The sequence below is a fragment of the Gouania willdenowi genome, chromosome 5 (genome assembly GCF_900634775.1).
Source record: "Gouania willdenowi chromosome 5, fGouWil2.1, whole genome shotgun sequence".
Lineage (NCBI taxonomy): Eukaryota > Metazoa > Chordata > Actinopteri > Blenniiformes > Gobiesocidae > Gouania > Gouania willdenowi.
In genome coordinates this window covers 17,015,659-17,071,600 of record NC_041048.1, presented here as the reverse complement: position 1 = coordinate 17,071,600, position 55,942 = coordinate 17,015,659, and the positions used below count along the sequence as shown (strand labels likewise).

The 55,942-nt window shown below is 36.9% G+C and overlaps 2 protein-coding genes across 2 annotated transcripts; one reads left to right on the top strand and one right to left on the bottom strand.

The window, feature by feature from the left end:
• The first annotated feature begins 7,671 nt into the window (after window positions 1-7,671).
• fkbp5 (FKBP prolyl isomerase 5) lies at window positions 7,672-23,845 on the top strand. Its single transcript, XM_028447849.1, has 11 exons — window positions 7,672-7,919; window positions 11,893-12,016; window positions 12,192-12,336; window positions 13,666-13,808; window positions 14,889-15,003; window positions 15,088-15,244; window positions 16,149-16,239; window positions 17,954-18,037; window positions 18,131-18,316; window positions 19,304-19,543; window positions 22,608-23,845. Exons 2-11 carry the CDS (start codon window positions 11,912-11,914, stop codon window positions 22,707-22,709), a joined length of 1,368 nt encoding a protein of 455 aa, XP_028303650.1. The 5' UTR covers window positions 7,672-7,919; window positions 11,893-11,911; the 3' UTR covers window positions 22,710-23,845.
• A 4,241-nt stretch (window positions 23,846-28,086) lies between these two features.
• On the bottom strand, window positions 28,087-54,780 carry LOC114462786 (sodium- and chloride-dependent GABA transporter 2-like). Its single transcript, XM_028445774.1, has 15 exons — window positions 54,553-54,780; window positions 45,957-46,144; window positions 43,996-44,130; window positions 43,375-43,515; window positions 42,232-42,319; window positions 41,344-41,476; window positions 40,296-40,430; window positions 38,175-38,278; window positions 37,438-37,562; window positions 37,132-37,244; window positions 34,406-34,543; window positions 34,218-34,320; window positions 34,031-34,131; window positions 31,512-31,682; window positions 28,087-31,435 (listed from the first exon to the last, which is right to left on the bottom strand). Exons 2-15 carry the CDS (start codon window positions 46,141-46,143, stop codon window positions 31,337-31,339), a joined length of 1,773 nt encoding a protein of 590 aa, XP_028301575.1. The 5' UTR covers window position 46,144; window positions 54,553-54,780; the 3' UTR covers window positions 28,087-31,336.
• Window positions 54,781-55,942: the final 1,162 nt, after the last annotated feature.

The following is a 55,942-nucleotide window of genomic DNA, read 5'->3' as shown; positions in this document are numbered from 1 at the left end:
TTACTTTCCAGTAACTGATTGAGGAAGTGTTGAGTATGTCCGACATTTTATGAGTGAAAATGTGGCACAAACCTGTTTCAGACATCATGATTTGTAAAGATGAATAAATATAATCTAAAAAGCTACGGTAAGGTAAAGTTTGTGTACAACATAATAGGTTGGTAAATGATCATTATACCTATTTTCCTTGGGGTAATAGTCCACCACTTATATGGTATTGCTTTCAGTTCAGGTATAAACTGCGTCCTTCAGGGGATTAGTCTCATGTACGTAACACCAATGCCTAGAACACAAAGAGCATTATGGTGTTCCGTTTTTTTTTTTTAGTCGCAGCGCACATGTTTGCATAAGAGTGAGTTCTTTACCTTTCGCCCCCCCCCCATTCTTGTTTTATATCTCCAAATGAATACATTAAGGTCTGGTTATTGTTTCACTACTCCCTTGTTGCCATAGGATTCTCCCGTGTGTGTTTGAATGAAATGGCTATTCTATGTGTACACTCAGGGCTGTGTTTTTCAATCTGATTAGTACAGCACATTCTGTTCTGTTTCACTTCCTGATGACTGTGCAGTCTATCCCCGAATGAACCCGCAGGCTTCTGGTTTCACCAAGAAACTCCTTCCAGTGAGGGTCTTCTTGTAACGGCCTGTGTGAATTTCATAGAACATTTGATTAAAAAAAAAAAAAAAACAACTTTTAAGCAAACATTCACAGGTCCCACATTTTTTTTTATTTATTTATTATTTTTTCTCCTGTGTTTAGGGACTTCTAAAACCTCAAATAAAAGACTGATGCCTTGATGAAACTTCATCCTACAGTTATTGTGTCATATCTAAATAAGCGAACGTAGTGGGTTTGATTTGGAATCTTTATGATTTCTTCTCTTTCCAAATGGTTATTGCTTTTACTATAACAGAAACAAGATGTTTGCACTTTTAGAAGTGGATAAAACAACATGTCCCGCTGAGTGTATTGATAGAGATCTATTCAGGCATATTTAGTTCAGCTCAGGTCAGTTTAGTACATTTTGACCTCCATTTAACAGGGAAATGTGCCAACAAAGCCACGAGGACACCGCAGATCGTCACAGAAAACAGTGTGTCCTCGAGCTGACGTGAACAGCTTATAGACTCTCAGTCTTTTTCCCTAAACCAACATTTTAATGATAAAAGATTTGAGTCTCCTTCTTGACGACCGTGACGTGGTTTTATTTTATCAATAGCACAAAGACATTCCTGCCTTTTTAACCTGGTTAAAATGTTCCTCTACAGGAGTGCGTAAAGCGCACTTTCTCGACAACATCCCTGTGGATTTGAAGACTCAGGTTCCCCCTTGTTATGTCACCTTCATAATTAAAAAGCTCAACATGTTCCCTTTCGACAGCTGCATGCTGTCTACCAGCACTGTAGTCAGACAGTGTCCTCACCCCTCATGGTTGTGAGATTTACCAAGCATAAACCTGCAATACAGCATTAACCCTTGAAATGCTGGATTTCAAGCTTGACAGTATTTACTGTTTTCACACAGGTTTAGATTGTTATTGGTGAAATATATTTTCATACCATTAATATTTCCAATTTTCTAACCAAATATTGATAAAAGAATGTATAAAGAAATCTTATATTATTTGAATACCATCCTTTCTTTCTGATTTCCATACTCCACACTCAGAGGTGAAAGTAATAGATTACAAGTACTCACGCTACTGTAACTGAGTTGCTTTTATGGGTACTTGTACTTTTTTGAGTATGTTTCTAAATGAGTAATTGTACTTGTGCTTCAGCACGTTTTAAATGAAGTGAAGTGATTCGTTACATTTCTACACCCAAACCGTTACTGAGTAAATTATAATTTTTTTTGTTTTAAAATGATCAACAGACATTGTGAAAGTAATGAAATAACCAGACAACAATCAAATGCATCACACCATAGCTGACCAATCAGATTAAACGTAACGCACGGCGCCAAAACCGCAATGAATGCTGAGTATTTCCTCAGTTTTAGAGTTCATTAATGAATTCACAAGTTTAAAAGTTCCAATTGTGCAAGATTTGGTTTCTTCCTTTTGAACTTTATACATGAGATGTTTAGGGTATGCAAGGGAACCGTAAGATTTATTACCAAAAATAAACGTGGGGGGGTGAAAGTAACTAGTGCTATTTAATTGAGATACTTTTTACTTGTACTTGAGTACAATTTCAATCAAGTAACAGTACTTTTGCTTGATATATCAGTACCCTTTTCACCTCAGTCCACACTTTAGCTGGGCATTAACAGCATCACCCCCCCCCCCCCCCCCCCAGTATTGAATAAACAAACTGGTTTCCCTTGGTTTCGACTCCCCCTGTGCAACTGGCTGCTTGGTGTCCTCACTGAACAACCACAGAGGGTGCGGCTAGAGGAACAACTGCTCTGATGTCACAGAGCTCAAAGCACTGGCTCTCCTCAGACCTGTGTTTTGCGTCCACTCCTCTTCACCCTGCTGACCCACGGCTGAAATGTAGCGTTGGAAAACAACCACATCCTAAAGTACGCAGATCACACCACCGTGGTGGGCCTTATCGGAGAAAGCAGTGAGGAAAAACTACAAGGGAGGAGGTTGATGAAGCATCTGGGAAAGTGGTTTTAGCACAAAACAACCTGGTTCCTCAATGTCCACACGACAAAAGGAGACGATTGTTGACTTGAGAAAAAACACCACTCCCTGTTAACAACATGCTGTAGAAACACGCAGGGGCACTAGATTCCGAGGGGTGCAGGACACGGACGATCTCACCTGGCCACACAACAGAGGGAGACAGCACCCTGTACTTCCTATGACGACTAGTGAAAACTCACCCCCCCTACCCGCATCCACGCATTCTACAGAGGAACCATCCGTAGTGTGCTGACCAGCTGCATAACAAGCCTTCATGGAAAACTCTTGCACTATTCTTGCCCCGGTCTAGGATCTGGCTGCTAAACGCTGTTTCACCAAACAAACCAGACTTATTGAACCTGCTGACCTCAGGAAGCATCACATGCAGAACTACCAGTCTCTGCTGTAGCTTCTTTCTGCCAGGTAAATCTCAAGTGGGCCACACATTTTAGGTGGGCAAAAAAAAAAAAAATTTCAACATTATTGTGCCCTGGTTTGCATTTACACATGTAAATGATCTATACTAGTGGTTCTCAAACTTTTTTGGCCCGAGTACCCCCTTTCTCTTATTGCTGAATCCAAGGACCCCCTTTGTCCGATTACAACATTTTGCTTAGAACACGATTTAAAAACAATTATAGAACATAATGATGGAATGAACAAGTGATAGCCCACATTCTAAAGAATCTCATTCAGTAAATAAGTGAAGAGAAATGGTATTTAGTGCAGTGGTTTACAACCTTTTTTGAATCTTAAACCCATTTTGATATCAAGAACTTCTATAGATCCCGAAGACATTTTTTTTCTAGAATTAGTTTTTGATCATGTTTAAGCTCACATTAGAATGCATGAAAAACACTGATTTAGTGGCTCCTGAATAGATTTATTCTTATATTTTTTTACCATTTCCGGTCATCGCACGCCTGGAGTGGGGCCAAGACTGACACTTTATTTGTTAATTTTCCACTCTGTGTTTATTAAAGTGTGTTACAAATACAGAGTAGCCAGGAGTAGTTCACAAAGTGACAAGGTATTTTTATTCTGCATTTTATTTGAAGTACATTTGCATTCGAGAAATGTTTAGGATTCAGCACAGTTGTTTTATATATATATTGTGTGTGATGTGTTCATTTTGAAAAAAAGAAGAATCATTTTAAAATATAATTCTAATCAGTAATTTTAATAAATTTGTATTTTTTTTTTACCAACTCAGACATTTCAGGTGACCGCATTTTAAAAAAACTGCTCTAAAGGGCCGGTTTTGGCCCTCTGGCCTTGAGTTTGACACGTGTGAACTGGAGCGTCAACATTTCCTTCTACTTTACACTGCTCTGTATCAAAATGACAATCTATCTTTCTATTTATCGTGAAATGTGTAAACTATTCACAGCGTATCAGACTTTGTTCGTAAACTTATCAGCAAATATCTAAAACAGTTCGTACACTTTGAAACCAAAATAAGGAACAAGTACTTGCTTTGCTACTGGTTTTTTTTTTTTTTTTTTCAACCTTGATGGGTCTTAGTTTGTGAGAAATTCTTAGAGGCTGTTGCTCAAACATCAGTGTGGGTGGAAAACAGAGTGAGGGAACATGCACAAAAAAAAAACCAACTGTTGGGATTTAAACTCACAATGTCTTAGCTAAGAGGCACTCTGGCACACTGCCATTCCACCAAGCACCCAAAGCCTCAATGAGAAGATAAACTCAAGTTTTGAGACTTACATTTTTCTTATATATTTTCATATAAATACATATAACAATGTTAGAGTTATGTAAGAGCCAATTTCTGATGTGCAGTCGCGCCTAGTTATCAAAACAACAATTATCTCCAATAAATCAGCATGTTTGAACTATTCAACGAACATTCCACGTAAACCACACAAACCAGTTGCATTAGTGTTTGAGTTCTTGCCAGCAGTGTCTCATCTTTATGAGTGTAAGCACATCCTTCTGTACTTAATCAACATAGCTGTATGACAATAACAATAATAAAAACAATCTATGTAACTAGAAAATAGTAATTGATCATTCAACTCAGCATGTACACATTTAGCCTGAAGTGCTTATTTCATTCTCTGGTGTCTTTAATGTTTTTATTCCATGTCTGCTTTTTTTGTTAGGTAATACACTGGCATTGTTCATCTGCTTTTTGTGGATTTAATCATTTTAAAGAGCTTATGGGTTTCGTTGTACAGGTTCATCAGGGTCGTCTGATGAGGTGGCACCTGTGGAAGTTGGTTGGACGTATATGAATATTCATTTGTATATGAATAAGACCGATGTTCTCACACACTGGTGATTCACCTGATTACATTCTCAGTTAATATTAGAACCTGTTATATAATTGCAGAATATACAAATGTGTCCTGTTTATGTAGCTTAAACCTTGGGCATATCGTGAAAGACTTTAGGTTCAGCTTTATATTATCTCAATATGTATGATCTTAACTTATTTTATTGTATCTTATCTAGCCTATATGCATATTTCCTTATATTACTTTCACCACTTCTTTTTAGATGTGCAAATCTAAATTATTGGACTGTATAATGCAGGGGTGTCAAAGTCATTTTATTTCAGGGGCCAAATATGGACCATATCTCGAGTGGCCACAGCTTTTAGGAAAGAAAATGAGTAGTTTTAACATCAATGTGCTCTAGTTATCGCTTCCAGGTATAAAAGATGTCTAAAGTATGTAAGGTATCAACAATACCCAAGCAATAAATGACAGATATCAGTCCCTGCAGGATCTTCATCTTGATTTCCCTTTATTTTGTGACCAATATTTATTTATTTGAAGATATTTTGTGGAATAATTGGAAAACAAATTGCAGGATTTTTAGTAGCATTATTAGCAGGAACTCAAGGCCCCCTAGGAAGGCGGCTAGGAAAACATTATGTACAGCAATTTAACTCCAAGAAATATGTACCTATATATCTAGATATGTGTAGAGACGGATAACATAATAGAGGTAAAAAAATAAATCAATAAATCAGTACATTTACTGACAATGAAACAAATATACTGGAAATAACTAATATGGCTTTATTGAATATAATTACCATTTTGTGTAAGAAATACTGAATAATTGCATACAACTTCAAGACAGTATATTTTGTCACTTAGCCGACTCCCCAAGAGCAGTGAAATACAAAAATTTTGTTCCGTAGTTTCTCAACTTTGGCTCAATTTTTTTTTTTATTTTATTTTTAATTTTCTATTAGATTATGTTTATTTATGAAAAAACTCCATATATAAGAATGTTTGGGGAAATTTTATTTTGTTACCTCAGATAAGACGAAGTATCGGTATCAGCAATATTGTCGGCCGTGGCTCAGTGGTAGAGTGGGTTGTCCAATGACCAAAGGGTTGGGGGTTTGAATCCCGCTCTAGCGAAGTCATTGTCGTTGTGTTCTTGGCAAGGCACTTTACCCACATTGCCTAGTATGAATGTGGTGTGTGAGTGAGTGTTGGTCGGAGGGACCGATGGTGCACTATGGCAGCCTCGCTTCTGTCAGTCTGCCCCAGGGCAGCTGTGGCTACAATAGTAGCTTACCACCACTGTGTGTAGAGTGAAAGAATAATGCACATCAATGTAAACACTTTGAGTGTCTATGAAAAGTGCTATATATACTGTAACCCAATGCATTATTATTATTGGTCTAATATTGACTTGGTATTGGATCGATACCAAATCTTATAGTAAAAAACAAAAGTATCAGCCTTGTTTGATGTTACTTTTTTTGTATTATGCTGAAATCAGACAAATAAATAGGCTGTATCTGAAACACTGTTTTACATCACATTGATATTAGGAGTGTGACGATATCTCGATACGGCGATATATCGCAATATTTTTTGCACGATCGATTATCGATATGCTCGCGCTAAGTATGGATTTTTTTTTTTTATACTTTAATTTTTTATTTTTTTTTCCTTTCAAAACCTTTTCTGCTTTTTCACTAAAACGTGCAGGTAGGTCTTCACTGTTTGTTGAAGGAACCAATATATTGTTTACTGGAATATTGCACTATCATGGTGTCACTGGTCAGAAAGACCCTACTTTTTGTTTACAGAAGCACTATTGGAGATACTTATTCGTTTACATTGGTATGTTGACACTTATTTACAGAAATGTTGCACTAAAATAGTGTCACTGTTCATAGGGCACCTTTTCAATTTATTGTCTTTCAGAGACATAAAATAAAAATTGTATTTTTTCACTTAATATTTTTTTTCCTTGTTATGTCATAGATTATCGTAGATTGATTTCTGACCAATATACCGATAATCGCAGTATCGTGAGCTTTGTATTGCGTATAGTGAGGTACCCAGAGGTTCCCATCCCAATTGATATGAGGGAAATATTCCAAAATAGCTATTAAATCTAAAGTTTAGAATTTGAATTGTGTTGTGTTATCTTTGATTTAGTTGGAAATATAGTGTGAAAACAGCATAATTTCAACTACTGGCGGTTCGAGTCTAAATTACATTCAAAGAAAATATCATAAATCATTTAAGAAAAAAAAACCTGCTGCACAAGCAAATAAACACGCAAACTAAAGAGGATTGCGCACGTGTTTAGGAACTCCTGCCTGTAATTGTTGCTAATTATCGGTGTAATATCAAATCATTCCGCGGGTTTGTTTTACCGTCCCTCACTGACTCACGCATCCGCCTCGCGTCGCTTCTTTTTCGGCACTAAAGCGGAGTTAATTGTCGGTGTTCGCACCGTCTCTCCTTTGGACGAGTGTCTAGATACTGTCAGCTGACTTCAGGGAGGGAGGACAGCTTGCTGCGGCACAGCCTGTTCCCGGCCTGGCTCGGCACGGAACGGGTTACAGGTCAGTGTGTCTGTTGGAACACTGTGTTCTCATCAGCTACGGCACAGCTACAGTACAGCCGGAACATTGTGTTACTTTGTGGCCGCCTTCCAAGACCTGCCCTTAATTTTACACCGAACGTCCTCCCACAGCTCCAGCACGTCGTCCCTCCACCCCCTCCACCCTCCTTGTGTGTGTGTGTTTTTTTACAGTCTGCCTCTCCAGTGTTATTTCCAAACCGCGCTCCATGTGCTTACTACGCCGGTACTCTCCAAGCACAGAGCGGAGGGATAAAACGGGAGGGGGCATAAAGAGCGCTACCTAATCACATGGGCAGAACATTTAGTACTCTGGATATGAGATGAAGAGGACGGGCTTTATTCAGCCGTGTTAGTCAAACAAACTCATTTCAGCACGGCGGGAAATATTCCAATTAAAGGATCACAAAGAAAAAGAAAGGTAGGTCTATTTTTTCCTTCCTTACATTTTATCATACAACACGTTTTATTCCAAATTTGAATTGCTCCCCATATGTATGTATTCCCTGGACTGAACCTGACACTTGTTATGTTATTATACATCTTATACACCATTCTGTTTCACTTTTTTGGCCCCTTTTTTAACATTTCATTTTTGAATTTTTTGGATAAAAAGAAAAAAGTCACCGGCTCAGAGATAAAACTGTCATTCCTGTGAGGGCATATGAGGTTACAGCTGTGTGTGCGTGTGTGTGTGTGTGTGTGTGCGTGTGCGCGTGTGTGTCCTGTATTTTCAGTTTATTAGGCCTATGAATGTAAAACTCTTCTCTGTGAGCACCTTTGGTTTAAAGGTGGATTACAACAAGTTTACGTTGAAAATCCCCCCAGGCTTAAGTGTACCTTAATAAATCACATGTTGAACTGTTTCCTGGAATTACATCAATCGTTCTAGTTCATTATGTACTCACATGTATCTATCATCTGTATTACCTCATACTTATAAGGACACGATGAGTGCTTTTAGTGTGTATGGACTAAGTACGTAGAAAGCTTTTTTTTTTTTTTGGCTTTTTGAAAGTAAACCCCCCCCCCATTAATTAAAAAACATAAAATAAAACAAAAAAACCCAAACAATCAAAACCAAAAACAATATTCAAAACAACACTAGCAGTAGTCCAAAAAAAAAGGACAATCTTAAAATTTCAAAAAAAAAATTTCAAAATGAAGATACAGTTTTTCCTAAAGCCTCAGCTTGCACACTTTCTCTCCTCCATTGTAGCGTAAATACATCATGAGCCTGGTTCATTAATGACACCGCAGTGTTTGAGTGTAGGCCATGAGTGAACGGTTTGTACTCATGTCTTCAAATGATTCAACAGCCACATCCGGATGTGAGACAGAATGTACTGATACACCGTGTTCATCTGTGGATGTGGTCTTTGACTCATTGTGTTCTGTTCCTGCATTCCTCTGCCAGGTATCAGAGTTCGGGTACATTGAGTCTACATGCCATCTTATCTGTGTTGTAACTGTCTGTCTGTGTGCGTGCGCCCTTTTCACTGGGACAGTTTTAATACAGATAAAGAAAAGAACACAAAACACTATACGACTTTGGATAATCTCATAATATGAGATAAGATACTGACCAGATGGGGTTTATTGCACTCAGGGTTTTTTTCTTTCTTCCCAATTTGACAGACAAGGTCGATTTGGGGTAACAATTCAATTTAAACTTGCTTGTATCCAAAAACTGAAGCACAGTATTAGTTTACTCATATTGGTGAGCGCATGCAGGGTCTCTGAATAGAAGGGACATTGTGTTCAGACACACACGCCCGCACAAACGCATACACACCACACATACGCAACACGAGTTAAGATTAAAAAATAAATAATATTAAAATTATACAAATGCAGGATGAGGTGTTGAAATACTGACGAATGACATTTATACTTTCTAATTACTTCAAACCCAAAGATTATCAATTTACAGAGACTCCGATAAAGCCGTCTCGATGTGTTTTAAACGTTTGTACATGTAAATCCTCCATCATTAGACAATATTTTCAATGTCTACTTTATGAAACATTTCCCAGCGGTGCATTGTTCTGTTGGCTGAGCTTCGTCAGTGGTATCCTGGACGTCAGGCGGGACAACTGACAGAAACGTTCAAGAAAGTGATAGAAGGAATGAGAGAGTTCATCATATCTTGTAGATCAGGGGTCACCAACCTTTCTGAGACTGTTTGCTACCTCATAGGTACCGTATAGTCCGAAGGGCTCCCAGTTTAATACTAAATGTTCACAATGTGAACATGTTTAAAGATGATTAAATTAATACTACAACTTTATCAGTATCTAACTACCATACATTTGTCATCTGTATTTATCTTTGTGAGTTTAAATCCTGGACAAGTAAATCAGATTTTAGATGGAGCTCATTGTTGACTAGAACTCCTGAGGGCACTCCCTCACATGGTCCAGGTGGGCTACCTGGTGCCTGCGGGCACTGTGTTGCTAGATCAACATGCCCATGAGCAAAGTATACTGTTTCTGAGTTTAAAAAAGTATCCATACGACTTTAAATCCCCCTCTTTGTCTTATATAAAACATACTGATGAATTTATTTTGCGTAAGATGAAATAAGCCTTTAAGCAACACCAATAAGCAGAAGATCAAATGATATTCTTCTTCCCAGATGTCACTGAGCTTGGTGATATTTATGCTCATGTGCAGCAGTGTTGATTTTGTTGACTGAAAATTTTCATCATAGTTTTAAGTGACAGTAACTAGACTATGACTCATTTAAAAAAAAAAACAAAACAAAAAAAACACACAAAATCATCGTCAACATACTCTGTAACAGATTTAGTTAACTAAAACCCTAATGTCATTCTAGATCATAACTGAAATACTCCTGATGATTAAGTTTTGACTAAAACTACATTTTTATTTTAGTCCAAAGACTATGACTAAAACTAAATACAAATTTCTGTCAAAATGAACACGGTGGACTGTGAGTGAAAGTCTATTCTCACATCAACTTCTTTTTAAGGCAAAGTCACACTAATCTTAAACTAAACTTACAAAAAGCCTAAATAGTTTTACCTGTTTTGAAGAATTAGTCACACAGCAATATGCTTTATTATACAAATGAAAATGCATGTTATATTAGATTAAAACTGTCAATATTCCACTGTGTGTCAGAATAAAGTGTTTTATGTAAGAAGTCATCGTTCATGTTAAATAAATATTCTTTTTTACCTTTTTTTTTTTTGTTTTTTCTTGTTGACAATATCACTACTGTTGTAAAGTGGAAATTCTGTTCAGCGAAGCAGCACTTTGGAGGAAATGATTGTTGGTGTGATGAAAGAGGCAAGATTTAACTGCTATAACACCAAAATGCCATTAAAGTTTTATTGATTTGGCAAAAGTGCTGATGAATTTCTAGCTGACGGATGGAAACGGTAGCACATTTTTCTTATTGTAGTTATTTCATTCATAACTTTGGGTTCCCTGCTTGGAAATTGATAGCTGAATACCATATCTGAGTATTTTTTTTTCATGCAAAGTTTATTTTATTAAATATATGAGGAGGTCTAATGCATTAGTGCTTTCCTAAGTGGGCTACGAAGTAGTTTTGTTTGGGATGCCAGGCTGCAAATTTAAAAACGTGAATGTTTTGAGTTTGTTGAACAAGTTTAGTATCGTTTTACAATTCCTAGTTTACTGTTATTTGTATCAGTTGTTTAAAGTAGTCTGTAGGTGTTCTTGTATGAATTAGCTGTTGCAGTATTGCATGTTCTCACATATTTTGTGGGGTTCTCGAGTAGGGGTGAAGGATTAATTGCATTTGCAATATTATTGCAATATCATAAAAAGTGATTTTCTAATCGCAAAAGCTGCAATTTTTTATTTAAAAAAAATAAAATAAAGAAGTCTTTTCCTGTCTTGTACTGTCCTGTTAAGTTCAGAGAGTGTTTAACAAGTGCAGTCCACATGTTTAGATGTTTCATGAAATGTGAAGTTAGTTAAATATGTTGAAGAGATATAGCCACAGATTTGTGTGCTTTATTGTTGTAATCTGTGCTTTAAAATGTATATTTTATATTTATTTAAAGTTGAAATAAATCTGAAATTGTTTATTATGAAACAGATTGATTTATTGCTTATGTTCATTGAAAAATACACAAGAGGCCCTTGAAAAAATAATTGCATAATAAATTGCAATTGAGGAAAAAAAAATGGCGATTACATTATTTTCCAAAATGGTTCAGCCCTATTCTCGAGTCTAAGAAGTGAAGGAATCATTGGAAAACACAATTCTACCTGTAAACGTCATTTTAATAGCCGCAAGCTATTGATTAGTGAGAGCAACAAATCATATATAATAGACATAGTATGTGAGTGATCAGATGGATGAGCTGTTGGTTTGTGTGTCTGCATCTTTTGCAGTGTGACTAGGTGAGGTGAAATGACCACTGACCAGGATTTATCATTGGATGGCAAGTCAGCCACTGCCAGGTTTGCTGCAAAAGGTATCGATGTCACACCCTGTAAAGACCAAGGAGTTATCAAGGTAGTTTTTGTCACTCTTTAAGGATTTCATTTCAGTTGTGTGGTGTCATATTGCATTTTGCATCACTTTCTCTTCTCCTCTTTCGGTTGCACTGGTATAATGCCCTCAATTGTCTGCGTGGATTACTAAAAAAAAAAAAAAAAGGTTAATCACTAAAGTTGGCTTTCTTTTGCAGGTTGTAAAGCGACCGGGTGTGGAAGGAGATCGGCCAATGATTGGAGATCGGGTTACGGTCCACTACACAGGGAAACTTGTCAACGGGAAGAAGTTTGACTGTAGTCGAGAACGAAAAGAACCGTTCAGTTTCAATCTTGGCAAAGGTACAGATAGAACTTTACTTGTCATTGCCAAGCATTTTTTCTGATTAATTGTTGCCTCTTTTTAATACAAACAACATTAAAAAAGTGATTTTGTTTAATGATATGTAATGCAATAACTGTGTGCTTAAACAATTTAATGCACTCAAATGCATTAAATTGCATGTCACCATATGATATAGCCCAAAACTAAACAATATGATATACATACATCACAATATATTGTGATATAAATAATTACAAATTTCACCTTTACAAGTACAAAATGTTATGAAAGTAAATGGTAACTAACTGTAATTCAAGCACCAATATCAAAAACAAGTGTAAGTTTATCAAACTGTGAAGTTGCATTTTTCAAAACGTTTACCTTTCGCTTCTACAACAGATTCTGATTCTGTTAAGTTCTTAAATTCTTCAAAAAAGTAACCGCACACATCTATAAAAGTGCCCAGTATGTGACACATAGTGACTGGGAGTTTATAGGACAAAGTAAAGCACATGCTGCCATTTTTCAATCCAAACACCAGCCTTTGCTTGTGTGGAAACGGTTCCAACATGTCTGTTTCCGCTTCTTAGACGGAACACGGAGTAAAAACAATGTTAAGTTCATTCTCAGGTGAGATTTATGTTTCTCTGTCAGGTTGACGCTGTAGCTACGTGTCTCTAGAGAGAGGGAGAGACACCACAGCATGGCGTGTAGCTGCTCATCTGCAGCATGAATTCAGCCTCAGTCTGTTAGCACACATTTCACAGAGCTCCTCCTCCTCCTCACATTGTAAAGATCATTACTTGGATTCGGGATTAAAGCAATGTACACGTTCATGTAGCGATGGTGAATTTTGCAGTGGTCTCTTAATGTTTTCCCAACCTCAAGTTAATTCGGATTTCACTTTGTTTATTGTTACATATACTGTTGCTGTTTATTGTTAAATATAGCAGTAAGGCCTTAAAGCCATAGGTATGTGCTGATTTATTATTTACAATATGTGTTGCACATTTTGTTTGATTAAGCTTTTAATTAATGTCTATATATTTGTTTAAGAGGTTTTTGATTTTTTTCCATAGATGTGTTAACCTTTTTGAAATGTTAAAAGATTACTTTTAAAATAAAAGTATTTCAATTCAGCCTTTTTTCTGTTGCACTTTATTTTGAATAGGTAAAAAAAAACAAAAAACGAATCAATAATTATCGATATTGACTGATTTGAAACGCTTATATTGCAATACATTGGCCCAGGCCTAGTTCATAACTATTTGCTCATATATTAAAACTGTGGATTAGTGCTTTAAATGTCTGTATACATTTTAACATCCGCTTGTATTGTTTCACAGGACAAGTTCTGAAAGCATGGGATGTTGGTGTGTTATCCATGCAGAGAGGTGAAGTGTGCACATTCCTCTGTAAACCAGAGTATGCCTATGGATGTGCAGGAAATCCAGACAAAATCCCTCCCAACTCCTTGGTGGTCTTTGAGGTAGGTGTGTTAGTGTTGCAACGTAATGTAACGACCACTGTTTGGTGTGAAATGCTTTATTTATATCTTTTTATGGCATCTGTTAGTGGGTGGGAGAAATAAAGCAATGTTTATATGTTAGAAGCATAAAATGAGTAAGAGCACGGGTTTGTGCAATTTAGAGTGGGTGTGTGACTGACTCAGCAAATGGGTGTGGAGCATTTTCAAAGCTGCTGGTTCTTCCAGCCAGAGGTCTGTGTTTATCAAAATGGTTCAAGGAATTAAAACTGCTGTAGCTCAGACTACTGATAATCCTAATGCTGGTTCTGGTAGAAAGGTTCCATTAGAGTAAATAGGCTTCAAATGGGGGCGTGCACAATAATAAGCTGGTGGCCTGAGTGTTATAGAAGTTAGTACATACATTAATGTTGCTTCTTCATTTTGTGTAGATCAGTGGTTCCCAAGCAGATGGTACGTGTAACCCTAGGGGTACAGGAGCACATTGCAGGGAGTACTCGGAAATATTTAACAATTCATTTCAAAATAATCTGGAATATTCCCTGTTCCCTTTTAAGCTATTTTTTTGGTCAAATTCATGACAAACTAACAGTACTATTGCTCAGTAAATACTATATTTTTTGTAATTCATTGAAACAGGATTATTTTATACAGTGGGGGCTATTTTATCACTCTTCTGACAATAACAGACAATAATTAGCTACATTTTACATTGGAGACTGTATTTACTCACCATTAAGGATGCATTGGGATTTTTTTAAAAATAAATTCCACTTTAAATTCCACTTATTGTGTTGAATTTGTCAATTTAGCCTTAGGGAACCAGTACAAGACACAGTTAGGGGTTTAGGAGAGTTTGCTGTTCCACAAATGAAAAAGCAGATGAAATTATAGAGGGTACTTATGCTATGAAGAGGGGGTACACATGATTTGATGAAAATGCAAAGGGGGAACACGGGACTGTAAAAAGTTTGGGAAACACTGGTGTAGATGATACTCTGGTCCTAATGTTTCTGCAAATCCTGCATTACACAATATTTCTGTTTGCAAAAGCAATAGGAAGAAATATCTATGTTAAAACAGATGGAGTTACTCAAGTTTGAAGGAGAGACACTCACAGATGACGGGGGCATCGTCAGAAGAATAAAGCTGAAAGGTGACGGTTACACTAATCCAAACGATGGAGCCAGTGTTGATGGTGGGTTTCTCTTGTTAACATGTCACGTGTACATGCACATGGCATGCAAGAATGAGAAGTTGTAATGTTTCACTCATCACACAGTTCATCTGGAGGGGAGCTGTGATGGCCGATTATTTGAGAGTCGGGATGTCAGCTTTATTGTTGGTGAGGCAGAGGATAAAGGCATTCCCCTCGGAGTAGACCGAGCCATGGACAAGATGCAGAAAGGAGAGTGCTGCGTACTTCACCTCAAACCAAAGTGAGTGACTTTTCACGCTTTATTGTTATCTGGTTTTTTTTTTTAAAGTTCAATCTATCCATTTTTTTATACTTGGTGTCTGTCTCCAGCTGACAGTGGGCATAAGCAGGGTACACCAATTAGCATTTACACACTCAGTCACTCCTATCGGCAATTTCAGCTAGTTTATTCAAGCTAAGATCTGTTTCGGTTGTGTCACAAAGCGGGGCAACACATGGAGATCTAAATCAATGTTTAATTTTCATTCTCTTGGACTGGGCTATTCAATTACATTCACATTTGGGACAGATTTTACACCCAACAATGTAAGATGGACCATATCTACTAACTATTTATACATTAACAGTTTGTGTGAAGATATGGTGAGGTGTTTAGTGTTTTAAAACAAAAAAGATTAATATGTAAATCTGTTGTGTGTATATATGCTTGGGTTTGTAGAATACTGGATGTGTATTTATAGATACATTTGTATGGTCTAGGTTTTTTGGTATATTCCTGTTTATTGCACATTGGAGGATGTGGACACTCATTGTGAATTTCCCGTCAATAGTTTTTGTACGTTGAAGTATTTTCAATAAGAACATTTAAAATAATTAATAATAAATGTAAGATGGACCAAATGCTTGCCATGGCTTTTATGCTGAAAGTGAACAGAAACCTTTAATTACATGAATCAGAAAACATCATAAAAAATACAATAAAAATATTCACTGTGGCATTAACACAAACAAGACTTGTGTAATTGTTTTTACTGTATTTTCTGATTTATTAACAATTACTTGTGTGTGCACTTTCTGTAATAATTTTATTTTGTCATGCAATTTTGCAACTGCATCGTTTTGAATCTTGTCTTTAATTTCTGATGGTTTAACTATTGCGTGTGTGCGCGTGTGTTATATTACAGGTATGGTTTTGGCAGCGAAGGCAAACCGGAGTACAAAATTGGACCAGACAAAAATATTACATATGAAGTAACTCTCAAAGACTTTAAAAAGGTATGTGTGCACTGCTGTTTACCGTACTTTGATAGAGGATGTTTTTTTTTTTTAAATACTGCAAAAAGAAAGAGTTAAAAGCTTCAAGGCCAGTGTGAAAAACTCTGTAAACTAAAGTTTTTATTACTGCATTAGTAGTGCTTCAGCAGCATTTCATGTAAACGGCTATAATCACACATTAACAGTGACTGAACTGCCAAGCCAGGCAATAATTTAGCATTGGGAGTCATTTAGGGATATGTGCCTTGCCCAAGGACACTTAAAAACCAGAGCAAGTATAGCCTTAGAATCATAACCTCAACTTTATAGACACATATGTGATCTTAGACAAATTCCATATTAATCAAATCAGAACTATGTCAGCACTCTGTAACTTCTTTTTTTTTAATTTAAAGAAATGTAATCACTGTTGTTTTTTATTTGCTGCAGATTGTTTCCTCAGATGACCTTGACCAGCACATTCTAAAAGTTGACTCTTATTTGAAATCTTGTCATATGACCTTAAGTGTTATGCTGTGCTCAGACTTATCAAGTGTTCGACCTCCAACTTAAAAAAATTAGCAGTTTATGTCTGTATTCAGTTACCGACCATTAGCACCTGTTTGGTAAAACTGGTGGATGAGCCATTTTTTGACAATTCTCCATGATTTTTAAAGGACTTTAAATAAACCCAGGGGGACAATCCCACAAAATCCCCGAATTTGTGCAAGTAGGCAAATATTTATTGATACTATAGTATAGATAGATATTGTGACGGCAGGGTGAACCATTCACTGTTCCGACTGTTTTTTAACCTTGGGGTCAGGACCCCATGAGGGGTCGCCTGAAATGTCTAGTATGGATAATTTAAAAAAAAATCTGACTGATTATTTTTTTTTAAAATTATTATTATTTTACAAACTAAAACAACACACAATCTCAAACAACTGTGTTCTATACTTTCACTTTGTCAAATATAAATCTAGTTAAAAATAACAATAATAAAGTGCGGTATATAAATATCTGAGCTGGCACAACTTCTTACCGATACTGACAACTCTGTATTTGTAATACAGTGTCACAAACTTGATCAAAAATTAATTCTAGAAGAAAATAAATGTCTTTAGGGCCACCAGAAATTCTTGTTATCAAAATGGGGTCACGATCCAAAAAAACGTTTTGGGAACCACTGCCCCACAATGTGTCCCAGCACTGATAAGCTGCAGTGCAGAGCTTAAAAATCATGACGGTACATGTAGATTAAGGAAAGTGAACATATTCTATGGTTGTCATGAAACAATTTGAACAAATAAATTGCAGAACAGTGTGTTGGTTTGACCCCAAAGGCTTTGACTGGACAAACTTCTAAATTAACCTCAGTTAAGTCCTTAACATGCATCTTTTATTAGTTAGCTAGCTACAGGAAATCAAAGCAAGTTAAGGGATAACACGCAAACTCCACAAAATGTTAATTTAGAGCATTAATTTGCTTGCTCGCTTTTAATTTTTTTGTATTTGAGAAACCAAAGATAAGCAATTATCTTTTAATGATATATTTTAGGTTACAGTTTGTTTTACATAACAGAACTTACACTATTGTGCAAATCATAAATATATGAATACGTTTAAAGTGTGTATACATTCTTACAAATTGATTTTTTTTCATAATGAATTGCAAATATATGTTTTTTGTTGTTTTTGCTGCGTTTTGTGCTGATCACTTGGTTTCCACCAGGCTAAAGAAACCTGGGAGATGGATCTGATGGAGAAGTTGGATCTGGCTGATGCTGTGAAAAACAAAGGGAATCAATATTTTAAGGTAACATCCAAATATCTGGCATTTTGGTTAAAAAAAAAATTATTTTTCTCTTTGGGATCTTGAACAGTAGTTGTTGTTGTGCTTGCCTCTTAGGCCGGGCGGTACCAGCAGGCAATCGTCCAGTACCACCGTATCATTACCTGGTTAGAGATGGAGTGTGGTACTGGGATAGAGCAACAGAAGAGGATACAGGACTACGAGATAACCGCCCATCTCAATTTAGCTCTCTGCTTTCTGCGAACAAAAGAGTTCTCGCTGGTAGTTGACAATTGCAATAAGGTATGCAAAACAATGCAGTGTGCACCAGGGTGGGGGTCAGTTACATTTTTAAATTAAAATTATGTTTTCATATATCCATGTTTAGTTGCAGCTCCATTACGATTATGGTGACCGGCCTTTTTCAATTATTATTTCCCCCTGAAAGTCAGTTACAATTACATTCTCAATTACGAAAGTTAAATTACAATTAATCACAATTACTGAGCCTTTAATAAATAAGCCCATGAATCATAGCCTTCCTCCTGTGCTAGCATCTCTTATGCTAACGGGTCAGTTTTTGCCCATGTCTTGAATCAGCTGTAAAATACTGCAATATTATCTGTCATCCAATTTGTTTTCATCTCTTGGTTATCTTGTTAGGCTTCCTAATCAATGAAAATATTGGTTTTACCCCTCAATTCAATTTTTTTTTTTTTAAATGGTAAAATGATCCTCAAAAGAAGTGACGATAGAGGGAAAAATACAACATTTTAATAATTTCTAACTACATACAGTATGTGTAAGCCATAGAACTGTAACATGGTTCCCCAGTTTTGCATTTAATAAGATTGTTATTGACAGGTTTTATAGAATTTCTATGAAAGTTAGTCAGTATATCCTCGATTTAAATTTTTTTTAAATGGTAAAATCATCCAACAGGTAATGGGACAAATGATATGAAAGATATTTTAATTGTGTGTGTGTGTGTAAGCCATAGAACTGTTACATGGTTCCACAAGTTTGTTTAATTAAATTGTAAATGACAGTTTTTATTGAATTTTCATGCCAATCACAATTACAAATTCACTAATCTGAACCCAATTACAAATCAATTACAACAGCAACATGGTTTTTTTTTTTTTCAATTACAATCATCATTACGTCATAATTGTAATTCATTATCAGTTACGCGATTACAATTATAATTGACCCCAACCCTGGTGTAAACACTTAAATGCAGCATCTGAGTGAGGCTTTATAATTAAAGCCATGTCTTGTGTATTAAAGGTGATAGAGCTGGACGAGTGCAACGAGAAGGCTCTGTATCGTCGAGGGGAAGCCCGGCTGCTCCGTAACGAGTTCACTTTAGCCATGGCCGACTTTCAGCAAGTACTGCAAGTCAACCCCACCAATCGAGCTGCTCGTGCTCAGATCTCCATCTGCCAAAGTAAAATTAAGGAACATCACGAACAGGACAAAAAGACCTACGCCAATATGTTCCAGAAGTTTGCGGAACGCGACACCAAGGTCCGTAAACACCCGTTCTTTATCACACACAGACTGATATTCTGAAAATGTTGATGTTTTTTTTTACGATTATTATTAAAAACAAATTCTAATTAATGCAATTACATTTATTTTTCAGGGTGTATTTTGCGCTTCACACATCTTCTTTTTGCGTATTACTTAGCCTACCTTTATTATAAAAACAATCATCATTATAGCACAATGTTGCAGTACTGTACAGTATAGGTGCCTGCTGCACCACTATAATATGTTTATACTAAACCTGCCAATCAATCAAAAAATTACTTATTAATCACAGAATTTTCTGTAATTAATTGCATTTAATTGCATTTTTCTACTTAAGACTGAAGCTTGTAATAGATATTATTTATTTATGGAAAATCATCGAATTCATGTAGAATTAATACAGAGAAAGTATATTGTAATTCAAAGACCATTTTAATAACTTTCTTTCAGCTTTGAATGAACTCAAGTTTTGGAAAAAATGCAAATAAACTGCGTTTTATTCACACACACACACACACACACACACACACACACAAAAAACTCATTTATAATGTGACGTCCTGCTGTATGGCATTATTGTTTTTTTTATAACTTCATTCATGTTCTACTGACCTTGTGGCTTGTTTTTCAATTTCCAACCTATTCAGGGAAGGAACAAAACATCATGAGCAATAAACACACAACCATTCACACAGTTTGTTTCTAATGAACATTACAATCACCAACTTTAACGTATGAGGTGTGAGACTGGGAAACACAAACCAGTTACAACGCTGCCAGCATGCTGACTTCTAATTTATTCATTTTCTACAAAGTCACACTCTGTCCAGGGTTAAAACGTCTACATGCATAAATGCCTCTGCTTCTCTGTGTTCAATTATATTTTAGATATTATAAGAAATATTTTAATTATGTTAAGTATATATCCTTATATCAGCCAATTTATTGGTTATGACCGATTAATCGGCCTCTTAAGTCCCTCAATGTCGGTATCGGCCCCAAAAGTCTTGAATTGTTTGAGCCCTAATCCACACACACAAGCATGGCAGCACACACTACGTTCACACTGCAGGTCTTAATGCACAATTCAGATTTTTTGTGTGTGATCGTTCATATTACATATTGAATGCGTCTTCAATCAGTTTGGAGTATGAATGGAATGCGACCCTGACGTGACCTGCATGCACAGAAGAGGTCCTAAGGTGATACATGACCCCACAGGCACGTACGTTATTTACTGAAGTAATATGGAGGCGTCCTACACTGGACGCCTCCATATTACGATGATACATTTTCTTTCCAATAGAAGTCAGCACTTCATTACTTTAAGGAGGCTAAAAAAGAAGAGAGCAATGTTTATCGCTCTAAAGCATCCTCCGCCATGGCTGCTGTTTTTCCACGTGGCCTTTCTTCTGGGACTCAGAATTATGTTTTCATAGGGTGACGATGGAGGACTCGGATAGAAAGCTCCTCGGCCATCCTGACTGCAGTCGCAGTGCAAAAAATCGGATACGCATCGGATTTCGGACCACATATGAAAGTGACCTGTGTCGGATTAGAAAAAATCGGAATGGTGCTGTTGAGACTGTCTTTAACATATCGCATATGGGCAAAACGATCGGATTTGGGTCGCATTTGCCTGCAGAGTGAACGTAGCCTTAGAGAGCCCAGCTAAGCAGGGAGAGAACATGCAATCTCCACACAGAAAGGGACCTTCCTGCTAAACCAGTGGTTCCTAAACTATGTGCAGCGTCACACTGGTGTGCCGTGAGGCAAGCCAGGTGTGCCGTGGGATTTTGTGACAACCATACTATTGCGGCGATCTGCCTGAGTTCTCCGAGCGCGTAATGCCTGGTGCACGTGCCGCTCTAAAGCGCATGTCGGCGTGCGCACACACTGCTCTGTGTGGGCGCATGATTCTCCACGGCGCACCTCAACAGGTGAGCGCAATTGCACTGATGAGAAAGTCACTCTATAAACGGCCTTTGGCTGTGCACAACGAAACTGGGAACACCTGAAACGTGCACTTCACAATATGTGTGGGAAAAGAACTGAAACCAGAAGGGCTACTGGTGAGCTCATAATGACTGCACTGTTGAAATGTGAATTCATCATTGTATAATTCATTTGCTGTGTTGTTTGTATGAGAAGAGGAAAATAGATTGAAATTTGCTTAAAACCTTGTTTATGTATTTAAGGGCTAAAATAAGTTAGTATTTAAAATATAGCAAATTTCTCTTTAATAACATTTGAAGTGAAATTATTTCATTTATGTATGAATAAAGAAGTATTTCTGTTGAAAAATTGTTCAATTGAAATTGTAATATCTGTAATTGATATAAACACAATGGAAATGGTTTCAGGTTATAAAAGTAGATTTAGTTTTCTGTTTGGTTTATGCTTAATTTTACAGATTACTCCTGCATTGATTTAGTAAACCTCGTCGCTCAAAGTTGAAAAATCTGAACTTTTTTAGCAACTTAAAGCGACAAATCCCTCGTCCTTCACCGTCTGTAGAGCTTAGGCTGCAGCCCCTCCCTGTTCCCTCCCGCTGCAGCGGAGGCTGTACGGCTTCCTCTATTAATCGGGGCAAAATGAAAGCGGTTAACTTCTGAAAAAGCACAGTAACTACTGATCATAACACATTCTGAGTGAACTCATCCTTTAATATCTCCGTAAGTTGATCATTTAAACCGTAAAAGCGGAGCAGGAAGGAAAAGAAGTGATCAACCCTCTCTCTCTCTACCCTGTCACTGGCTCCACACACATACACACACACACACACACACACACACACACGAGATGGAGTGACCAAAAAGCACCACTATGTGCAAGCGACACATCAGGGGCGATGGAAGCTACTACAGTGCTACGGTCGCGTTCATTTTGTTCAAATTGTTTTATGTTTGACTTCATGGTTCAAATTAATAACAAGTGTAGACTTTTTGTGCCTTTGATTTTTTGTTGTATCCTCATCAAAGTTTATTTCACAGTGAAATGGTTTTGTCGGGTTTTGAAGTCCATTTTTTTAATCAATTGACTGTTTTTCCGTTGATAGACTGGGAAGGTGCGACGAAAGCGTAATGAGAGTTTGAAGAGCAGCATGAACGGCGAAGTCTGCAATAAACGACCACGAAGGAGTCAGGAGTGTCCGTCGTAGCAGTGACGTTTGAAGACAGGACAGGAGAAAGTCTGTGTTTGCTCTCAGAGAGGAGAAGAGGCTGAAACAAACATGTGCCTCTGATGGAAACCTCTTGCATCCAAAAATCCAGTGTGAACATTCCTGTGTACAAACCTGAGAGGAAGCAATGACGTTTTGGTGGCAAATCAACATTTCTCTCTTTTGAACCCCATAACCACACATCCCTGGGGAGTCGATGCTTTAGATTCAGTGAGTATGGAGCGCTGATCACTTCAAGACTTCACGTTTCTCTTTCTACGAGATAAAAGAAGAAGTTTTTTTGTTTGGTCCACTGTGTTGAAATGCAACATGCATCTACAGCGAGCTGAACCTTTGACCTTTGAAATGTTTATTTAGTATTTTAGCCTTTTTTTCAGGGGCAGCTGCATTCATGCATTTTATTGTGTTTGATAATTGAAAATTATCTTTTCTAAATTGAAAAATGTGCAATATTTAGTTTGGATAAAAGATGTAAAAATATTTTTTTAGTTCTGCTTGAAAAGCAAATTTTACTCCTCTGTGTAAATGTGGCTCACAGGAATAAACCAGAGTGTAGGCAGATACAAAAACAACCCTGTTTTCATTGGCAGTTAATGAAAATATGAATATGACAATGCCACACATCAAGGACTCACTACAACCTGACAAGTCGTAGGTTTGACGCAGAATGTGATCAAAGCACAATCGTTATTTACTGAACTGTTCAGAACCAACATTTAGAACAGTGAAATTATTTGCATTCACATTTTAGTGTATTTGTTTTCCAACAGTTGAACTGATATTAGTAAATTATAATATGTTAATGTTACCTTCTAACCAAACTGCAAATCAGTTATTTCCAGTGAAAAGCTGCTCGTACTCGTCAGCATGAATCCTGTTTTATTTTTCCTGGGATGTCAGAAAATGTTTATGCACTAAATTAATTTATTCCTGAAAGCATGCTTAATTTATATATTCTATTTTTTCACCACGTCAGATATTGTGTCTTATAGCAGAGGCCAGTGTGTGAAGTTAGTACAGATGGATGACATTTAAACACAGCATAAGATGCTCCAATTACAATAAAACTATAAAAGCTACTATAAATTTGGACATAAACATGTACGTACAACGTACCAGGTTTCCTTTCTTTACTGTGGTGGACACACACACACACACCAGGGTTGGGGTCAATTGTAATTGTGTACTTGATCATTAATTATAATTATGGTGTAATTTCAAAAATCTGTTTCTGTTATAATAGTTCAGATCAGTGACTTGACGTAATATATACATTTTATAAAAAAAATCTTGATTATATTTTAACACAACTGATGAACCATGTCACAGTTTTATGTACAGTTCTACACATATGTAGTAATAATATTAACATTTGTTTCATGTAAAGCTTTCCCACATTTTACCATTTAAAATAAAAATAAAAATGTAAATCTAGGTGTATACTGACAGATAAAAGGCTCAAATGCCTACACCAAAAATATTAAAAGCTATATTTTCATTGATTAGGAAGCATCACCAGGTAACCAATAGATAAGAAAGAAATTGAATAATAGATTTTAGTGTATTTTACAGCTGATTTAGGACCGGTTATTATTAGAGATGCTAATACAAGAGGAAGGTTAACTTGTATTAGGTTATTTCATTCAGGCTCAGTAATTGTGATTAATTGTAATCGAACTTTAGTAATTGAGAACGTAATTGTAATTGACTTTCTGAGGATGAAAAATTATTTCATTGTAATTGGAAAAAAATGTTGGTCACTGTAATTGTAACTGAAAAATGTAATTGACCCAAACCCTGACACACAGTGAAGTTCACTCACAGTTTGCAGGATTGTTGGTAAACATACAGATTAGTTATTGGAAAGGAGACGTTTTCATGAAGTAACAAAATACATGTTTCTGCAGCAAATTACGTTTCAACTCAACCCTGATACAAAATCCATCTACGTTGATCCAGTTCCACACCTGTAATACTTTGTCTAATTTCTCTAAAGTGTGTGAACGTTATTGTGGTTGTAGTGAGCCATGTAGTGCTTCGGTAAGTGTCAAACCAACACTGTTATCTTTCATAAAGATGTCTGGATGTGACCTGGACAGTAATCGGGAAGTTTTGTAATCATTGGTTTGTTCTGGATGAAATCTTTTGCTGTGTGTGTGTGTGTGTGTGTGTGTGTGTCCGTGCCCTGCTTGCTCTGTTTTGCCGCTACTGTCGTTTCTATCCTAAAGAGATCTTACACAGTTGTCTGCATTACCAACACAATTCTTTGACTCATTTTGACCGTCAAGATGAAAAAAGGTTTGAATAATGTGGGATGACTTTATTGATAAGTGAATGAAGTGTTGTGTTAGCAAGTGTTTACATGTATTCAGATAATCTTTGCCCTGTCAATTAAAATGTGAGAAATATTTTCTGATAAAAAAACAAACAAAAAAAAAATACAAAAGTAACTTTTTTTGTTCATGTCTTCTTTATCTTTTGTTTGTTTTGCATTTGCTCAGCGAATAAATTCAATACTTGACAACACTTTGGCAACAACGGCCTCAACGTTATGTCCTATTACCAGTATCAGGTTTTAAAAACCTGGAATGTGGGTCGTAAACACAGCCATGGATGCTCAGGGCTAGTATCTTCTTCCTTCTCAAGGTCAATCTCTGTCAAAACAACACTGATATTATACGTGACCTGTCTTTCTCTGATTGGCTTTTGCATTAAAGATTAAAAGGTTTGGTAGAACTGGGACAACCCCAAGTACTTAATAATAGTAAGTAATTATAACAATGTAGTGTTGTAAAAAGTAAAAATTTTTTGTCTTTCAGATGTAGTGGAGTGAAAGTAAGAAGTAGCTCCCAAGGACAATACTCAAAAAACAATACAGAGGAAAAAGCAACCATAAATAGTGAGATTTATGTGTTTCTAAGAAATACAAGACAGTTGAATAGTGTTTTATTTTAACTTTTTTTTTTTTTTTTTATAATTTTACATGCTAGCCCAGTGGTTCCCAACTTTTTTGGGGACGTGACCCCATTTTGACCCCAGGGACATCTATCTTAGTAAGTGAATAAAGTGTTTACATGTACTCAGATGGTCTTTACCCTGTCAATTAAAATGTGAGAAATGAAAAAAACAATAGTAACTTTCTTTGTTTGTGTCTTCTTTATGTTTTTTTCCCATTTGCACAATAAATAAATTCAATACATCACTATGCAGGTAGAGATGTTTTTTTTTTTTTTTTGATTGAAAAAGTTTATTTTTTTAATTTTTGTATTTGGGCTATATTATTTTTAGTACATTTGTGTCTTACTCATTCAAAAAATGTATATATTTTAATCAGAAAATAATTTTCAATTAAAGAAAAAAGGGTTCAAATGCATTTATTTGGGTCTCAAATTATTTTTTGCATTAGGAACACTTGATATATGATATTTACTTTTGATTGAAGTGAACTTTTTTTTAATTGAAAATGTTTTTTTTTTTTTTTTTTGGTTAAAGTCATATTTGTTTTATTGAAGTGATTATTCATTATAGGCAACATACCGATACGTGAGGCATTTGTTACTGGGCCACAGAAAGACCAAGTCATTTTTGTTAGCATCTAAAAGATGTTTTATTTTGAAAAATGACCAGATTCTCTCCAACTTTGCCTGGGCCTTTCTGCAGTGACAGCAATCAAGACAAAATGATGATGTCATTAATTCACTAACCCCTAGATGGGACCAGTTGCCTGGTGTATGAAATGCGCTATAGAAATACATTGCCTTGCCTTATGTCAGTGCTTGAAAATTTCATGTTAAGGTTTCATTTATTCAGACAACTATTTCTTGAAAATATTGCCAACATTAAAGCGGTCAGTAATCAGTTGATTGCGTTGTTCTTGTGTTTTATTAAATTATTTACATTTTGTCTCTTGGTATAAATAAATCAACCTTTAAAAACACAAATTTAAAGTTAAATAAAGCACACAGATGGTTGATTGAAGATACTTGAATATCTTTTTTCAATCCAACAATATAAACATACTGTCGGTAAAGTTCTACAATGGCCAACTTGACTGATGCACAGACATTTAATGTATATTATCATTGCATATTTTTTGTGACACTTACAGTGAAGACAATGCACTGCAGTGATTAGCATCAGGGCAGCCTTAGGCTGAAGGAATACAACCTGAACCTGAATGAAGCCAATATCTTCTTTAAAGAGTAACTAAACCCCTGCTTTCTGCTGACCTGCCACTAGGAGGGAAAGTCAAACATTGCCTTGATTATAGGCGGGGCTCCTGGAGCAATGAAGGCACGCCCAGTCTATACTGTAAAATCTCCAATGAACAATCTATGCTATGTGAACGGATTGTGCGGGAGAGGAATGAAGCCTATAAAATGTCCTGCCCTCAAAAACATTTTCTTAAAAAGAAACAGCAAAAGGGAGCTGAGCCAAAAAGCGAAGCTCTCGATTTACAGGTCGGTCTACATTCCAACCCTCACCTATGGTCATGAACTTTGGGTCATGACCGAAAGAACAAGATCACGGGTACAAGCGGCCGAAATGAGTTTCCTCCGTAGGGTGGCTGGGCTCTCCCTTAGAGATAGGGTGAGAAGCTCAGTCATTCGGGAGGGGCTCAAAGTAGAGTCGCTGCTCCTCCGCATCGAGAAGAGCCAGATGAGGTGGCTCGGGCACCTAATTAGGATGCCCCCTGAACGCCTCCCTAGTTCAGGGCACGTCCCTCCGGAAGGACCCAGGACGCGCTGGAGAGACTATGTCTCTCGGCTGGCCTGGGAACGTCTCGGGGTCCCCCCGGAAGAGCTGGAGGAAGTGGCCGGGGAGAGGGAAGTCTGGGCCTCCCTACTGAGGATGCTGCCCCCGCGACCCGGAAACGGCTAAGCGGGAGAAGATGGATGGATGGATGGATGGAGAAACAGCAAAGAAAACTAAAAAAAATCTAAAGAGACATATTTCTCTATTCACTCTTCTCTCAGTCCAACCTACTCACCACAGATTGTAGAGCCCACAGGTGCTAGTCTTTATAAAAGGGGCGGGGCTAACAGTGCTTATTTGTGACGTAAGATGGTCCTAAAACTTCACATGATCTTGTTCTCAGCCAATAGCAAAAATCTATTGTAATAGCCAGGTTTCAACCCATAGAGGGCAGTCACTGCTATTTTACAACTAAATATGACAAATTGAAAAACTTTGACTAAAATGTTGAGAGTTAGATCAGGATCAATCAACAGCACTACTTCACACCCAAATACATTTGTATTCAGCAGAACAAAGGGGTTTAGTTACTCTTTAAACCCAAACCCGTTACAACCCCATTCATATCTGTGCGCACACATTTTGAATGATACGAGGAGAGTTTCTTTAACAACTCAGTTTTATTTACTGGCCAATCGTTCTGCATGTCGTAACACTGCTGTAACACACAACTTGTACATATGTGACAGCACACAGGTCTAGAACGAGTTGTTTATGCATTTTTTTAATATCATTTATTCATGTGCCGGTGGCCAACCTTCCATTCACCTCCACAGCATCCATTTATGCTACTTGAAACACATCAACTGACCGTTCATTTACCGCGCAGTGTTAAAATGATAGAAATTAAGCCAGAAATCGAGGATTTAAACACAATCATACAGCAGGATCAATCAATCAATCAATCTTTTATTTGTATAGCGCCAAATCATAACCAATGGTATCTCAAGACACTTTACAGTAGAGCAGTCTTAAGGACGGACTCTTCATTTTATGGATACACACATATGCATATATACGTATATGCACATACATATGTATCCCACACCCAACATGAATTTCCCAACAGGATGCAACCTTTGGCAGCTTTTCTTCTCTACTACACGTGGTGAAATGAACCATAGCTCCTAGAGTCCAACAGTTTCAACTTTCCACAGCGCACACAATTTTCTTAACTAAGTCCATTTTGGGTGATCTGGCATTTCCTTCAACCTTTAAAGCCTAATATAACACTTCTTAGCTCAAGCACTCAGGAACATCACATGCTATGCCTTGATCGTTATTTACAGAGCAAAAACAAGTACAACATGTTCCACTCTAAAGGCACAAGATGTTTTTGGGCATTCTTTTCAAGTGGCTTACAACAAGTCCCATTACGTCCCCCATGTGCCTCCCCCACCCACAACCGTTACTCTAACGTGCTCAGAAACACTCAAAGACCCTGAGTTAACAGAGACAGTTGCTAAGCAGCTTTGTTATCTGAGACTCGGTGAACGCAGGTTACCTTCAAAGAACCAGGCCTTTTGATCTTCATGGTATTTGCCACTAGGTTTAAATACAAGAATAAACACATAAATATGACAAATAAGAAGAAATAAAAACAAAGCATTTAACATCTAATTGATCGTACACTGAAACACTGTGGCTATTACCTACACATTGTTCATTTTCACAAGGCAAAAACAAGTACTTTTAATGAGATAAGAGTAAATATTTGAAGATATGTCTATTCTTTAGACAGATTAGTTAAGCACATAATGACCCTTTGCGATATCAATTTCCTACAGCAAACACGTTCATGGTTTATCGACCTTATCTGTACGCTGATGACTTCTACTGTAAAAGCTGGATGCAACTTCTGCTGCATCATGTAACCAAGGCAATGGTAAAAAAAAAAGATGTGGGACAGTAATTCAGTTCCTTCTATCATCGCCAATTAAATTGTTTTGAATAGAGTTGTCGCCATTTGGAAGCTAAGTGTTACTTACGCTCTCACCGATGTGCAAATATGTGTATATAAGTTGTGGTAAAGCTGCAGTATGTAGAATCCTCTCCTAGCTCTGTTTTGAAAACAAAACCGAAAGTTAACCTTCCTTACCAGTATCTTTTGTGAACGCTCTTAGCAACTTTTTTTCACAATATAGACTAGTGACAAATGTATGGACTTTATCTTGTGTTATTGGAACATTAGAGAGACTCTAACATGAATGCACGTATTACTCTGTAGTTACTGCCCTGACTGCTGCTGTCAGCTCCTCCCCCTACACAGAGCTTACACAGTCGGTTGTGATCTCAGCTGCCGCTCAAGGCAGATTAACAACCATCACTCCAAATCCAGACTGTAAAATGAATTCAACTTGAATAAGCTTCTCTTAGGTTTAAACACGATTTATCCCGTCTATTCTCACTCTCCCTCTGTAACCAGTTCATGGGGCGGACCCTGCTCAGTCAACGGGAACCGCGAAGATGCAAAGTGGCCCGTTCCTCCCGATTATGTTTTGTGCTTTTCAACTGTTTCTTCACCACCTTGGTCTGCCTTTTTCCGCTTGATTTGCTGTGTACCCGTTGTGCCTAACGCCGCGATGGAGAGTTCTGCTGGATTGTCCGCCATCGCACTTTTACTATCAATGGTAGGTATTAATGAACGCACCTGACTTCAGTCGAGCAGCCATGGAGCACATGTATTTGTAGTAAGATCTCTGATTGGCGGAAATCCAACGTCACGCACCTGTATTTATAAACCTAATTTACAGGGCCAGGAGAAGGAGCAGAGATTCACTGTCCACTCAAAACATTTTGGATTAAAATATGCTCAAAGATGATTATGGATTTTTGACCAAGTGATGCCAAAAAAAGTTACATATTGCAGCTTTAAGTTTCCTTTTCTGCAGGAAATAGCACTTTTGAATTTACCATCTATCATTCAAGTCGGGTTTAATTTTATCAACTACGTGAAAGAACTTACATACTACAGCTTTAATTAGGGCGCAGACAGAAAATGTGGATGGCAAGCTGTTTAAATGTTCATTAGCTATCAATGCTATAAATTACAGATGCCTGAAATTCAATTCCACTTATTCAAAATGAACAATACAATTCTGCCTTGGCAAAACTTCATAACATTTCCCATTCATGTAAATGGAGTACATGATTTTTCCTAGTCAATCTAAAATGAAGATTAGAGAGGTCTTATTTGAAGCAAACTGGAGTTCAAGATAGGCTACTGACCATAGGATCCACACAATAGGGCAATGTGTTAAACAAGCTTGCCATATTAGTTACTTACGTTGTCTTTGTTGTATAAAACATATTTAGTGAGTTTTAAACTTCAAATCAATCACAAACTCAAGATTTACAAAAGTATGTAGAAAGTTTAAAAAAAAAAAGTTAATCATAATATTTTCACAGTCTGCAATGAGCATTTGTTCATTTTTTTGTTGAGTTTTGTGAGCAATAGTCTGGTTTTAAACTTCCATCCATAAATCAGTCTCTGGTTGACATGATCCAGTTGGTAGATCAGTCGGTCCAGCGTCAGAAATCTCTCAGGATGTCGATTTATGTTAAGGCAGTGTTGGTCGATTCTGATGCCATCAAACGTAATTCATCAATTTAGTGTCTTCATCAGGCTCTGGAAATGGCATGATTTTGTGCAAACCATGGATGTGCTGGTGAAGGTAGCGCTCAACCAGTCTGGAACCCGGACTGGAAAGCATAGTTTTAATTGGTCGGACACCAATCAAGATTAGAAAGCACTCCTTTAAGTGTGGGTCCCTGGTTGGCTTTTAAAAGGCATTCCTCATGGATGGCAGCATCTGAGGTTGTTAAGCTCCTCTCATTATGAGAGATTAAATTCATCCTAAGACACTTGGTAAGTCAAACCGCTCTAGAGCAATCTTCTCCACCTTGGTTAAACGGAGGTCCTCAGCAGGAGTGCACAGGGTCGAGAATCTCTAAAAAAGCAGACAACTTTTAAGTTTTTAGAAAAAATCTCCATTTGAAATCACTGATTCATTGAATTCCAGTTACCTGACGCAGAGAACCAGGAGTGGTGCACAACCTATACAACATCCAGAGCGGGACATTGAGCGTTGAGGAGAGCGTGAACCACCAGCCGAGGGCGTAACCCCACCACGGATATTCCATGACGTTGTTGAACTTCAAAGGCGTGTATTTGATCAAAGAGAAAAGAAAAGTGGCCTAAAAAAGTCATAGAAAAAACAAGTATTGATTAAAAGCTGCATTTCTTAAAAGTCAAAATACATTCATGCTGAAATACTATTATGTTTGGAGAGTACATGAACTTTATTTTTTAACAACGCTTTAGTTATTATAGTCACATAATGGTGACAGAATTTTGAGCATTTTAGCATATGAGAACTTTAAATCACTACATATATAATCAATTTGTGCTCGCAATCAGTGTTTTTGTTGTTGTGCAAATTACTCACAGTTTCAGTTTCATTGTACTCAAACTATTAGGTAAAATGTAGCAGGTATTTTAGTTAACATATTTATGCACAAGTTTTTTTTTGTCTCTATATATATATATATATATATATGCTCATGTCAGAAAAACAAGTATTGATTAAAAGCTGCATTTCAGTCAAGTCAGGCTTCAGAATACATTCATGCTGAAATACTAACATGGTTGGGGAGTAAATTTACTTTTTACAGCGCTTTATTTACTATAGTCACATTTACCTATTCACACACTGATGGTGACAGAAATTGTAGCATTTGAAAACTGTAAAAAACTATATATAGAGACAATTTGTGCTCACAATCAGTATTTTTTTGTTACGCAAACTACTCACAGTTTCAGTTTCACTGTACTCAAAGTATTAGGTGAAATGTAGCAGGTATTTTAGTTAACATTATAGAATAGAATAGAAGCAACGGCGTAATATTTATATTATATTTATGCACAAGTTTTTTTTGTCTAATATTCTCTGTCACAATTAATGCATTTCTTATTGTATTTTCATTAAGGTTCACTCATCTGACATTAAAATTAAATACAGTATTTCAGAAAATGTTCACAAATTCTTTGATGGAGTTTCAGTGACAAATAACCAGAAAGACAAAGAAACTTAAAGCTAAATAACAAATCACAGTTTTTAAACATTACCTGTATTTCACCTAAAAGTTGTTCTCATCCACTACTGATTGACATTTCTGGTGTTTTTTAGGATTGAAAGTTACAAAACGACGGCGGATGTTTGATATTGTGGCTTCTACACAAACACCTGACAATAGCCGCAATTTGAGTGACTGGATATTATGGGGAACACAGAAAACAAAGCAGGATAAAAACAACATCAAGCGAATCACTGTCTTGTCTAGCAAAAAAAAAAAAAACACACAAGAAATCCAGATCCCACAATGAAATACAGAAAATATGACAAACGTTTGAGCAGCAATCTCAACCTTTACCATTTGTGAGTAAATGTCAAACAGAAGATTAATGAGAACAGCTATTGGATGACATACAGGTACGTTTTTGAAAAGAGTTAAGTTGTTACATATCATCTTTAAGTGAGTACTGCATTACATAACAGAAACACTGCACGGATGTCACTCCTAGATTAATATTGTTACTTATGGTGACTCATATGACTACATTATAAATGCAATTATTATTATTATTATTTATTTATTTTTTTAAAGTTCTATTTCCTTCAGTTTTGTATTGATTGGCTTCCAGCAAATTTTCTTTTTGTTTTATTTTAAATTTCAAAACTACAGATTGTAATGAATAAGAAATAAATAAACAAACATCCAGATACAATCCTCAATTACAAAGTACGTATGCTGGGACGGCTGCGCTCTAGAGGATTTAATAAAAATTGTTTTTTTTTTCAGTTTTTACTAAAAAAAAAAAAAAAAAATTTGTTGAAAAGGTCAAATTGATCAAAATGTAGTCATTTTTCCTGATAACTAGGATGCTTGAGTAAGCTATAACCTGATAGCTAAAGTAGTAAACTAAATACCACACACTAAAAGCATTTTTTACTGAGCATATGAGTGAAAACAAAGGAGTTGAACTGTTGACCTATGCAGGGTGTATCTGGGTGTGTTTTGATGCAAACCATTTAACTACCGTATTTTTCGGACTATAAGGCGCACTCAAAATCCTTTAATTTTCTCAAAAATTGACAGTGCGGCTTATGATCAGGTGCGCCTTATGTATGAAATTAACTACTGTGCTTCAACATACTGAACTGAAAAAGTGAGTGTATTGTCCTGTATTTTATGTGTTAAACCTGAACAATGTTGAGAGTTATAGTTGATGAATTGAATAAAGTTTGACTTATCTGACTATTTTGTTTCGCTTAATGTGTCTTAATAATAATAATAATAATAATATAAAACCGGTGCGCCAAATTGTCCGGTGCGCCTTATGTATGAAAATAGACCCAGTCAGACCCATTCATTGATAGTGCGCCTTATAATCCGGTGCGCCTTATAGTCCGAAAAATACGGTAACTTATCTGTGGTAACGTTAGAGGAAAACAGCTAATGCACAGTAAGGGATTGTGACTTACAATACAGATGATTGGAGTGATGTATTTCAGACAGTATTTGATCAGAGGTAAAGGCCTGTATCCGATCATGTCCTCTATATTGTCATAAAAGCGGTCAGCACCTGTGAGCAGATGGAAAACATGCATGTGATGACCTTTAGAAATTAACATGAGAATGTGTAAACACCCATTTTGTGAATCAACTCACCATAAACCCATCCAACACACACAGACTGTAGTATGGCAAATAAGAGCAGCGTCATCCCACTGCAGGCGTAATAGTCGAACACCTGGAAAATGTACAGGCCTCCCTATGGGGAGCCATCAGCTTTATATTAGTTAAGCTCCATTAGCACAAGGAAACATGATATTTAATATTGTTTAGTTTAGTCTTACCTCTGTCACCATCACAAGGCCAATGAGGAAACTAAAAACACTGATCGCAAGCAGGAGAAGCTTACGCCGGTGTCCGACATGAAAGAAGGCTGGATTCATGTCTGATACTGCAGTGACCAGGGCCTCCAGACCCACAAACTGAAACAGAGATGCCTCGGTCACAACATCTGTAGCCACGATTTAAAGAGACTGACAAGATTGAACTGCCTATGGTCTGGACTCTGAAATTAAGATTAAAGTACAAAAGCCCAAATGATACTTGAAGGACAATCTGAATTCAATAGTGAACTTTCAATGGAAGTTATGTGTAATACTACAATTTCATTTGGTTGGACTAAGGTGTGAAAACACCCTAACAAAGTGTAAAGTCATTGTTAAAAGTTAAAAAGATCAATTAGTTCACAAAAAATAAACACAATAAAACGGGTGGTTCACAATATAAAGGTACAAAAAAAAAGTTTTCCATATTTTGCCAGATCTCATTTTGCCTTGTTCCTATTGATATTTTGAACATCTGTACCAAAAATTATACATAATATAATATCCTCAAAGGGTGGCACACTTTTTCACAATTTTTATTGCTCAACCAAAGAATGCGTAACTTTCACAGATATCAGAAACTTTAATGATATAAAGGTAAGTATGGTCATTAATAGCTTCTCCTTGTATTTATACTAAATAAGTAATAACATTAGATCAGTTCAAGCACTGTTCCTGTGGAAAAACTGTGTCACCATTAATTTGCGACTGACTCCATTTTGTTGTTAAGAAGGCAAAAAGTGATCTGGCAAAATTTGGTGAAAATGTATTTTGTTAACCACCCTACCGTAAATGCAACAAAGCCTTCTCTACTGGCCTGATCAGAAACACAGACCTATTTAATTTAATTTGCACACAATATATATATATATATATATATATATATACAGTATATGTGTGTGTCTATAAACAGAGTTTAGAGTCTGTGTGCTAACACAAGCCAAAGTGGTGATACCCAGCAGAACACCACAGCACAGCAGGACTCTTGCAATTGCTGTAAAGACGAATCACATGTAGATCTACAACTTAATGAACAAGTGTCCCTGGAAATACTATTTCACAACAGGAGATTACCAAGGTTTGCTTCATAGGTGTGACTGTAGACGAGACAATAAATGTAAGAACCCTATGAGGTATAACATATAATTATAACAACTACAGCGAGTCCTCATTACATTCTGTGTTCACTGCTTATGCCTAATGGACTGGGTAACACTGAACATTAGCGTTACCTAAGATAATTCCTAAGATTGGAAAACATTGATGAATCACAAAAATCAATGGATGCTAACAAAATCCAAGACATGAAACATTTTTCTGTTTTGTTCTTATATGGGTTCTTGCATGACGCCCATTGTCTTAAAGGTCCAGTATTTTTCACCCATCTCCATTTGTTCTAAGAACCCCAACAACATAGTATTTGAGGTTTATTTTCCCAAACTCGCCTGTTTTCTGGAGTTTTAGTCCTCTGAAAAGTGACTTTCTGAGCAGTTCTAAAAACAGGCTGTTTTGGGGTCCACTTATGCATATTCGTGAGTGGACGTGTCTATAGACGCAGACTTCAGGCCTCGCTCTTGCGAGGGAGATCAGTGTTCACCAAAGCAATTTTATTTTGCTATTCACACACTGTTGTTATTGTTTTCAGCTAAAAAACTGCACGTTACATGGCTATTTAAGCGGCTATTGTTATTGTGAGTCCGTCTCAACGCTGCTTCAGGGTGTGTGTTTATCACAGCAGCAGCATCAGCACTCATTCAGCTGCTCACTCACTGGAGCTGCTAAGTCACTTTCTTCTCCTCCTCATCTCTTCTAACTACAGAAATAGTGCATTTAAGGTGATAATCATTTGTTTTGTCCAACAGCTGCGTTGCATTGTCACAAACACGTCAGATCATGTCAAAGGCGGTACGAGGCGATATAACGGGTACTAAAAATGGAACTGCTCTGGGAGCTCACATTCTTATAGGAGAGGAGGAGCCAGGATTGTAAGGAGGAGGAGTTTCTGCTACGTGACGTCAAGTAGCAGGGAAAATCCAACTCGCCCGTTTGGAGCTGATTTTTTACAAAATGTGGAATAACAAGGGAAGGAGGCAACACAACTTTTTCACCTTTGGCCCTCTGAATGAGGTTAAAGGGATGTATATCACTGTAGCAAAACCATTCTAAAATGATTTTCTAATAAGACCGCCCCTTTAATATGGATGTTTTTATGTGTGTTTGGTGTGCGCACGCGTGCATACGTGTGTGTGCCATCAGTTATCTCAGCTGAGTTTAGTTTTAGTTTTTTTTTTTTAGTTCTGATTGTTATTTTAGCTTTGTGTTTACACTGAATGTTGATGGCTTTTATCTGCAATAACATGATGACTGTTTTAGGTGAAAATCATTTCAACTTTAATTTTGTTACCCTGAGGGAGCCTTCTCATGGAATTAATAAAGTCAATCTATCCTTAAATTTTGCCTTACTAATTACCCCTCGGGGATTAATAAAGTTTTTCCTGATTCTAATCTAATCATAACTTACGAGTGTAAAATGCACGATTCATCACCGATCACATTTTTGTTCGTTTGCTTCAAATCAGTGTTAAAAATGATCTATTATACATTCTCAAATGCGCTTGCTCCTTTTCAGAGTAGCAGGGATCCATTGCAGTCTATAAGCTTCCCTTGTTATAGAGTAATCTACACACCTCACTGTCCAGCCCAAGTAAGATGATCATGATGAAGAAAAAGATAGCCCAGATTTGAGGAAAAGGCATCATGGCAACAGCACGAGGATAAGCAATGAACGCCAATCCAGGACCTGCAGGGTCCAGATAAAACATTTCCATCAATTAATCACTTGCTTCAATCTCATCTCATTGTGTTCTCTATACCCACTTATCCTATACAGGGTGGTTGTAGGTGTTGGGGTCTATCCTTGCAGACTTGCAGCATAAGGCAGAGTACACCCTGCACAGGATTCCACTCTATTAGTCTATCTCTGTTTCCCTCACCTGACTCTGCCACTTTGGATATGTCTATGTTCTGCTCATAGGCCATGAATCCCAGTGCGGAGAAGATGGCAAACCCAGCAACGAAACTAGTTCCACTGTTCAGAAGGCACAAATAGACACAATCTCTGCAAACAGAAACAAAGAATAAAATGTCACAATTTTAAGTTTATTCTATTTTCCCTGCACATGCTGTCGAACGTCAACACTACACTACTACTTTATTATTGCAATGAAAAAAAAAAAACAATTTCTTTCATTGCTTACCCTAAGGATAGGTAAGACAAAGTTTATTAGAGGGAAGATATAAAAAGAAAGTGCTGTGTTACACCTTGGTGAGGGGGAAAGGAACAAGGAAGAGGGAGTGGGGGTGGGGCAATGGAAGCAGTGGTTGACGGTTGACAATTTTGTTTATTCTATAGATTAAGATTTACATTTCCATCACAAGCTTTGCACTAAATACATTTCCCACACGAAAAGTAAATCCTTAAAAAAAAAAAAAAAAAATGTTTTGCACGTATTCCCAGTGCTTATAACCATTTACACAACTGAAGATGAATCGGCAAATCTTATCCCTTGAACGATAAAGGTGAGAACCTACAAACACCACGCGAAGACGATAGTGAAAGAAAAGGATGTGAGCCCACAAATCTCGACCTAAGCATATTATAATTGACTTTTCAATAATACAAACACGGTTGTAAGTACAGCCTATTCTGTGTGTCAATGTAAAAACTTACTTGTAACAGTTGTTGTTGTACTTATTATAGCTGCCAAGAGCCATGAGACACCCGATGCAAATAGCATAGGAATAGAAGATCTGTGTGCCAGCGTCCATCCACACCTGGGAGACAAAAACATTTTCCCTATTAAATCTGAAGCACTTAATAGAATTACTAGTCGCTGAATTTTAACCCATTAGAAAAAAAAATTGATCTCAGGTATTATGATAGTAAAACTAGTGCTGTCAATAAATTAAAAAATATTGTGCGATAAATTAATTATGCTCTGTAATTAATTAATCTAATTAATCTCTTTTTAATCTCACCTAAAAATTGCTGAGAAACACCCTCAACTTGAGGTATTTTCATTTAAATTACTTTATTGTGGCAGATCAAAAGATTTATGCATAACAAAGTGGCTTTATGAAGTCATTTATTGTTTTAAACAAACTTGAACTATTTCCATTCCTCTGTATGTGAGACTAGACCCAAGGGCTGCTGATACCTTTAGTTTAGAATAGAGCATCAGGGAAATATTGATGTGCACTTTTGTCAATTTCCAAATAATAGAAATGAAATAAAACATCAGGTCCATATGTAATGCTATAAATTAGCACATCATAAACAGTAAGAATAATTTTCTGAGCAATACAATTAATGAACACCGAACTTATTGCTTTTTCTCTCCTTCAGATAATGTAAAATAAATAAAACAGACCCGTCAATCACAGTGTCATAAATTAGCACATCAAAAATAACATTGTTCATCACAAAACAAAGTACTGTAATAACATCAAGCAATCACTTCTAGTAGTAGTAGCCCCGCCCACATCCTCTACCACCGATAGTGGTCGACTGTTCACTACAATCATTTATCCACTGACTTTGTTCATTTGTCACTCATGGATTCATTCATTTTGGCTCTGAACCCTGTCATCTTGTCCAGTGTGGATTGTATGGGCCACCCTGCCTGCTCTGTCTAGTGTACAGTCCGAAGGACTGCTGTCTGTGCTAGCTGCTACATAGTTAGCATTGAGGTGGAAAAGCTCTGCTGGAGGCTAGAAGATCTCCTGTGATCCACAAACTCTTTCTTGCACAATTTGCACACAACTGGGCTTTAGTTTTCCTTTTTTTTACTAAAATGAAAACGCATAAAGACTCCTCAGCTTCTACCATTGTAGCCAGTGTAGGAGCCATAATGTAGGATATTTGTGTATGTGTGACACTGTGTTTGGTTGCTGTGGTAATGCACGGGAGGCGGGGGTCATATGACAGATGGTAGAGGGCGCTATTTCAAAAGGCGTGTATTTCCGGCTGTCGGAAGGAGAGAGGAGAGCTGGGTAGCCGTATTTTTTGTTGACCGCTTCGCTTTGTTCACCTTGCTTGGTCTAGATCACATGCTGCTACATGTCGTAAAGTGTACACGAACCCATCCAGTGTGTGTTTTTATTAAATCACCAAAACCCCATTTCAAGACTCAGTGTGCTTCATCGCCACGGAGGCAGCGTGTCTGACAAGTACAGAACCCATTCCTTTCCTCTCAAGCAACAGAGCTGCTTTGGAGTCGAAACAGCCTGTGCATCAGTATTATGGGTATACCGGGAACTTGTGCAATGGAGAAAGGTTCCGTGCTCTTTGTGGTGCAAAAAAAAGAACGTGATTAATTTTTTTATTGTGTTATTTTTTTCTGTAGTTATTTAAACTGACAAGATGCACCAGCTCAGATATTTTATACTGCATTATTAGGCCGCGTTATTCCTCTGTTATTCGTGAACGGATTGAGCTGAAATTTGGTAGGTATAGTCTATGGATGTGTACGCATCAACGCTCGGAGCCAGATTTTCGATTTAGGGCCCCAAAAGAAAAAAAACCCGAAAGCCAATTCCTCATTTATTTGCCAGTCAAATATTACGATGATTGGTGGTACCGAACCATTGGTATTGAAAAACACTGAACTCGGAATATAACACCAAGTACCAATTGAGATGTTTTGAATATGTGCAGAGGAGATGACGGAGGAAGTACACTAAATAGAATAGAATAGATTCTTTTCTATTCCAAACATTTAGATACACATTTGTTAGTCAAGTGGCACATGGTACACTCTGCGACCTAAAGTAAATATACTTTGCCTGATACCTGGGGATCAGAAAGACGCGATGGATCCGGGTAAAGGTAAAACTTGATCCCATTAATAGCCCCGGGCAGGGTCAGGCCCCGAATAAGTAACACCGCCAGCATCAGATATGGAAAGGTAGCAGTGACGTAAACCACCTGTGGAAAAAGGAATACAATGGAAAATGATAAATGGACTGTCGATCCCTTATGTAATAAGGCATTAAATAAATTTACTCTGATGGTTTAGTTAGATCTGTTCTTTAACCCCTGTTACTGTAAGCAGCTCACTGATGTTCCATACATTGTTTTGCTAAAGATTAGCCTTTTTAGCTGTTTTTTTTAATCATTAATTACAGTTATGATGTAATTATAAATGTAATTGTAATTGAAAAAGTCTGTTGCTGTTGTAATCGTAATTTTATTGTAATTGAGTTCAGAAACAAACAAATTTTATTTGTAATTGTAATTACTGGTACAAAAACTCTTTAAATGTCAATTACAATGTCTAATTAAATGCAAAACTGGGGAGGCATGTTACAGTTCTATGGTTTACACATAGGTAGTTAAAAATTAATAAAATATGTTTCATGTTTTCCCTCAATCTGTCATTTTACTTTAAAAAAAAATTAATCGAGGGCTTCTCTGACAGAAAAAAAGGCTCAGACGCCCACAACAAAATATTAAAACCAATATTTTCATTGATTAGGAAGCCTAACAAGGAAACCAAGAGAGAAATGAGAAACAGATTAGATAAAACTAATATTTTTAAGTCTATTTTACAGCTGATTTAAGACATGGGTGAAAACTGACCCGTTATCATAAGAGATGCTAACAGAAAGCTAACACAAGAAGAAGGCTAACCTTGATATGGTTATTTATTAAAGGTTCAATACTTGTGATGAACTTTAGAAATTGAAAAAGTAATTGACTTTCAGGGGGAAAATAATTGTAATTTAATTGTAATTGAAAATAACGCCAGTCACCGTAACCATAATTAAAGAATGTACTTGACCGCAATATAATATCACGTGTGTGATGGAAAGGTCGATCCCAAAGTGGCTCTTCTCACCTTCCCAGTGGATTTGACTCCTTTCCAGACACAAAAGTAGCAGACGATCCAGGCCAGCAGCAGACAGAGAGCCAGCTCCCAGCGGATACTCCCCAACTCATCAATGCTGCCACTGATATTCAGCACTCTCCTCCTGCAAGTCACACATATAACTCTTAGATTTCACAAGCTGTCCACCAGAGGTCACAAGTAACCAAGTACAAATACTTTGTTACCGTACTTAAGTAGTTTTTTCTGTTATCTGTACTTTACTTATTGGTGACTTTTTACTTTCACTCCTTACTTTTTTTAAACAAATATATGTACTTAATACATTTTAAAATTGAGCTTTTAAGACCTTTGAAGACATAAAAAGATGGAAACCAACAACCGCAAACGCAGCTTGTGAAAGGCTTTTCAGACCAAAAAGGACACCTCTCCATTCTAGAAACCTGGAGAACATGATTCTCTTGAGGCAAAATGAGAACTTTTTTTCTGTTAGGCAGGTCCCTTAGTTTTAGAATTAACATTTTCAAGTTTTTAAAAATGTTAAACTCAAAGCTAAAGCTAGTGCTAAAATCTCCAGGTGTTCAAAGGTAACAGATTTAACTTGTTCCCATGAATCAGTATTCTACAAGTATAAAAAATAAATAAATAAATGCTTATTATTGAAGGGACATTTGTTTTACTTTTTACATTTTTTTTTTTAACTTAAGTACATTTAGTAGCATGTACTTTTTTACTTTCAGACAAGTAAGGGAGCCACTTCAATACTTTTACCAGAATCATTTTTTATTCATGTATCTATACTTTTTCTTGAGTACTGAAGACTAGTACTTTTGCCACCTCTGCTGTCGACTCACTCTCAGAGTTTCTGTTTACTTTTGCTTCTCTCTCTTTTTTACTTACTCCCAAAACTCTCTCACTGGAGATGTTGCATTTTCTGGCAGAGTCATGTTGAGGTACTCTGGCTTCCCATCAAACTCCACACAGGACTCTGAGAAAACACAATCATAACAAACTTGTCCATGTGACCATGCATGACAATGGAAACAACATGTATAACTTTTAATCATTCATGGTTATAAACTTAAACCATTTTCACTATACAATGCTGTTGAAGGACTATTCTACGTAACCTTTTGCTCATGTAATATAAATGTTGTATATAAACAGAGTTCCTACAGCTTCAGTCAAATTACATTCAAGACTTTTTAATGCTATTTGAAATTAAATATAAGACCCACTTCACAGTAAACACATTTGGGGGGAAAAATGCCACAACAATTACATAAGGTTAGGGTCAATTAAGATACATTAATTTTCTTTTCAGAAATATTAGTTTTTAACTCCTGTGAGGAAACAAAATAAACACTAATAAATAAAAAAAAACCCATAATTAAACAAAAATGTATATAAAAAATAAAGTAAGATACAATTAAAAGGAAGAAATAAGTTGTATTGACATCAATTATTCAGACTGCTCCTTTTTCATTATTTACATGTCATATAAAGATGTATGAGAGCAGCATTAACGTCATCCAATTTCCCCTCAGGAATCAATGGTTTACTGAATCTGATCAGGTTTATTGATTAAGTTTTGATCAACTTAATTTAAATGATCCAGATGACATAATTCCAGACCATAATGATTTCACAAAAATAAATGGACGCAAGAATGCATCAGTTATTTTACCACCAGGAGTCAGAAGATTTTAGAGTATCAGACGTTATCATTAACGATGTTTCAGACTACGTATACAATCCCTGGCGTCGATGGTTTTGTCCACAACAACGCGCAACTTTTCCTGCGGATCTTCTGTAGCTCTGATGAGATGTTGTTTAAACACTGAGCAGGTGATGCTGAATAAAGCTGATTAAAGCTGCGAGACTGCTACCAGTCTGGAGGCAAAAGGTGAAAAAGTTACTTAGTTCTGCTTTAAGACTTTTTAAGGATCCGCGGGAACCCTGAAAATCTGCTGTTTTTAGTTTCATACCTAGGCAAAAATAAAACTTTCTAAAAATGTATTTCAACTTTCTTGGATCTCATACCGGTGTTCCAGCTGTTTCTGCAGTTTGCCCAGGGAAGTTCAGCGTTAAAAGAAGAGAAGAGATAAAGGAACGCCCAAGCCAAGATGATTATGTAGTAAATACTGGAGTATAAGACGACCACTTGGCTGCCATAACCTATCCCTGCAAAACAATGAAAAGGGAAAAACAACCCAGACATGATAATGGCACAGATGTTGAGACAAAACTTTGACTTTCAATCATGTTGTACTTTGAAACGTATTCTGTCACAGTAAGTCTGACATAGAATCATCATGCAGTCAACATTCATGTGTTAATCCTCATACTAATGCTGAATGAAAGAAAAACTGCAATAACACAAAAGTTGAAAAATAACAATCAACATTTTTACTTAGTATATTTAGGTGAGTTAATATTAAGCTCATACTTATTAAGCTTAGCCTTGTTGCTGGTTTTATTAGGAAGGACTAATTTCTCAGTGTTAGAATTGTGGAAATTTACACCAGCACCTGGTTTGTGCCTGTCAATTATAAACAGCATCAATGGAAAAAACAATATTGTGGCATTAATTTTATTAATTGTAAATCATTTATTTCTAATTGAAATCCATTATTTATTTATTTTTAATTCCAAGTAGTTTACCTTCGAAGAGAGGACAGATCTGCTTCCAGCAGGTGATGCCTCCTTGTTGGGTGTACTGGCCCAGAGATGTTTCCAGCAGGAAAAGAGGGATGCCACAAGTGAAGAGGAAGAGTATGTAGGGAATGAAGAACACCCCTGAGGGCAGTCAAAAGTCACATGATGTGAAAACATATCATTTTAGTTCAGGGGCTAAATATGGATAAGTTTGATCTCAAGTGGGCCACAGAGGTGGGGAGTCGAACAATTTCCACATTAGTGCTACTTTGCATTTCCATGTAAAAGAGGGAAAAGTATGCAGTAATATCCCAACAACAGGTGACAGCTAGTGACTATATTCATTTAATTTGGGGACATTTTGTCAAATAATTCAAGGATTGACAAGGATTTTGGAAAATGTAAGTTTCTTTCACAATTTGAGAGTAAAAACACTCTCTGACTTCCATCGGCTTCTACAAACATAGGAAAACTGCCAACCTCTGCAAATACAGAGTGAAAGATTCAAAGAAATTCCCCTAAAAGAATTGTAAAGTTCTACTTCCAACTAAAACTGTTGAAACATTATGTTTTTTTTTGCTTTTTTTAAAGTGTATTAATATTCGTCAGACCGACGAGAGATTCCATCATTATTTTTGCATGGATATGATTTAAAATTACTCACAATTTTTGCTTGATTTCAATAAAAAGTTTCTACTTTTCAGTTAATGTGGAAATGTGCATATATTTTAAGCCCCTTTGCAACCCTACTGAGATATCCACAACCTAAACTGTTTGGTAATTTACACAATGATTCATGTTTTCTCAGCCGTATTTACTTTTCCCTGCGGGTGATTTGGATGTTTTAAATTTGGCACCCGGGCCTTGTGATTGACACCTGTGTTCTAAACTGTGTTAAACCTGAGGGACTTCATCCATTCCAGCCCGCAGAGTGAAAATGTTGCTGGTATTTAGTTTCGGGTGTTGAATGATGATTGCTTAGTGTTGTAGTTAATTATACATATGACATTTAAGTTGATTGACTATGAATATTACACTGTATAGATTTTATTTTTCTAATCTGGCTCACTCAATAAAAATGGCAAGCAATCCTTGGGCTAAAACAGGCTCAACACTGATTTAAGAGGTACAAGGTCCTTGTGTTATACAGTTAAATGAATGAATGGCCGCTCATAAAACTACAACACAAAGTAATGCTTGACTATTTAAACCATCTGCATCTTCACTATGTTACAGTTACAGTATATTTTGCAACTATGCCAGAATTAAAGCTAGTCTTTTGCATTCATGCAATTCATATTTTAAGGTTTGGAAATGTGAATTACATTTTCAAATTATAGAAACATTTAAACACCATAACATTACTGCCTAATATTGGGTATTTTGTTCATTTAGCAGCAACAGAAAGAAAAAAAAAAACTGTGGTGATGCACTGTTTATTCTGACACCTTGAATTAGCACAAGAATGAGCCTCGTCAGCAACTTCAACACAGAAGCTAGAATGTTGGATAAGACAAGATAGCGAGTGCACACTTTACAGCTTTTACTTGGTAACAACTCAATGACCAGAGTAAAGTACAACCATGTCAATAGTTCCTTGTCATGTGTAAATCACACTCAGTTCTTGAATGAAAGACTAAAGGAACTGACACATTTTAGTATTTTGGACAGCCATGTTCTAAATTTATATTTGAGATAACTACCTCATGTGCAGTTAAAACAACACGTTTGTGTCGTTTCACAGGTATTGTTCAATGTTTTACAACAATATAAGATTAGAATATTCAAGGTGTACAGTGTGCTCTGTTAAAAAAAGAAATTCGGGAACGGCCAAAATCGGAATCGGCTGGTCAGGCTTTTTAAAAAATTGGTGATCGGCCAGAAAATTGCAATCATTGCGCCCCTACTTTTATTACTTATTTTGACGTGTGGAATGTTAGAAAAGGTTATACATATATATAACTTACCCCCTCCATTTTTGTAGCAGAGGTATGGAAACCGCCACACGTTTCCGAGGCCAATAATTTGCCCTGCAACTGCCAAGAGAAACTCTATCTTGCTGGACCATTGCCCTCTGCTTGGTGTGATGGTAGAGGGAAGAGCAGTGATCACATCCACTCTGAAGTTGTCGGGTCCATAAGTTTTATCCATCATGCTGCAAAGAGAGCAGAGTTACCACATTTAGGAAGGTAACTAGAACATATATGAACACATGAAAGTAGTGATTTTAGAAGCCAGATTGTAGTTAGTCTGCAGTTATGGTTTCTGTAGTGTAACAAATAACTATGGATTAATTTGCTGAATCGTAAATCAATCAATGAATCTTTATTGTATATACACACATAGGTCTGAGGTCTCCTCAGTGCATCAACTCATAAGCTACTAAAGAGCCACAGCCAGACTATAAAAAGAATTACTGGCTCAGTAATAATGTCCAATATGTGCACAATGAGAGCAGTCTCACCACAGTAGGTCAGCCCAGGGTCGGATCAGCCTGGCATGGAGGCAATTTTCCTCAATACAGCTTTTGTTTGTCTCCTCAGTGACCCCGACATGGGGGTGAAGGAAAAAAACAGCTGGAAAATATGTGTTCTACTACTTTACTGCTAAACAGCCATGGATGTTGTTAAATGGCTGAACGCATCATTTCATAATCTTAATCTTGCTCTTGAAGAGTAATGTTATTCAAATGTGGAAGCACCGGGCACAGCCACAGCAGCCTGCCACTGTACCTCCTCTCCCTCATGTTGGCGGCCAGCTTTGTCTAATCCCAATCTTCAAAACACGATTTGTCACTAACCGTTAGCTTTACTAAAATTCATCCCCCTCACTTTTTTTTACAGAGCGATTCATTGTTGAAAAAGTATTGGTCCAGTTAGATTGATTGAATGGTGATCAGGCCATACACAGCCAGCCATTTGAGGAAGCTGCTGTTCCGAGAAAGTAAACAAAGAGATAACAGCGATGAGCAAACTAAAATGTGAGTAAAGTGACTAAAATGGGGCAAAAGAGTGGCCAAAAATTTTTTTTAAAAAGAGGAAGCGTGGTACAGTATGTAATGGCAACAGCTACCTTAAATTAGCAGAATGTGGCAAAGAATAGTGAAAAAGGGCAAACATGTGGAACAGAAAGACGCTAAATGTAGGGAAAAAAGAGTGTTATTTTTTGGGCAAAAGGTAGCTTATTGATAACTCAACAAAAAAGGCATAAAAGTGTCAAAAATTAACTTGAAAAAATTGTCAAAAATTAGGAAAAAATGATATTTATGTGCAAATGGAAGCTAAAATCTGAAAAAAACTAAAAAGTGTCAAATTTTTGCAAAATGGCCAAAGAAAAAGATAAAAAGTTGTTAAAAAGTTTTCTACTTTTTTTGTTTTTTTGGGAGAATAATAATTAAGACATAAAGACTGACTTAATAACAGCTTTATCATGGTTTCATAAATTAATAAAAAATAATAATAAATTGGGAGTCGGCAGTTGCCCAACCCAGAACACCCTCACTTTTACGACACGACTGCTCCCCAGGGATGGGTTCAATTGTAGAGGACAAATTTCAATATATACTGTATGTGTAACAACATATATACAGGGCTTAAAGGCTTAAAGCCCAGTTTATTATTTATTACTATTAAAATCACTGCTCCACCCCTGGTTGGTTGAATATTAAACTTCTAGAAAGCATTTGGCAGGGTAATCTAAAGGCTTTCAGCAGATGTAAATGGTGGACTTTTTAAATATGCATTCAAGCTTTCGTCCCTTAAACAAGGGGTCGTGAATATGGCTCTCATGTACTTTTCTCTGACACAAAGCTCTTTTGTTTTAAAAAGAAAAAAAATATATACATTTGGTTTTTTTTTACAATTTGCTCTATTTTATTATTTTTTGCTCTGCCTGCATTTGTCGTCTCGAAACTTTTTGTAAATATGCCTGTTTTGTCTTCTCTCACTTTGCATAATATACATATGAAAAAAGAAATGGGTTGGTATTATTAAGTGATCAGTCCCTTTTTCTGTTGTAGCCTATATTAAAAATGTTGCTCTAATAAAGTACAAATATATTTGATCCAATTACTTGATTAATTAATGGAGTAATCAATAAAATAAATACTCGATTACCAAACTGTTTGATCGTTGCAGCCCTAAAGTAATTAGTGACACATTTTTAAATACTGTGTGATGATAAGTGCAAGAAAGTTGTAACTGTGGTATTTTTTTCCCATGCAAATTATTTCTTGATTTTAGGATCCAAGTATTAGTTATACAGTACATGTGTAGGTTATACATTATAGTATTGTATATCATTAATTCATTCTATAAAAATTACCAATATAAATTAGGTATACACCATATTAGGGCACCTGCTTGTGATATATAATGCATTGTTGGGCACATGCTGCCACTGTATTTATTTTATCTTTTTAAATATAAATATTAGTAATTTAATAATTGTAATATTTTTCTGTTATTTGGTAGTTGGGACTAAAATGAGTCTTTTGATGATGAAGGTTACAGAAGGTACAATAAGTGCTTTTTTTCTTCAACAAAAAAGGTTTTCAGCGCCTTTAAAGTGTTTACTTACAGCAATGGAAACCTGCATTGCATTTACACAAATGTACAAACATAATGTATAAATGGTATAGGGTTGAGCGAGGACAGCATTATCTGTAGCTGTACTCGGAGTGGGAGGGGCCTAACCAGAAAGTGGGTGGGAGTGAACTCGAAGTTGGTCGGGTTTTCTTGAAATGGGCGGGGCTTTAACCGGTATGTTATTTTAAGCATGCAATTGATATGGGTTATTTCTGATTATAAAACTATTTAAAGGACAGCATCAGCAATGAGCTTCAGATCAACGGCTTTGATCACAATAGCAAACAAACTATTTACAGAACAAGTTTTTCAACAATGAAAACAACACATGGGGTTAAAATTATGAAGTAAAATGTAATGAACAAGAGTTTTCATACTCAACATAACTTTCTTTTTTTAACTTTTAATTTCTTTTTCATGATCGGTGTGATTTTTTTCCTTTTTTTTGGTTCTTTTTTATTTATTTTTATTTCCACACTAGGTGTGTGCGTGTGTTTAAAAAAAATTAAAAAACCGGCAGAGAGAGGAAGAAAAAGAGAGTGTGTGTGTGTGGGCTTAATTCATTTGTAATATTTACTGTATACCACTACTATCTTTTTTTATGAAATACAGCAAGACAGTGTCAGACACCCAGTGAAGTAAAAAAAAACTGGTTAGACCCAGCTGAAAAAAAAGAAGAAAAAAAAATACATTTCTGACAGGCAGAGACACAACACAGGTCGCAATTTACCAAGCACCACGTCTAAACCCAAACCCCACATTCACCCCGGGTAAGTAGTACCGCCCAGTCCATCCCTGCCTTGTCAAATATCGGTAGATTCCTCATTTAAAAAGACTTGTTTATCCCCGCCTATGCGGGACACATCAGACAGCACACATCTGTATGTGTGTAGGGGAGGAGAGCTGTGACTGACAGAATGCAGACAATGAGGACTGATTGACTCGTATTACTCAATAATATTCAGACTCGGCAAAAGTGCTTTATCAACTCTAATAAATAGCGTTAGTGGTCAGTGTTTCCCAAAGCACTTTATGCTAAAACTTAACAAAACTGATGCATAACCACTTCTACTTCCTATTGCAATGACAACATGACATCGTACAGCTGTTATAAACACCTGGAGATGAATGACTCTTTTTCTGTAAAAACGTGTAAACACGTTTTCTGGCTAATATTTCAACTTCTTCGTAAAACAAATTCATCATAAGTTCTGTGTACCCCGGAATGTTTTTCCTGAGCCAAATGTTTATTTCAGTCAGGATCACTTTAGTCAAATAGCTTTATTTAGCATGCAATTTCGATTTGGCGGTCAGGGTTCTGTTCTGTTCTGGGACCTCTCTGCCCTTTCCAGCAGCTGCGTGGAAAGCCCCAAGCAAAAGGAGCTCCCATTCACTTCCATAAGTTACATGGAGAGGCATAGGTAGAGAGAGCGGTCACAGGCAGCCCTGGAACAGAAGCACAGCCATAGTATCTTCAATTGAACTTTATGCAGCGCAAATTACGACAAAGTCATATCGACGCGCTATCAAGATATAAAAATATATATATATATTGTAAAAAAAATAAATAAAACCCAACTAATCCACATGAACAAGCATTTAGCGACAGTGGGAAGAAACTACTCCCTTTAGCAGAAAGACATCTCCAGCAAAAAGAGAACAGAACAGGATAGAGAGATAGAACATCTGAGTGTCCCGGATTCGTTGAGCCGTTGCCATCTGTTTAATTAGACAAAAGAGGAGGAGCTGGGGTGGGGGTGGGTTGCAAGTTGTTTGAGGACCATGCGTGCAGAAGTAGGCGTGTTTGTGATGGTTTAAATACAGCGCCGTGACTCACTCTAACCAATTGTAAGCATGGAACATATGTTTCCTATTATGTAATATTTTCTATGGGTTGACACACACACACACATGCACACACACACACACAAGCTCACACAGGTTCTCCTTAGGTCAAATGACAGCATGCTGACATGTTCATAGAGACAAGACAGATGTCTGCAGAACAAGCTGACATTGAGGAGAGGACAGGGCAGACAACTAATCCACTAACACAAACCAGTTTAAATGCACATACTGTACATGTGAAACCCAATGCAGGTGCATAGGTTATGAAGAACTCAGAGGTCATAGGAAAAATTCAAACAATTTAGACTTATTGATTCTATATAATAGTGCTATACTGCTTTTTCTGCTACTACAACAGTAATAACACAATAATAACAGCAAATGCGGCAATAACAACTATAATAATAATAATAATAATGTGTAGCAAGTTTTGCACCATAGTCTATTGCCCCACTTTTGTTAGTGTTTAAATCTATGTAACATGAATATTACAATATGATGTAATATATATATATATATATATATATATATATAGCTAATCTACCCTACTAATAACATTAATCCAGGGGCAAAGAAGGACTGGGCAATTTTGCCTAAAAATTATTATTTTTAATTAGTATTGTTTAGTTTTTTTCCAATGCACATAAAATTCGATTTTTTTGTCCAGCCCTACGACAAAGTCACATTTTTGCATCTCTCCTTTAAGAGAATAATAATAATAATAATAATAATAATAATAATAATAATAATTAGCTTTAACTGGATATTTCATCTTGATAAAAAAAACAATGTAACATTAATGGTAAGAGCGGCTCCTGCTGACCAGGAATCTATCATCTAGAGCTACACTCTCTCTCCCCCTCTATGCTCTGCCTGTGAAATACCCCTGGTGCCCCCAGCCCAGCATGGCTCTAAATCTCCACCAAGACTCTTCTCCTCTGTGGCTCCCAAATGGTGGAATTAATTACCCAACTTTGTACGATCAACAGAGTCCCATTCTACTTTTAAGAGACTGTTCAGGAACATTAGGCACTGGATTGGACCCTGCTCTTCTTTGTCCTTTGGGGTAAAAAGTAGGGATGCACTGAAAAGAAAATTCTTAGCCAAAACCGAAAATCAAAAATGAAAAAGCCAATGGCAAATAATTGCAAATAATTGCATTTATGGGTATAAATGTGTACGAACCTATCTACAATTAAGCATTTCAATTATTTAAAATAATATTAATGCTTGAAAGAATAAATAAATAAATAAATAAATATTAAAATATTTACTTAGCACTGACATTCCAACAATGCACAATATAAAATATAATAATAAAATGTTTAACTTGTCCCAACTCATGAAATCATTTTGTGCAGGCCTTTAACTGAGCTGATTAGAGAGAGTCAAACTAAATATGTTCTCTCAATAAAACACAATGTGCAATTATTAAGTCACAGAGCGTGTACATTTCCAAGATTTATTGAAATACAGTCACTCTGTGAGTCTGTGGACAGTTGGCCCGTTTCAAGACAAGCACACAGTGCATTATCACAACATCCTGTTTCGATCGGCTTTTTTCGGTGAGAAAAGTGTTTTCGGCCGAAAAACAAAAATTGAGCAATGTGTTAGTTCAGGCTGGCACGGAAGTCAAGCAAGCCCAGCCCCATCAGCTGACAGTAGCTGTAACAACTGACAGCATCCATCCCCTGATTCAGTTAATCATCCACCTGATCATGTTTCATGCTTCCCATTGGTTAGAGTTAGTCACGGTGCTGTATTTAAACCACTGCAACACGCCTACTTCGGCACGCTTTGTCCGCAAAAGCCTCGCAACCCACCCTTACCCCAGCTCCTCCTTTTCTGTCTGATTAAACAGCGTCTCTGTGCTTCTGTTCCAGGGGGCCATGTTGACCGCTCTCTCTGCTTATGCCTTTCCAAGTAGCTCATGGAAGAGCGAGGGGGAGCTCCCTTCACTTCAGGCCTTCTAAGTAGCTGCGTGGAAGGGCAGAGAGGTCCCAGAACAGAGCCTTACCACCAAATCTAAACTGCATGCTAATAAACAATTTGACTAAAGTGATCCTGACTGAATTTGACTTTGGGCCATTTTCTGCCAAAAATTTTCTTTAGCCGGAATTTCGGTGCATCACTTGTAGAAAGAGTCAGATGTTCTAAAGGTTCCATGTCATGCTATTTTTCATACATCTCCATTTGTTCTAAGAACCCCGAAAATATAGTATTTGAGGTTTATTTTCCCAAACTCGCCCGTTTTCCAAAGTTTTAGCCTCTGAAAAGTCAGTTTCTGAGCAACTCTACACAAACAGGCTGATTTGCAGCTTACTTATGCATATTCATGAGTGGGCGTGTCTATAGACGGGACACTGACTTCCTCCTCCACACACGGTGACTAGGGTGTGAAAAAAAAAATCGATTTCACGATATATCGAGATTTTTTGGGTGCCAATTTTAAATCGATTTTAAATTTAAAAATAGATTTTTTAAAAAAATATTTTTTTATTGTTAATCAATATTTTGTGTATTTTGTGCAATATTTCAGTGGTGGTTACAATGCTTTCAATGTGTTGCAATGCTTATTTGATGCACTTTATTTTATGATGACAGTGTGTAACACTAAATTGTCTTTTTTTCAGTGAAAATGTGCAAAAACACTAATAATAAATAATAAATAAGATGTTTTGAAGCAAATAGTTTTGACTTAATTTGCCCTCTGAATGATCAATATCTTCTGATGAACATATACAGCAACTTGATTTTTCACCTCTACATTTAATTTTGATATTAACTGAGTAGAATATTGCGATATATCGTGATAATATCGTATCGTGACCCGCGTATCGCGATACGTATCGTATTGCAACATCCTTGCCAATACTCACCCCTAACAGTGACGTAGGGCCAGAGGACGGCCCGCCCTCCTCCCACCCACTCCGTAGCCGAGCTCATGCTGCTTTATGAACACAAGACAGAGTGTGGGGGCGGGGCGTTTGCCGATACACACATAGACTGTAGAATACATACATAGCACTGCGCGAAGGACGCGATGAAATGCTCACCTTCGTGGGCGTGTCTGTTTACATGTCAATCACGGCAGAGATCTTCCAGGAGGCGCGGCTTCTCCAGCTCAGTGCCGTGTCAAATTTGTCATCAAAGTGGGAACGCGTCATCAAATTGGAGCGAGGTGTTTGGGCTCACCCTGCAGTAAGAAAGGAGCAAATCACCCTCTAACGATTGAGGAAATCAATGAAAAAAAAAACACTTTAGGCATGTGTATGAAGCCCATATAGCACTTTTATGATGTTTAAAGCACAGAAAAGTCAATTTAGCGTCACAAAGACCCTTTAAAACCCAAAATTTGCACTGACAATATTCTATGTTGAATAGCGTTGTTGATATTGATGGTTGCACTATGTTAAATATTTGTCTATCAAACTTGAAGCACGCGTTGCGCTGGTGTTGTACGTCCGCTGAATTAAATTGTAGAAAAGAATAACCCCGACGGCTCCTTTCACCAATTGATGCTCTTCACTCAGTCTGGGACATGATGGAAAGTTACAAGTTCAAGTGCATGAACAATGATGACTTTTGGGTGTCAGCAGCAGCAGCAGCAGCAGCAGCATCAGCAGCTGCTGTCAACAACTACTAGAGAGTTTGGAAAACATCATAGATAATTAACCCAACCCGAAACCTAAGGAAGCTAAGGAAAATGACACAGGAATACATATTTTGAATTATAAAAATTAAATCACCCAATTGGGAAATTTAGTCTAGGCTATCTGCACTTCTTTCTGGTGGATTTTGTGAAAAATGTGTTTGATTTAATAACAATATTTAGTGTGTAACTTTTTATGGAGGTTATTTCTGAGCGGTAGGTTGCAATGTTTGCACAGCAGGAGTGTTAGAGTCAGTCTGTGGTGTTAAAGCTAAACAAGGGAAGTAGCACTGAAGCGTGGCCGTTCACCTTTAGCCTACATAGTAGAGCAACAAGCGGCAAGTGCAGCTTTACAGTCTCTACAGTGTTTGAAGGGCATCTGTTCACACGCTCTGGACTTAAAAATCACGTTGTTTGTTCGTCGGTGGAGATAAAATGTCCATAAATTGTCTGACAGAATGAAAGGAAAGTAAGTACCTCAGTGAAGACGGCGGTAGTTTCAAAGGCTCTATGGGTCCATCCCGGTGCGCGCGTGTTGTCGTTCTGATAGGAGAGGAGAACGGGCTCCTCGTGCGTTTCCCTGTTTGTCACCGTGAGACCGACCGTGTCCGTGAACTGGACTCACCGCTTTATCCGCCACAGTGAGAAGATACGGACCGACGGACGGACGGACGGACGGAGTAGGAGTGGGCGGAGCCGAGGAAGCCTCATTCAAACTAACGCAGGAGTTTCAATGAGGCATCTCTAAATCAGAGATGTGCAACTTTCACACAAAATGACCACAAACGTGTCATTGTCTGTTCCGACGGTCACAATATCATCATTTAGATACATAATCAATCTGAGCATTAATACAGGAAGGGATAAAAGGGAGTTTGTGTGTTTTATATGTCATTTTTGTAGTGTGTTTGTGCATTTGTCAGTCATTAGTGTGTGTTTGGAGTCATTATTGTGTATATTTGCGTGGATGTGAGTGAGTGGGTGAATGAGCTGATATTGTGAAGCAAAAGCGCCATATAAGTCAAGTTCATTTATCATATTTGTTGTCATTTGGTGTGTTTTTTGGAGTCATTTTGTTCTTCTTTTGTGTCTTTTTCTGTCATTTTATATGTTCTTGGAGTCATTGTGTGCATTTCCTTTTGGGACCACACACAATTAGACAAAGGGCCGCATCTGGTCCCCGGACCACAAGTTTTTCCAGATGTGCTTTAACTGGATTTAACTGACACACACTCGCTCCTTTTCAGGGTCTGGGGGTTTGCTGGTATATACTGTATATATATATATATATATATATATATACACACACTAACTTAGTCCATTTACACCATTAAAAATGTACAATAATGATAATAATAATACATTATGTCATGATTATTAGATACTAAGTCACAATTATAAGATACTAAGTCATAATTATGATATACCATCTCATCTGTATCTATCTATTTCAATTGTTTGAGATGGTGTGTGTATGTGAGTCATGGGCCAAACTATGTAAGGCATATAAATGGCCCTAAAAAATTAAAGCCTTATGGAATATGCATCAGTGGTTGTATCAATGGTTTCTCGAGAAAAATGATATGGCTGGAAGCATAAAAAACTAACAACAACCCTGATATCATTGCAGGTTATTTTATTAATGCTGTGACATTAATTAATTACAGCATGTATAAAAAACAATTCACACAATTTCATCAACTACACAATATCTGCATGAATCTCACTTTTAGATTCCTGTGGGGTGAGAGTCAGTGTTTCAAAAACAGCTTGTGAACATGACCGTGCATAAGCTTTGTTATTGGTGGTTCACCTAAGTCATAATTATGAGATAGTATCTGATAATTATGACAATTTTTTTTTTTTT

Excerpts from the sequence above, each read along its gene's own strand:
- fkbp5 (XM_028447849.1), top strand. The coding sequence starts at position 11,912 with ATGACCACTGACCAGGATTTATCATTGGATGGCAAGTCAGCCACTGCC. Across the intron at positions 15,245-16,148 it reads GTACTTCACCTCAAACCAAA|GTATGGTTTTGGCAGCGAAG; the intron begins GTGAGTGACTTT and ends GTTATATTACAG. Across the intron at positions 19,544-22,607 it reads TTGCGGAACGCGACACCAAG|ACTGGGAAGGTGCGACGAAA; the intron begins GTCCGTAAACAC and ends TTCCGTTGATAG.
- LOC114462786 (XM_028445774.1), bottom strand. The coding sequence starts at position 46,143 with ATGATGGATAAAACTTATGGACCCGACAACTTCAGAGTGGATGTGATC. Across the intron at positions 40,431-41,343 it reads GAGTCAAATCCACTGGGAAG|GTGGTTTACGTCACTGCTAC; the intron begins GTGAGAAGAGCC and ends CTTTTTCCACAG. Across the intron at positions 37,245-37,437 it reads ATCCAAAGTGGCAGAGTCAG|GTCCTGGATTGGCGTTCATT; the intron begins GTGAGGGAAACA and ends TGGACCCTGCAG.